Source organism: Acromyrmex echinatior, chromosome 11, assembly GCF_024713525.1.
Source record: "Acromyrmex echinatior isolate Ae372 chromosome 11, ASM2471352v2, whole genome shotgun sequence".
Classification (NCBI taxonomy): Eukaryota; Metazoa; Arthropoda; class Insecta; order Hymenoptera; family Formicidae; genus Acromyrmex; species Acromyrmex echinatior.
The window spans coordinates 3443283-3504230 of record NC_141862.1 but is presented as its reverse complement, the minus strand read 5'-3'; the positions used below and the strand labels follow the sequence as shown (position 1 = coordinate 3504230).

At 35.7% G+C, this 60948-nt stretch overlaps 2 protein-coding genes across 2 annotated transcripts; one reads left to right on the top strand and one right to left on the bottom strand.

Annotated features, from left to right (window-relative positions):
* Positions 1 to 3641: 3641 nt before the first annotated feature.
* On the bottom strand, positions 3642 to 4179 carry LOC147908049 (uncharacterized). Its single transcript, XM_087411223.1, has one exon. The coding sequence runs from the start codon at positions 4177 to 4179 to the stop codon at positions 3811 to 3813; it is 369 nt and encodes a 122-aa protein (XP_087267349.1). The 3' UTR covers positions 3642 to 3810.
* Positions 4180 to 19551: 15372 nt separating this feature from the next.
* On the top strand, positions 19552 to 23711 carry LOC147908048 (uncharacterized). Its single transcript, XM_087411486.1, has 2 exons — positions 19552 to 22165; positions 22233 to 23711. Exon 1 carries the CDS (start codon positions 19701 to 19703, stop codon positions 21189 to 21191), a length of 1491 nt encoding a protein of 496 aa, XP_087267612.1. The 5' UTR covers positions 19552 to 19700; the 3' UTR covers positions 21192 to 22165; positions 22233 to 23711.
* Positions 23712 to 60948: the final 37237 nt, after the last annotated feature.

Genomic DNA, 60948 nt, shown 5'->3' with positions numbered 1-60948 from the left:
CGTTGGTTGCTCTCTCGATCCATCAGCCACATCAAACACATCGTTTGCTTCGAGATGAGCCTGAATTTCAAAACGCCAACGAACGTAACTGCTTGAGTTCAGTTGCGTAACAGACTTCAAGTTTATTTCCATCCTTGCAGATTCAAGCGATGTTACTTGGACTTCTGTCTTCCTTGCACACTATCACTCTCCTTTTTTTTTTATTATTATTATAGCCGTTCACACTCCTGGGTCCATAACTTATTGGGATTTTTGTTGCTGAATAAGATAAAAAAGACAGAGCTTGGTTTCTGGCGTGTGCGAACAATAATAAATAAAAGGTTAGGTTAGTACGAGAAGGGTGCTCACGCCATCTGTCAGGTAACTGATATAATAATAAACAAGAACACGTGATATACATATAGTGGGACTAACGGCATACAATCAACAAAATTTGTTACTTGATGCAGACAATAATATAAAAATTGCTGATTTTGGCTTTAGTAATGAATATACACCTGGTGTTCCACTTAGTACATGGTGTGGTTCACCACCATATGCTGCACCTGAAATTTTTGAAGGAAAACATTATGATGGTCCAAGAGCTGATGTCTGGGTATGTTATCATTTTCATATACATATTTTTTATTCTAAAATTGCTGTGTATAGTTATTTAAATATAATTTTATATTTTTGTTACAAATAAATCTTAATAATACATGCGCGCGAGCGCGCGCGCGCGCGCCCCACACACACACATACACACACACACACAACTGCTTGTTTGTCCAACATACGACACATCCTTGCAGTCAATCTCAATATACAATATTAAATTGAGAAGATTGAGGTAGCACACCTTTCTGGACTTTAATAAATTTATTAAGCTTATTTATGCTTTTATAGCCTATACGTATAAAAGGTACATGTTTTAAGAAATTACTGATTTTATTAGAAATATTAGGAATAAATGGTATAGAGAAAATTTTTTATTATTGATTTTTTCTTGGGTTGTTAATTGTTTATCAGTAACAAAATCGTCAATACGATTAAAAAGATGGAATTTATTGTAAAGTCTTTTTTTAATAATTGGAAATATCAAACTTAGAGGATAACCATATATAGAAGAATTTTTATAATTAAATCAAAATTTTTTTCATAGAAACTTAGATGAGAAAGTAATAAAACTTTATCAATCAAACCAATAATCGTGTCAATTTTTTGACAGAGTGGATGCCATGAGAAGTAATTGAAAAAAACGACCCGAGAATGTAGGTTTACGATACCAATCAAAAATAAGAGTCTCCTCTTTTTTTATCAAGCAAATGTCCAAGAAGTTTAATGAGTCTCCATTTATCATCAATTTCCATTGTAAATTGTAGTCTGGGGTGGTAAGAATTAAATTTAATAAGAATCTCATCAATTTGAGCATTGTTAATAGTTAAAGCAATGTCGTCAACATATCATACATAAAATAATGGTGTCACAGAAAGTTTATTTAACGAAACTGACTTTAAGTTCTGCATGACTATATCAGCAAGTATGGGAGATAGTGGAAAGCCCATGGGTAAATCAAAGGTTTGTCTATAAAATTTGTCATTGAACTTGAAAAAAGTAGAATCCACAACTAATTTTAGTGCTTTAAAAAATTCCATTTTTAAGATGTCAATTTTTTTTATAAAATACCTATACCAATTTTTTTTATAAGATATTTTATGTACGATATGTTGATGACATTGCTTTAGCTATTGACAATGCTCAAATTGATGCGATCCTTATTAAATTTAATTCTTATCACCCCAGACTACAATTTACAATGGAAATTGGTGGAGACTCATTAAACTTCTTGGACATTTGCTTGATAAAAAAAGAGGAGACTCTTATTTTTGATTGGTATCTTAAATCTACATTCTCGGATCGTTTTCTCAATTACTTTTCATAGCATCCACTCTGTCAAAAAATTGACATGATTATTGGTTTAATTGAATATAGAATTTTATTACTTCCTCATCCAAGTTTTCATAAAAAGAATTTTGACTTAATTATAAAAATTCTTTTGAATAATGTGCCGGTATTTGACGGCACGATTCGCAGATCCATAAAGAACTTCAGGAGATGAGATTAGACAGCTTTATAGATTTTTAAATAGAATATATTTAGCTTTACACATAACACCAGTGGTTATCTTATTATAATACAATTCCTCTTAGCACTATTCGCGTCACGGTAAAGACTACTACATTTACATTTAAACGACGGGCAAAGTAATGCGATAAGTTTCTTTTAAATTTCTGACCAATGACCACATTCGTAGCCGCGCTTATATATATAATACGTATCTTGATTTTCGCGGTAGCCTTTGCTCTTCCGCGTTGGTCCGTTAGCATTCCGCTTACCGAACAAGGACAGCTTCCATGCAACTTCTGAGTCCGCGTTTCTTAAGTTAAAATTTATATTCGCTCAAGGTCTTCTTTTATATTAATTATTAAAAAGTATCTTTAAGTATATTTAATAAATAGGTTTCGGCAATCATTTATTTAATCGTTTATATTTCTGGCACGTAATTGCGCGGCGCAATTGTCGCTTGTGCAATTAGCACTCGTGACAAATGGTTATTCATTAAGCTTGATATTTTTAACTATTAAAAAAAGATTTTACAATAAATTCGATCTTTTTAATCGTATTGACGATTTTGTTACTAATAAATAACCCAAGCAGAAATCAATAATAAATATTTTTCTTTATACTAATTATTCTTAATAAAATCAGTAATTTTTTAAAATATGTACCTTTTATACGTATGAGCTATAGAGGCATAAATAAGCTTAATAAATTTATTAAAGTCCAGAAAGATGTGTTACCTCAATCTTCTCAATCTAATGTTGTATATAAGATTGACTGCAAGGACTGTGATGCGTCATATGTTGGACAAACAAGCAGATGCCTTAAAACGTGCATAAGTGAACATAGGAATCATATTAACAGAAACACGACTCAACATTCGGTTATCACACAACATCGTATGGACTCATTTCATGAATTTGATTGGGAGTAGTATAATAGTGGCGGTTCTAACCCAGGTCCTCTGAGGGGGGCGCGGGGCGCGGGGATACTCATAGGCGCGGGGAGTAGGCGCGGGGAGTACTGATAGACGCGGGGAAGGGAGGGGAGGCGCGGGAAGTCCCGGCGCTATGTGGTGTTTACTGATATGATGATACGTATCGCCATGTTGTGGTGTCACGTATTATTGGGACCGCCGCCGCCGCAGACTCCGCGTCCATCCTAAAGTGCGTTTCGGGCCATCACCACAGACCTCGCGTCTATCCCAACAAATGCGTTTCAGACAGTCACTGCGGAGTCCACTCCTAAATGCGTAGCAATATTATAACGCGAACAAGAAATATTAAAGAAAAAAGAAAGAAAAAACTATATAATAAAAAAAAAATATCGATCTTCGCCGTTGAGAAGCGAGCCTGCCTAGGATCTATAGGGGGGCAGTTGTATATAAAACACTTTAGATCATAAGTGCCGTCACGAAAAGTTATCGCTATAGCGCGTCGAGATATAGGATGAATGGATGGATGGATGAATAGACGGATGGGAAGTACATATATATAATGATATGAACAAAAAAAATTTTTTATTCACATATTATTACATCATTTCTTTTTTTTTTTTACATATTAAAAACTAAAGCCAATAGCTCACAATCGACGAGCTGATGTTTGTTAAAGATATCACTATCGCGTATAGCGTTTTTGGACGCGATGTTGGAGAATCGCGTATACTTGACATCAACCGTATCGACGAGTCAGGTTAATCGTTCGAACGTTACATCGATACATTCGTCAAACTCAACATACGTCGTAGTGTCGTTTCGGTCATCATCATGCGTACGGACGAAGAATTGAAACGTACCAGCGTAGCATCGTTCAGCATGCAAACGCTGACAGTTAGCGGTCCAACACTTATAAAATTGTCCTTGTATTCGTTTCGTAGCATCTTGTAAACATTCCATCGCTGCTCGTAGAGACCCTTCCACGTTTCGAGAGACAGCAGCAGTTCATGTCCGCGATGATCTCCCAGGGCGATCTCCACGTAACTCAGTGGACCAACGTTGATTCCAATTTCCAAAAATTTGTAGCCCGTAGTCGTCAGATCGTAACGTCTGCCCAATAAATGCATCTTGCGATGCTCCATGCTGTGTATACATAATGTTAAAAATTTCTTTCTTTTGTGTATAGAATGTTAAAACTTACATGTTATTGCAGTTCTTCTTCGTTTCGTACGATGTGTTGCTGTCTTCAGCGAAGTACATTTTTTTTTCAACCGTTCGTACAAGCGAGTATCGCAAGACTAATTGCACCCGCGTAAATTGCGATATATATAAAACTTCTAGAATCGAAGAGGGAGTAACTCTCCCTTTTTCTAAGAATTGCGAACCTGTCGCAACACGTTTTATCGAGTCTTTCTATGTTTTTTTTTCTATTTTTTATTTTTTGTTCGCGAGTTTATCAATGCTTATACTTTGTGATTTATATTTCGATGGCATCGATGACGTTGGTGATGAGCACGTTGGCGTCTTTTCTCCAGGATATTTCCAATATCTCGCTTTTTCCTTCGAAGGCGGTGGACTTGGCGGACTTGGCGACAATGGACAGTACCCCTTTCGCTCGATTGATTTTCGACGTATATATTCTTTTATTCGATCCATGTCTTAACGCTCGTAACTGAAGCTTACGATTGAATGAAAAAAGTCTAATATACTGCCTATGTACATTATATGTACTGTCAGATGTACTGTCAGATCGGACATGTCGCGACACGTTTAACAGAAGCGTTGACGTTTTTGGATACATACATACGTATATACATACATACATATGTGTTCATACATATACGTTCATACATATACGTTCATTCATATGAGTACATGTATTACAAAGGAAGAGAAAAAAGAAATACGTAATAGATACGTTAACGTATTTTTATTTAAAAAATTCTTTTGCAACCACTAGTTATATATTTTCAATACATTTTGTAACGCGCAATTATGAACATGTTGTCCACATCGTATAGTATTAGCAACATCCAGCTTGGTTAAAGATTCCAGGTCTTCGTAAACTATATCCAAGGTCTCGACACGCACATGCGTTCTCGCTCATCGTCCAAAAGCAAGTTCCACAGCCACGTTCATTTTTCGCGTCCCTTAACGTACATGATAGCATCATCTTCAAATACAGCTGCTGTGATCAGACGTTTCGCCTCGTTGTACGGGACCATCCCGTCCTCCCATAGCAATCCATGGTAATAAGCAGTCAATCAGGAAGCGCAAGACCTGTCGGATCTTGTCAAAAATTTCCATGGCACGGAACTCGTAAAATGTAATGTGTGAGAACGATCCCCTGTTTCAGCACCGCCACTTCCTTCATGATAAATTTCTTGTTAACGATGAATCCTTGCAGATCCACGAACGTTGGCACGAGCATGTTGTCGAGAAGACTGCGGTCGATTGCGACGTATCGTAGATCTTATATCGTGTTAGAGGTGCATCTTAGGTGATTTTGCGCACAACATTGGTCAATGAATTATACTGAACCACGCGATCGTGTATGATGAGACAATAGGCTGTTGTATTTGCGGGTACATCCTCTTTACATTCAAAGTCTAATCGCACGTCCACGGTGCTACTCTTGACTGATTCGTTCTGTCGAGAGCAATCGATGATCACGAATGGGCCATTACGTAAAAAAGTTGTAAAGGTGAGACTCGGCTCGAGATACTATCCGTAGTAGCCCTTGCAGAAACACGCGTACAAGTCGTACAGAATCGCACATCTGTTTTTGTCAAAATCCAGATTCAAGTCATCGTACGGATAACATTCCAAATTCAGATAAAGTTTCGCATTGGTTAATTTGCAGTCGTCGAATCGACTTACATCCTCGGACATGACATTTTTTCGACCTGTTTGCATAGCGAAAATAACGTAGCGCGGCTTCTCGAGTTGAGTAGCCGTCTTGATGGCCCACGAATGCTTGGTTGTGCTCTGCAAGAGTGGAAATTCGTACAGATCCCACGAGCGAAAAGCCATGCTCAGATATCGTTCGCTCTCCAAAGCGCGCAGCATCGACAGCTTATTTATCTCGCTCAATAACACGTGCGGCATTCGCCATTGTACTTTGAATAATTCGAGCGTTGGCTCTATCGCCGGATCTCCCGTCAGACAATTGTTGTCGTTGCGCGCTCGTATTAAAATCAACTCGTGACGAGCGTTGATCACCACGCGTTTGTAATCTTCGCAAAATCCACAGTACACAGAAATTAAAATATCCGGCTGCAGTAGTCTGAGCATCCCAGTCGGCATTCCGTAGAATCACGCTTCTATCGGATGACACTGTTATAGTTTTTGAGCGTGCTAGTTATACCCACATTTCTATTACGGTCAATCTCCACCATTGAATTCATATCGAATCTCATCAAAAATGAACGTAATTATTTCCCAATGCCACATGAGCACCCTGGACCACTTTGTTCTTCGTCAGTTTTCCCTCGACATGTAGAAAGCTTTCGTACGGCACTGTGTACAGATCTTGTTGCTGTATGGGTATTCTTATTTCGTCGCTGTCCAAACATGGTGTTGGCGAACGGGCTGTACGTGTGAGTCTCAATCTTGACGATGCGATCGTCGAAGATCGGCTCATCTTTAATGTTTAAGATATCAGTCATTTCAAATGTTGCGCACCGCGAATCCCAAAGATTTTAAAAATGTAACGTTTGTCGCGCTGAGTTTCTTCTTTTTCTTCCTGATGCAGCTGGATGAGCGAGTGTTGTCGAGCTGTGGCGTCACCGACCTTGTAAAGGATGCATTATCTCTCTGCGTACGCTCCGTTCCGTTCAGCACGAGCATCTCACGCTCACGTTATTACTGTCGCCGTCGTACGTGCAATCTAACGGTGATCTCTTCTCCTCGAAAATCGAGCAATCGTCCGTTCTGATCGACGATGCGTATCGTTAGATCTGTAATACTCCGTGCGATGATCGGCAGGTAAATGATTTGCGTCGGCCTCTCCGATATCTTATATCCTGGCGCCACGCTCGGCGAAAATTCATGTATCGTGTGCACGCTTTTGCCGTTGCTGTATGCACCTGCGGTCACGTTACATTCTACGCGGATAACGTTTACATTCATTATGTTGATCGACACGTTCGTGCCACTTTTGCGGCTGCAGTATACGCTTCGACGAGAATCCCAGCAGCGATCCAATGCTGTTGGACTTGTCAAAGTTTATTCTGTACGCACACCTAAACTCACATTTCATCGTGTTGTAGTTTGCGCGAAGTGTAATCGGGTATTCTCCACCCTCATCATTATCATCATTATCATCATCATCATCATCATCATCAGTGTTATTGTTATTGTCATCATGCACTACATCAACGGTTTCAAGTGCGTCGCGGTGCGGACGTTTTCGTAAAATCGCGCGTTTCAGAAATTCATTTATATCTCGCACTTCGTACGAACCTTCGGGAATTGTAATTTCCGCGTCGTCTTTGGCGAAATAAAATTTGTTGTTCGATTCGTTCACGTTCGGTATCGTGTGATAAGTCTCAAAAATCGCCAAACCGAGCTCGTAATCTCTGTCACTCAAATCTATGGCGGGGAAGTAATTCGCCGCGAGGACGGTGCTCTTTCCGCTCAGCGTAAGCGTCAACGACATGACGGAAAAAAGCGTTCGACTAATACTAAGATTTCACAGCGCCTCGTCGAGCTTTTTAAATTCACGCTCGTCTACCGTTTGTAGAAACTGCAGACACATCTGTCCTCAGAAACTTTGATCGTGCGTCTGATAGAACGTGCGATTGTACTCTATCGTCGTAGCACCGTTCTCGAAATATTGCACCAGTTCCTTAGGCGGTCGAAGATTGCCGAAACTGTCAAAATACACGACGCGATTGTTCCTCTTCGCGTACGCTACCCAGTGAGTACCAGGCCCCGTCGCATCGTCCAGATTCACGATACTTTCGTTTCGGCGCACACCGCTCGTCGGTAACGTGTTACGCATGAAAACGCCTTTAAAGTATGGCACACGCATACGTCTCGCGAGTTCGTTCAATTGTACATTGGTAGTTGCGCCAGACGGCATTTTTATCTTTTTGACGTTTTTTTTTCTTTGCAGCTACGCCCTGTCCATGTTTGTATGGACCGAGATACAGTCCGCGTCCATATTTGTACGGAGCGAGATACAGTCCGCGACCCTGTTCCATCGCGCGATCGTGACGTTGCAGCTCTTCGAGCTGACGTCGCGCGGTTTTGCTATCGTTTACCGCTTTCGCCACGCTGGCTGCTCTGCCGATCAAGGACCCGAGTGCGCCTAACATTGGTAGAAACGGTAACGCACCGCCTCGTTTCGCCGTCGGAAGTATCCGCTTTTTCGTCATCTTTTTCTTCGTCGTCTTCTTCTTCGGTTTCATATCCATGCCGATCTTGGTCTTGGCTTTCATCGCTGCCCAGACGGCAGCTGCGGCGGCTCTCTCGCCCAGAGCCGAATCTCTCGCGACGACGCGTCCTAGCGCTTTATCGGCGAGTACCTTGTCCGCCGTGTGTCTATGGGTGAGATCGTTGCTTCGAGAATACGCAATGTCGTGTTCTCGACACGCCGCGTCCAGCGGATTTATGCCCGCGTCACCTCTGGTTAATCGTTTCGTAAGTCGAGTGCCCGGACCGCAAAACTGGTAACCCGGAATATGTAACTAGAAAGGAAGCGCGTTTATCGCTCGATTTAGCAGACTGCCGTGCGATGCCGACATTCGCTACAATCCTTTATCTTCGGTGTGGGGCCGTCGATGTGCGTCCGCTGCCACGACTGATTGTAGTGTTCGTCGCAGCGACGATAAGTTCGAACCTCCGAATCTGCCTTCACGTGTTCCGGAAGCTTGTCCCAGACGTGTTCAATGTATTCACCGTACACGCGTAAGAGTACGACCTTCGGTATATATTGTAACTGCTCGGCGCTCAAATCTCGAATATCGGAAAGATGACACAGCGCGAGATACATTTTGCTACTGCGTGATTCGCGGATTCGCACGCCTTTAAATAATCGTTCGAGAGCGCGTAGTCTTTAGTGTGAGCATGAAATTCGTGCTGCAACCGCTGATGATACGTGTCACAAACTGTGACGTGAAATCACAAATGATGGGAGGCAGTGCGGAGAAGCGCAAGCACGGCGAAATGCTGCCGAGTACTATATGCGCGATCATTTGCGGCCCGTCGAATTGTGGTAAAACCAACGTTCTCATAAGTTTGCTCGAGAGTCCAAATGGTGTACGTTTCGAGAACGTGTACGTCTACTCGAAATCACTGCAACAGCCAAAGTATCGATATCTCGAAAATTTATTTACATCTATCGATGAAATCGGTTACTTTACGTTTTCCAATAATAGCGACATCGTTCCACCGAACGAGGCGCGTCCAAATTCTATTTTTATCTTTGATGACGTGGCATGCGACAAGCAGGATGCGGTGAGAGAATACTTTTCGATGGGTCGCCACGCGAACGTTGACTGCTTCTATCTTTGTCAGACGTACGCGAGGATACCTAAACATCTGATACGCGACAACGCGAACCTGCTGATCCTGTTCAAACAGGATTGTACCAACTTGAAACACGTTTACAATGAATACGTGAACACCGACGAATGTCTTACGACGAATTTTGCACGTTGTGCCGCGACTGTTGGCAAAAAAAAAAATGAATTTTTAGTAATTGACAAAGATAGTGCGCTTAAAGGCGGGAGATACAGAAAGGGATTTAACGAGTTCGCAATACTGTAACGTGACTAGTCGTTGATACTTCGCCAGAGACGAACATGGCTGATGTGCGCGAGCGTGAAAAAATCGCGAAAGAGATCGAGAAGACGAGCGAATCGATCCGCAAGAAACATCGCGCTCTGAAAATCGGTAGAATCGAGGAAGACATGGCATTGGACAGACATTTTAAGCCTATTATCCGCTGCGACAAATCGTTGATAGCTCCGATAAAGTGCACGCGATAAAGAGACAGTCGCGCGACGATGGCGCAGCGTCTGCCTCCAAGCGCAAGAGGAAGGAAGAAGAAGAGGAGAAGGAGGAGGAAGAGGGAAAGAAAGAGAGTGAGACGTTCGAGCGTTCCACGATTCCGGATAAATCCGATGATTGATCGCATGATCGTGTACAGCCGACAACCTCCACTCCGCGTACGATGATCGTACCGACGATAGAATCGTTGGATAACGTTTTCGAAACGACGGAAGACTCGCTAACAACAAAGGTTCAAAATCAGTTGCAAACGTCGGAAGGTCGAGAGGCGTTACAAGCCGGCTTGAGTCCACTGGGTCAAAAGTACGTCGAGACTGTCCTGAGGGGAGCGCGAGATAAACAGAAGAGTGGTCTAGATTATGTATACGGCGTTTACCTACAAAAGGATGGATTGATGTTTGGCAATAAACGTTTCGACATGGATGATGCTGACAACATAATTATCGACAGCGTACGATACGCCGGTTCACTCGATCTTTACGAATTAATTTTCAAGAGAATTCCCGACGATTTCCTTTACACGGAAGACGATATGAACAAGTACAAGAGCATGCTGCTGGCGACGAATGCGCACAAACACAAGCATCATTCGCAGGGCCGATTATTGAGCAATAGGGGATACAAGTACAAATACGTAATCGCGTCGTTGATGTCGATCACACCCAAGAAACAGAAGAAGAAATCTAGAAAGGGATTACCTCATGCAATGACATTAAATGACAACGCGATCGATTACGTGCACTGGGACGATCCCAACGAGCTGGATCGTCTACAATTGCTCGACGCTTCGCACCGAGCGGGCAACGCTCACGACAACGAGATGCTGTCGATTATCGAAGAACTTTGCGAAGCCGGTCTTATTATAAATTAAATCGCGTATCGAAGAAACGAGTCAGTCGAGTAGCGTCAGCGAGAAAAAAAATACTTTTGTCCTTTGTATTACACGTCGAATCATGAAAAAGAAATCCAGCGAAAAGAGAAAAATTAGCTCCGAGAGACGCCGACTCGTCGAGGAATTGCACGCTCCGGCGAGAAGAAATTTTCCACGAAGACGCGTCATAGTTCGAGGAAGGGGTGATTTGGAGGTTTATACGTCGAGAGCGTTCGTAAAAGAGCCCCTTAAAAAAAAAACCAACACTACAATTTTTCCCTCATCGATGTGTTGAGCAAGTTTTGCGGGGGGTAAAACCCCAAGAGCAAGAATGGAAGCGAGCGGGGGGCTATTTTTTAGTTTTAAATTGAGCAAAAAGGAATGTCCTAAAAATTTTTAAAAAGGGGGGGGGAAGGGGGGTTTTCAAAAATCCCCTGTGCAGAAAAAAAATTGAAAAAAAAAAAACCCCAAGTTAAAAATATTCCGTATTCGGTTTGGGGAAACGCGATAGGCGAAAAGGGTTTAAAAAAAACGTCAAAAGCGATGGGAAAAAAGTTTACACTTTAAAAAGGGAATTTTAAGGGATCGCGAGCTTTTCCCCGTCTCGTACAGATTTTAAAAAAGGGGGGAAAAAATCGCCTATCGGCATGCGACCGCCCCGTAAATCCCCCCATCGCCCCCAAAAGGGTCTTGGACCCCCGGGGGTTACGTGATAAAAAACGTGGGCCAGCAAAAATTCAAAAAAGGGGGGGGTTTTGGGACGCGGAGCAAGTACAAAAAATTTTTGAGAAAGGGGGAAAGGGGCCAAATTGGGGCCAAATTTTGGGGGTTTTTACGACGTTAAGTACAGCGTACCCCCGGAACCCCTCTACTCGAAGAAAAATTTTGGGGAAAAAAACCCCGCTGGTTTTGTTTTTTCGAGAAAAAGTTGCCTCGCGTACCCCCGAAACCCCGATTCGTGGGAAAGTTGCACAGGAATGGAGACAAGGTCGTCAAGTGGTTGGGGGTTTGTTTTAAACGCACAATTTTTGGTACAAAAAAAAAATTTTTTTTATTTTAAAATTTTTTTTTAAATAAAAAAAATCAATATAAAAAATAAAATAAAAAAAAATCAATATTTTTTATTTCCCATTCCTCTCATCATCATATTTTTCTTCGTTTTTTGGGATACAAAAAAAAAAATGAGGTAAAAAGTAAGGGAAAAAAAATTAGTACTAGTTATAATAAAATTTTTTTAAATTAAAAAAAAAGTGATATGGATTTATGAAAGTATAAAAAACGTAAACCCCAAAAAAAAAATACTTGTTAAAGAAAAAAAAAATGTAAAATACAATAGAAAAACTTTTGCAAAAAATAAAATTTACAAAAACAAAAATTTAAAAAAAGGTACCCCAATTCCCCGGGGAAGCCCCGGGGCGATTTGGACAAAGTTTTCGTTGTCTTTTGATGGCCCCAGAGGGTTTGATTGGTATCGTGTAACCCGGGAAAAATTGACGTATACCGATGACGGCGAGTCTTTCAATTCTTTTTCAAACCCCGGGTTTAAACGTCAAAAGTTATTTTTCGCGCTACGACGTTATTTTTTAGCCTTTCCCCTTTTTTTTAAGCCCCTTTCCCCTAAAAACTCACCCCCGTACATTTTCGCTCTAAGTCCAAAAATTCGGTTTAAAAAAAGTTGTTCTCATTCATCGGGCCCCGGGGACTTTTTTTTCGCGAGAGGATATCGAAAGCGTTTTCTCCCCGGTAATCGCTGTGTCGAATCTAGATATCCCCGTTCATAGACTCGAAAAAAATTTCGCATTTTTGTAAAGGGGGTACGGGGGGGAATGATTTTTCTTTTTCGGGGGAAAAACGGTGACATTTTTTTTGGATGAAATTTTCAAAAGATTTTTAATCAAGTATGCCCCGGGGCCCCGGGGAAAAACGGCTTGTTAAATTTTTACCTCGATTTTCACTTTTCGACGGAAAACAAATTTCCCCCAAAAACCCCCGCGGCTTAAAAATTTTCGCTTTTTTCCCCCGGCCGTACCTTTCCGCCCCCTTTTGGGTTTTTTAATTTACATCAACGGGGTTTTCGAATTTCCCCCTGGTCTTACCAAATTTTTTTCGTTGGCATTGCTTAAAAAATTTTTTTTTTGAAATCGTTTTTTTCGCAAAAGTTCTAAATTGTGTTTTGAGTTAAATTTAACGCAGGGGCATGGGATTTTGCGAATTGTAGCACCGATGGGTCTTTATTTTCCCCCAAGACCGGACGAATATATTGCTGCAGGTTTTGATAAAAGGTGAGTAACGTTTTTTAAAAGTACAAACCCCTAGAAAATTTTCTTCGCGCTTTCCCGGGGGGTTTTTCGCGCGTTGGGGGAGAAAGGTAGGTTTGTGTGTAGGGGGGGTTGGGGAGATGTGCGGGATCGAGACGACCTCGAGGAAAAAAACCCCGGAGGTTTAAAAACCCGGGGCGATCGCGCTCACGGAAAAATTTTCAGGGTCTTCGACCCCCAAAAAATTTTAGTAGGTAAAAAGGTTTTTAAAATCCCCATCCCCACAGATTATTCACATCGAGTACATCAAGTTACGACGGGGAGTTTCGAGGGGGCGAACGAAACATGTATTGTTTTTGCCGGGGGGAAAATGCGGGCATTGACGGGCCGCGGTTTTTTACCGCCCCCCGATGAACAAACCCCATCAATGCGGTGACAACTCAAAAATTATGGGTATATTTCAGCATGGCGGCCCCCGTGAAACCCAATGTAAATAAAAAGGGGGGATGGACAGTAAAGCGATTTTGGTATTGCGGAAATTTTCGAAAATGTCTGCTAAAAAAAAGGGGCCCGTTTTTTGTACAGATACCGTACTCCCCGAGCGTTCGAATGGGAATTTTCTTCCGATGGTTTGGGGGGGTGAGCGTAACGCTCTCGGATAATGTTCGCTCAACGACTGAAAAATTAAAATTGCGCGGGGGGGTAAGGGGGTGTCCTGCCCCCAATTTTTCGAGCAACAATGTACTCGTACGGAAAGAAACCTTTTTTTTGTGAGTAATTTTAAATTTTTTAATTTTTAAATTTTGGAAAATTCGGAAAAACCTACAATTTTTTTAAATTTTTTGCGAGATACGACGCCAATTATCAAAAATTGCATTTAAAAAATTGAAAAAAAAAAAAAAATCTTTTTTTGGGGAATTTTTTTTTAAAAATTTTTTATTTGTGTTTTTTGGGTATCGCATTTAGGGAATAAAAATTTTTTTTCTTATTTAAACGGTAATATTACATGTAAACCTACGGGGGAAAAAAATTTTTAAAATTTAAAATGCGCGTCGAAAGCTGAAAAATTTGGTAAATACGTTTTGGAATTTTAAAAAGAATTTTTTTAATTTTAAAATTTTCCCAATTGAATGTGCTGGACCACGAAAAACTACCGGGGAGATGACAATGGTCGCGAACCCGCTTTTTGCCCCGGGCGAACGGTTTTTGCAGGGGGAAAAAGCGCTACGGTGGGGCCCCCCTTTTCTTTTTGAAAACGTTTCCATGGGCATTTTTGGGGGGATACAAAATTTTTACGCGAAAGCGCAATGTTGAGTTTTTACGGGGAAACCCCCGAAAACCGTTTTTCATCGGCGGAATGAACGATGAAAAAATTTTTCCTACGCACATCGCACGAAGTAGCCTATATAAAACGCGTCATGGGTTAAACGCGTAGGGAAAAGGGGATCTTCCTTTTCGGTTTTTGTCTTTAAAACGCATTCCAGACGGCGGGACGATGAACGGCCCCCTTTCGATTTTTAGTTTTCAAATTTTGGGGGCCCCTTTTTGTCTTCGTCGGAAAACGGAGGGGCCGGTGTTGATTTTGGGGGGAGCCATTTTATGCAACTGAAATTTTTTTGCACGAATGAAGAAAGGGGGGACTACAAATAAAAAAGAAATTTTTCTATTTTTTTTTCTGTTTTTTTTGACTATTTTTTTTTATACCCCCATACAAAAATTTTTCCCGTCTCGTTTTAGTAATTTTAAAACTTAAAAGGGGGGGGTAGATTTTTATCCACGCAAAGGGTCAAGGGGGCGTTGGGGTGAATGTTGTGGGTTTTCGGAGATTGACATGCTTCCTTCTTTTCATTGGTGGGGCTGCAAAAAGAAAAAAGGGGCTTTTTTTGTTTCTTTTAGCGGGGGTCGTACCCCGTTCCCAACCTTCGAATTTCGGAAGTTTTTGGGGCTTTGGGGAAATTTACTTGAAGTTTTAAACTGGGGGTTTAAGGGGTTTTGAGGGGTTCTCGATTTACATGCTTTTTTGGGGGTACAGAGTGGCGCCCGATCACGCGAAACACCCTTGCCCCTTTGGGAAAAACCCTGACCCCCGCTGGGGTTTGTCGCATTTCTCGTGGCACTCGATGGATCCCGCTTTCCCCTTTGGGGTTTTGGTTTTAAAATTCACTTAAATTGAGGTTTTGCGAAATCCCACCCCCTGTCGCGTTCCGGGAATTTGGGGCGAGCTAGGATAGGGCCCCGGTTCCCGGCCCCCCGGGCCTCGAAACCCCTGCGCATATGGGTTTTTCAAAATCTCGCGTTCTTTTTAATTATCCCCTTTTTAGCACGTTTTCCTTGTCGAAAAAAGCCATTGAAGCGGTGTTAAAATTTGACACCCCGGTTTTCTACAGCGTCGCACTCGCCGAGCTTTTCTCCGCGTTTTAAAAAACCCCGGGGTTTTGTGTGATTAGAGTTTATCACCCCCCCCGTAAATAGGCTCTCAAACGCGGCACGATCTTCCAGACAAGGAAAAGTTCGTGCCCTCGGCTATTCGCCACTCGAAACCCCCACCCCAAGGGGGACGGGGAAAAGGTTTTCCAATTCCAAAATTTACCCGCGACGCGCGATCCTCGCCACCATGGTTGGGGTTTTTCCCAAAGGTGAGGCGGGACCTTTTGGTGGACAAAGCTCTCGAGCCGGGTTTTTGGGGTTTGTGCACTGTTGCAGCCAAAAAGAAAAAATTCCAGAGTAGCGACTGGTTGGGGTGTTTTCCGCAGTTCGCGTTCCCCTCGCTCTGGGTTTTTTCCTGTTTTTTTAAAGGGGGGAAAGTGGGGGATAGGCTGCCAGAGAAAAAAAAGGGGCAAAAAATCTGGATTTGGCACGACCTGCCGTCTTTTCCCCCCCCAAAAAACCGGGGTCAACACCCTGCATGAGACATTCCTTCCCCCTTTTAAGGGGAGCTTTTATTGCATGATGGGCATTTGGTTAAAAAAACCCCCGGTTATAATAAAATTTGGATTACAAAGTTTTTTACGAGCACAATGTACGAATTTCTGAAAAAGGCCCCCAATTTTTACGCGTCCATTTCCTACTGTCATATCCCCAGCACATCCCCCTATCGCCCCCCCGGAAATTTTTCGTCGGCCCCCTCTTGGTTGTTATATCTCCAAAAACTAAATTCCCCCTTTCAAACACTTGTCTTAATATTCGCGAAAAGTTCCCATAAATTTTAAATATTCTAAGTCGATTTTCCTCAATTTACCGATATTCCGAAAAACTACATCGCCTTTGTCCCAAATTCTATTTCCAATGCTTTTAAAAAAATTTTTGGGTTTACACCTCCCCGTCCCAACCCCTTTTTTTGAATCCGCCTACTTTTCGCATTACACTTTTTGCGATTCCGGAATTTTTGAAACGTAACTGAGACCCCGGGTTATGATATTATATATTTATTTTAAAATTTTTTTCCCTTTTTTACCCTTCCTATTGGGTTGCAGGGGTCGGGACGTGTCATCGAAACTTTTACCAAAAAAAAAATTTATTCCCCTTTTCTCCTTTTAACCTCGGAAGGGTCCCCGTTCACGGGGTTTTCTAGATAAAAATCATTATCAACCCCTTTTGACTTTTTTTAAAAAAGAAAAGTAAAAGGGGAAGCAGTAGGGGTTTTTCTTTATCCCCCTTGAAGGGGGGTTTTTTTAGCAGCCCCTTTTAACGTGAGTGCCACCGACTTTAGACAAAAAAAAACTTTTTTGTGGGGCATTTTTTAGGGTGAATGTTGGGGGGGGGATTGGGGTTTTTTTTTTTTTAGGGGTGGAAGCGGGGTCACGCGGCGGGGTGGGGGGGCCCTTTTGCCGGGGGGGATGGGTGTTGGATGGCGGGGTCCCCAAAATACGTGACACCACCCCAAAAAAGGGGATACGTATCATCTATCAGTTAAACAAAAATAGCAGGTGGGACTTATCATATCAGTAAACACCGATTTTGGGGAGACTCCCGGGGGCCCCCCTCCTTCCCCCCCCTATCAGTAATCCCGCGCCCCCCTTTCCCCCGCCATGGTATTCCCCCCCCCCCCCGGGCCCCCCCAGAGGGGGTGGGGGTTGAACCGCCACTGTATACCTACTATTGGATAAGTATAAAATTTTCGAAAAACAATTTTTCCCAAAAAAATTTTTTTCAAGAGGGGCCTATTAAAAACAAAAACTAAGCTGAAAAAACAAAAGATTTTTTCTCTCAATCTGTTAATGAGTTGGGGAAAATTCGTTTTAAATATTCATGGGAAGGTAGAGAGGACAAACGAGTCGAAAAGTCCTTTTCCCCTTTTCAATTTTGCAAAAAATTAAAAGATAATTTTTTAAAAAATTTAAAATTGGTCTTGAAAAAATTTTTTTCAAATATTTTTAATTTTTTGAAAACTGCAAAAAAACCCCTTTTTTTTTTCTCATAAAGTCCTTGGAAAATTTTTTTGAATTTTTTTAGAATTTTTTAAAAAGTATTTTTCACCGCACTATAGTTATAGTTTGTAATATTTAATTATCATTACATTAATTAAAACATTAGACGTTTCGGCCACAATCTGGCCATTTTCAGTAAATTCACAATATTCTTAAAACGCAGAGTTACATATAGCTGATATTAAATTCAACCGTATGATATAATTATATAAACGTGTCTTTTATATATGAAGATGCTTCGTACAATAATATTACACCGCCAATTGTTTTTAGGATGTATTTTAATCACACGAGCATTAACATGTGTAACATAACGAATTTTTTCGAATTTATTAAATTTAATTTCGGATTACAAGTATGTTGGCTATTAAAGAAATGTATAAGAACTTATACGACGAATATTAACACAAGAATACGAATACAATTTTTAAAAAAGTGTCTGAAGGAACGGCTAATTCCTAATCATATGTACAAATTTACACGAAAAGATAATAATAAGCTGTTCCATTCTTCGAAAGAAAGAATTGATAGACTTAAATACAATTTTATTTTTAAATATTATTATATAATATTTAATATCGGGTAGAATTATAATACAAGACGTTTATAAACATCTTGAACAAGTAAAATTTGAAATGTTCAGCATATGTAGACAGATAGAAAAAATTCTACCAAGTAATATATCTAATTCTTTCTTTCGTAGACAAGAAACTAATTTCAACATAATGTGGCGAAAGGAACAGGATAGGATTACCAATAAAATCAAAAACTTGCGAGCTAGTCATAAGTGTAGAGAAAAATCGAAAATTGAGAATATTAACTATAATATAATGCAATTAGACTCTGAGATGAATGGTGATACTTTTAGTGCACCGTTGAAATTAAAGAAAATTTCAACTAAAAATACGACGATTAATGAAATACAATCATCTTATAAAATTAATATTGATCCGGACAGATTCAACACAAATTTTGAAATAACGAGTACTAACGAAGAATGGCTAATAAATCTCAGTAATACTGAAATTTCAGAGAAAGCCAAAGTTATATTGCAATTAGGTCAGCAATTCAACTTACCTAATAATGTCGTCGGCAAAGAAAGGAGTATACTTGAGTTCATCAAACATGTTGAATATAATCTTTTCAGAGCTGATGATGAATTGTGTAAAATGGTTAGGAACGAAACATTTCAAATACTTAAGTCAATAAAGAACTGTGACAACAAAACATTGAATCTTCCGAGAATAGGATTATATATGAAGGTGTAAAGGAAGTGAAGCGATTCATCTCAGAGAATTCTGACATTTTAATAACTAGAGCGGATAATACTATAATAATTATGAATCGGGAAAATTATAGAGAGAAAATGTATGATATTCTCAAGACCACATATAATTTAATATAAGTTAAAAAATTTTTTTCACGTGATTATCAATTTAACAAACAAGATACAAAAAGAGCATAAAGAACCACACCACAGGTTATAATTTGTGATATTTACTTATTATTATATAAATTAAAACATTAAACGTTTCGGCCACAATCTGGCCATCTTCAGTAATACAATAGTCTTCATAACAATAGTCTTCATTACTGAAGATGGCCAGATTGTGGCCGAAACGTTTAATGTTTTAATTTATATAATAATAAGTAAATATCACAAATTATAACCTGTGGTGTGGTTCTTTATGCTCTTTTTGTATCTTGTTTGTTAAATTGATAACCACGTGAAAAAAATTTTTTAACTTATATTTGAATTACACGAGCATTAATATGTGTAAATTACTGCAATTTTTTAATTTCATCGAATGTAATTTTGGTCGGCATGCATGTTTGCTTCTAAAGAAATGTGTACGAACGCACAGAGCAAATTTATACACACGATTGCAAATATTTTTCTTAAAAACCTAAGGGAACGGTTAATTCCTAGTCACATGTATAAATTCACACGTAGTGATAGTGATAGGTTGTTCCAATCTTCGAAAGAAAAAATCGATAGAATAAAACATAAATTTATATTCAAATACTTAAGGGTAGAATTACAGGATGCCTACAAACATCTCGGCAAAATAAAATTCGAATTAATTAACATGTGCAGAGACATTGAGAAAATTCTTCCTAATAACATAGCTGGTTCTTTCTTTCGAAGACAGGAAATAAATTATGATATTATGTGGAACAAAGAAATAGATAGAATTAGCAAAAAAATTTTTTATTTGCGGGCCAAGCACATCCGCCAGGAAGTCAATAGTATCAATTATAATATTAAACAAATTGTGTATCCTGAGATGGATGGGGGTACTTCGTCTGCACCTTTCAAAATTGAGAATGTTCTAATGAAAGTTACGAATTCGGAAAAAATTTATTCAACACACAACATTAATATTGCTCCGGACGGTTTTAATGAAATATTTAATATATGTAACACTAATGAAAAATGGCTGAAAAATCTTAGCAACATTATGATACCGGAAAAAGCAAAAATTGTATTACAACTAGGCCAACATTTCAATTTACCGAACAATATGATTAACAAGAAAAACATTACACAAGAATTTATAAAACACGTAGAATACAGTCTTTTTAAAGCCGACGACGAAACGCGAAATTATGTCAGAAATGAATCCATTCGTATCATGAAATCAATTAAGAAAGGTGATATAAAATCTTTTGAGAACATTGTTTTGAAGGAAGGTGTAGGGGAGGTCAAACGATTCATCTCAGAAAATCCGGAATTATTGATTACTAGAGCGGACAAAGGAAATACCATTGTAATTATGTGTCGGAATAGTTACAAAGAAAAAATTTTTGAGAATCTCAACGATCGCACTACGTACGAATTAATGAAAAATGATCCTACAAATAAAATAACTGCGGGGATTGTGAATTTACTGAAATTTTGGAAGAATAAAGGTTATATCGATTCAAGTTTATACAAAAAATTGCATGTTTCGGACGGTGAACTGCCGAGAGCTTATGGACTGCTAAAGATCCATAAAGAAGGTCACCCTCTAAGATTAATAATTAGTTGCATTAACAGCGTTTTTTATCCACTGGCGACTTTCCTAAAAGACATTATTGACAAGAATAACATAACAAATTTCAGTCATGTAAAAAATAGTCTAGATTTGATACATAAACTTAACGGCAAAGTAATCGATGATGATTTCAGTATTGTATCCTTTGATGTAATCTCTATGTACACGAACATTCCGACTGAATTAGTTATAAAAAGTATTGAGCGTAGATGGGAACTTATTGGATGCAAGACTTCGATTCCTCTGCAAGAGTTCATCAGGGCAATCACAATCATTATTGATTCCACATTTTTCATCTTTGACAAAAAAATTTTTAAACAAATTTTTGGCTTGCGCATGGGTTCTCCTTTGTCTCCGATACTGGCAAATATTGTTTTACAAGATTTAGAACACGAAATTATTACCAAGAATAACATTAAGGCACCGTTTTACTTTCGTTACGTGGATGACATCGTATTAGCGGTACATGAGGAAAAGGTTGAGGAAATTTTAGAATTATTTAATTCATATCACGAAAGGCTTAAATTCACCGTTGACCGATAAAAATGGCATAAATTTCCTAGATGTTAAATCAATTGAACAAGAAGGAAACATCATCTTTGATATGTACAAAAAACCTACCAATTCTGGGAGGTATTTAAATTATTATTCCAATCATCCGTTAACACACAAAAGGGGAGTTATTATTGGGCAACTGGACAGAATTCTATTTTTGTCCCATCCTAAATTTCAGGAAAAAAACATCACGGAACTAATTCGCATTCTTTTAAATAACGGTTATCCCTTAAAGTTTATATTTGCAACAATAAAAAATAGAATTAAGACATTACAAAATAGAAGTAAAAAATGTAATAAAGAAATTGATTCTAATATTAATTCAAAGAAATTTCTTGTGGTGCCGTATTTGAGCAAAGTGTCGGAAAAGTTTAAAAAACTCTCACATGTTCATGATTTTACAAACCCATGAATAAAATGAATGCATTTATTAAGACGGGGAAAGATCCTTTGTCCAGGGATGACCAATGTGGAGTTGTCTACAAAATCGATTGTTTAAATTGTGATTCGTCGTATGTAGGCCAAACAAAAAGAAAATTAAAGACTCGGATAAAAGAACATAAAGCGGATTTAAGAAAATCAACTTCCGAAATTTCAGTGGTTTCACGTCACCGTTTGAACGAGATGCATGAGTTAGATTGGGAAAACATAAAAGTTTTAGACAAGGAACAATCTTTAATAAAAAGAAGAATTTCCGAAATGATACACATAAAAAGACAAATAAGAGGTATCAATAAACAAAGTGACACGGAAAGTCTGCCAGATATTTATTTTCCTTTTCTTAAGATTTCTTTTTCTGTTCAATAATAACTCTAGAAATTTCTAATTTGTTTGACTCAGGCGTATAAATAGTGGTATAATACGCGATATAACAAACAACAACACATAATGTCATGAAGAAAGTCTTATTGTGTGAAAGTGTCATTTGATATTCTTCGCTCAGTTTTTTGGCTGTAAAACAGGTAACGATTATAATTCTTTATATTCGAATAGGAGAAATTAATGACATATAAATTTAAATTTAATTAGAATCTGGAAATTCTTGTTCTACACTTCTTGATATGACTATGGGCGTTATAACATTTTGTACGAAGCATCTGCACACTAAAAAGAACATGTCATTTTTATTACAACAATGGACTGTTGAATTTAATTTCAACTAAATGTATTTTTGCGGTTTATGAAGACTATTGTATTACTGAAGATGGCCAGATTGTGGCCGAAACGTTTAATGTTTTAATTTATATAATAATAAGTAAATATCACAAATTATAACCTGTGGTGTGGTTCTTTATGCTCTTTTTGTATCTTGTTTGTTGTTTGTATAATTTAATAAATAAAGATCCCATTAATAAAATAACTTCTGAAATCGGTAACTTACTAAAAAATTGGAAAAACAAGGGATTCATCGATCTAAATTTATACAAAAAATTGTATCGGACGGCGAACTTCCGAGTTCTTATGGTCTGCCAAAAATTCATAAGGAAAGTCATCCTCTAAGATTGATAGTTAGCTGCATTAACAGTGCTTTTTATCTACTGGCGACCTTCTTAAAAGAAATCATAGATAATAATAAAAAGAATTTTAGTTATGTAATAAAAAACAGTTTTGATTTGATAAATAAACTCAATGGAAAGATAATCGATAAAAATTTTAGTATTATATCATTCGACGTGGTCTTCATGTATACGAACATTCCGACCGATTTTAAAGTATTAAAAGTATGAAAAAGCATTGTATAGTATTAAATTTATTTAGTATTAAAAGTATTAAAAGCATTTTTAGTATTAAAAAGCATTGAACGTAGGTGGAACTTGATTGAAAATAAGACTTCGATTTCTGTACATGAGTTTATTAAAGCAATTATGATTATAATTAACTCTACATTTTTTTAATTTGATAAAAAAATATTTAGATAGATTTTTGGCATGCTAATGGGCTCTCCTTTGTCCCCTATATTAGCGAATATAGTTCTACAAGACTTAGAACAAGAAATTATTACTACTAATAATATTATCTCGTCTTTTTATTTCCGTTATGTGGATGACATTGTGTTAGCGCTGCATAAAGACAGGTTGAAGGAGTTCTGGAATTGTTTAACTCATATCATGAAAGGCTTAGATTTACTGTTGACTTTGACGATGAAAACGACATAAATTTTTTAGACGTAAAATTAATGAGACAAGAAGGAAGAATTATCTTCAATATTTATAAAAAACCTACTAATTCTGGGAGATATTTAAACTATTTTTCGAATCATCCGTTAGTACATAAAAGGGGCGTAATTATTGAGTAATTAGATAGAATTTTGCTTTTATCCCATCCTAAATTTCATGAAAAAAACATCTCTGATTTAATTCATACTCTTTTAAGTAATGGTTATCCTCTTAAATTTATATTTTCAACAATAAAAAATAGAATAAAAACCTTGGAAAGTAGAACTAATTTAGATCAAAATCGTGAGGAAAATAATAACGAATGTGATTCTAATGCTAATTCAAAGAAAAAGTTTTTCACGATACCATACTTAAGCATCTGAGAAATTCAAAAAACTTTCACATATTCATGGCTTTAATATAGCTTATAAACCTATCAATAAAATGAATACATTTATAAAAACTGGAAAAGATTCTTTGCTTAAGGATGACCATCGTGAAGTAGTCTACAAAATTAATTGTTTAAATTGTGAATCTTTTTATGTTGACCAAACAAAAAGGAAATTAAAAACTCGTATAAAAGAACATAAGGCTGATATAAGAAAATCCACTTCCGAGATGTCAGTGGTTTCACGACATCAGTTGAATGAGATGCATGAATTGGATTGGGATAACATAAGAATTTTAGACACAGAACAATCATTAATTGAAAAGAAGAATTTCTGAAATGATATTACATAAAAGGCCAAATAAGTGGTGACTAAAAGGCCAATAAGGAAAATGACACTGAAGGTTTGCCTGATGTTTATCTGCCTCTTCTTAAGAAAGATCTCTCTCACACTTAATAAATAATTCTAGAATTTTCTAAACCTTTGACTCATATATATAAATAGTGGTAAAATATATGATATGACAAATAACAACATATCACACAATATCACGACAAATTTCCATCTGTGCAAAGGATGTACTTGAGATTCATCATTACATTTTTTTGCTGTAAAACAGGTAACGATTCTATGCTTACATATTAGAAGATATTAATGATACACAAATTTGTTAAATTAGAATCTGGAAATTCTCGTTCTTTTCGTGATATGACAATTGGCGATGTAATATTATTGTACGAAGCATCTTCACATATGAAAGAACACGTTTATATAATTATATCATACGACGGTTGAATTTAATGTCAGCTATATGTAACTCTGCGTTTTAAGAATATTGTGAATTTACTGAAGATGGCCAGATTGTGGCCGAAACGTCTAATGTTTTAATTAATGTAATTAATAATTAATAATTAAATATCACAAACTATAACTTGTGCGGTGGTTTTTTATGCTCTTCTTTTCATACGTTTATAATTAATAGTTTAAGTAAATTTCTCTACTGAAGAGGATCTTGACCGTAGTTCGAAACGTATATGTTATAATATTCACTTTGAATAAATGGTAATAAATACACACGAATAACCAGTGTTAGATCAAATTGGCATTTTATTTATTATTTTTTACATACTTAATAATGTAACTTATTGTTTTACTAAAACTGTAACGGTCGTTTTATATATCACATATTTCACTCTTACTTCTTCTGTTATTTCTAGTTTTAATTGTTAATTGTTACTATCATATATTGTAACAATCAGTGTATCGTCAATTTATTTTCACCGGATTCTAACAGTAATTTAAAAATTTTTTGGTGAACAAATTAGTTTTTTAAAAAAGAAAATTAGATCATTGCTAATATATCAATCATATTAAGCGATTTTAACATTTACATTACAAAGGAAAATGTTAAAAATGGGTCGATTTTCGTCCCCAAGCCACACCTAAATAAACCTAGAAAAATCATTGTTTGGTCCTCAGAAAACAGGAAATAACAATCGTTTGTAAGAGAAGTGATGGGAACATTGCTAGAATGACTTAAATATAATAAAAAATGACATTATTCATATCTACATTTAACATGTAAAAAAATGATGATTTTAGCTTGAAACGTAAGTTGATATTCTTCATATAAAGACTACTTTAGCACTATCCAGGATGCACCGGGTGAAGGTACAGTCCGCCTAGCATCCCTTGACAGATCAGGACACTTCGTTACTATTTCTGTAATAATTAGCGACTTCAAATCTTCTCTGCCATGCGTGCGTGCACACGTATGTATACGTATATGTGTGTATATGTGAATATGTGTGTGCATGGTATAGATGAAATGTGATTGAATTTACAATTTATGTGCATTTCATCAGAATCTGATGACATTAATGATGATTTTTCCTCAAAATAATCGTCTAAGAATAGAGCAGGAATTGCCATATTCTCTTGAAATCGAGCTTTACCAAAAAATCACACCAGTGTTGCAACATGAAAACAACATCCCACAACACGTGATCTACTTTGCATACACAAGTGTGCCCAATAATAGCACCAATTCCTCCTTTTATTTTATCAACCAGTAAATATACAAAGTATTTTATAGAATTCGAGTACCTAGAATGCAATATCGAGCTTTGAATAATATATTATTCTGAGGATCTACTGGTATTGAATATTTCGTAAAGTCAATATATATATAGATTCTTTTGCAATAAATTTAATATCACCTGATTGTTTATTATGATCAGCGTAATAACTTTTTGCCATTTTTATCTGATGAAGTACCACACAAACATACAGACAAATCTGATCATCATTAAGTTCATGGAAAAGTCTATTTCAGAGATCTCAATACGTTTAAAAGTTCATCTTCCAGCGTTCAGATTTTTTTCGTAAACCTATTGAGATAAAGCATTTCCTTTATTTAAAAAAGAAATCATTCTTTCTGAAATGAGATGATCAATATTTGATATAATTGGTGGCGTAAATGTTAAATTGAGTAATGTGATCTTAAAATAATCAAACAGAGTTGGAATTGTCGTATTTTGGATCGTTTTATTAAAGTATTTGAACATTTTTTTCACTCTTTCGTTGATGACAACGCAACGATTTTTTGTTATAAGATGCGATCGATTTGCTTGATCAATAGTTAAAGGAGCAGTGGTCCAAGTAGTTAAAGGAAGAATTATCGGCATATTCTGGCATTTTTGCTATGACTGTTTTCTGAGATTTTCGCATCTCAAAAACCGCGATCTACAAGGAAGACGTCACTAGGCTTAAACGAAATCCAAATATTTTTATTTAGTAGTTCATTTAGGATAGATGCATCGTTTTTACTTCCAGAAGGCCTAAACCCCACCAATATAATCATCCGAATACAGCCATCATCGACTTAATTAAGTTTCGATGTTTGTGTATAAAATACGTATTCCGTTGAAATGAAAAGTTAGAACTTTTCCGTATAAAAATGTATATGCCATCTAATACAATGATAATATGGTCACCTAAAGGTGCATGTAACCGTGTAGCAATTAGATTTTGATGGGATATTAGTTCGCGACGATCGCACTAAAATGACAAAATGATTTTAAAAGACAACATCTGATTTGCTCATAATTCGAACTTGCCGTCTGCTGCGTAATATTCCAACGTGTTGCTAATTCTTCAAAAGTGTAGCCACGATAAAGACGTGATAAATAGATATTAAGGGCAAGTTCTGCACAGCGAACATACAACTTCATTCTGCAGCACGTTATGAAATTGTTGTTGATTTAAGCTAGTTTTAAACATGAACATCTTGTCACTCATATTGAGAATTAATGTTACTTTACATACTAATTGTTTATTTCTTTCATTTAGAATAATATTTTTCATTATTTCGAAAGATTTAGCTTTTCAAAGAAACACCAATGCCAGAATTTGTAAGGTTCTCTGAGATAGAAAAAATCATTTTCATGAGAACGACACACGCGTGCTCCATAAGGAACAAACATGTCCTTGCTAGATTTTATATAAATTTCAATACATTTATTTCTTGAGCTGTCTTAACCATCTATCTGCAAAGCAATTAAATATGCATTTCTTATGAGATTGATTGGTTCTTACAAACGGCACAGTTATGCGCAGATCGTCTTCGTTACTGTTAGGATTAGTGGTTTGAGCATTAGATGGCTCACAATTTTTTGAATAACATTTTTTACATATATTATAACTATATCATTACATTTACGATATTCTGTGCGCGGTCTTTTTTCAAGTGACCGTGCACATTAAAAACAATGTTTAGACATAATGAATATTTTCTTTCAAAGTAATGAATATATTATTTCAATCTCCAAAATTAATTTTATTGATCAATAATTACAAAAAGAATCGACTACAGAAATCAAATATCGCTATAAACATTTCAATATTACCGATATTGTAATATCTTAGTTAGCATATAATCACGTGTCGGTAAAAGAAATTATAAATAAATCAGTTGCAATTGATTGTCAGAATTCTGGACAAGAGCAATTTTATTTGATGTAATGTATATAAGTATTAATATGTACAAGTAATTCATAAGAATTAAGAGACACGTAAAGCAAAATATTGCTTATTGATTTGCTTCTGATAGGATCGTGTGTATTGAGAGAAAGGACTTATTACGCAGTAGACGTGATCACTCTGCTTCCTCGAGAGAGAGATGGTAGGCATACGTTTAGGAAGTGTATATATATATATATATATATATATATATATATATATATATATATATATATATATATATATATATATATATATATATATATATATATGTTAGACTCTTGTCGCAAACTTTTCTTATCGCCACAGCTCGGTCCGTCCCCTCGAATATCTATGAAAAATTAAGAATTTCTAAGATCTTGTTTATCTATATAGTTTTTCGTAATAACTTTTCCGTCAAGTATATATTTTTTAAAATTATTTTATGTTTGAACTTTATTTTCAACGGAATTCGAAACCCTGACTGTATTATAAATAAACTATTTCTGTGACGAGAATACTTTAAATATTTCTTAATATTATGATTTGGAAACAGGATCGTTTACTTGAATAAATCAAATTAATACGAGAAGCGCCGGTTACGGTCAAAATTAGATGTTAAGAGTAATATACATTTTTAGAAATTTATATAGTATTTTACATAAAGCTGGAACATTAATTTTTTTATTAACATTCGATTTATGAACTATCTGGAATTAATTTTTTCTTTACAGTTTAATTTGCTGTTTATTTGAATATTCGTAAGATCTTTGGCCAATCATGGGACTTAATTTTTCCTATACATCAATGATTCTAGGAAAAATTTGTGAAAACATAGAAAAATCATTTATTTTATAAATGGTTAAATGATAGACATGATTCCATTTCAAATGTAAAATGAAAATGAGTTTTCCAAAACGATTTAAAGTAGAAAATGTAAAATGCCATTTCCATTTTAAATACATACTTAAAATGGAATTATTTTTAATATTACCCAGCCCTAGATTAGTATAATGTTGTTTGACTATTTCGTTTGTATTCTAATTCTATCGAGAAAGTCGAGTGATCGCGTCTATTTTCTGACATTATTAGTAAACGCGTAAATATAAAACCAGTAAATAGTTCGTAACAGCAATTAAAGATAGATAGACTAGCGAAGATATGCATTTGTACAATTATATGCTTACTTAAATATGTTTATATTAGTATGCACCTCTGTATAACAGATTTTGGTTAATGTTATTTTTTACTTTAGATTTGACTAATGTCATATTTGAACCATTCTATTATAGCAATGTTCCCATCACTTCCCGGACAAACGATTGCTATTTCCTGTTTTCTGAGGACTCAAACGATGATTTTTCTAGATTTATTCAGATCTAGCTTGGGGATGAAAATCGACCTATTTTTAACATTTTCCTTTCAATAGATTATACATATTTAAGAAAAATAAAATATCAGATATATATCAATATTTTTTAAAATTTTACTAGATAATTTATGTAATATTGTAATTTTGATCCAAGAACCCAATTACTCTTATGTAATATTATAATTTTTGAATTCGTTTTAATATTGAGAATGATCCGATCAGCGTCGAAAAGTTTATTATTGTATTTCTTTATATTTATTTCGGAATATTAAATGTTCTTACTTTATTTTTAACTGGCTCGTAGTCCTTCTATTTATTTATATTGACTTACTCTAAGTGAGCTATATTATTAATTTATTTTTTAAATAAAATCCCTCATTTTTTATAACACATTCTTATAGCTGACTTCAAGATCTTTTCAAAACACTATAATAATGTTATTTTTGTTAAGTATTTTCCAAGTTATGAGATTTTAAAGTTACAGTACTACTGGCATTTGCATTACCGACAGTGTCAGACTGATGGCTAAAACTTTTGAAATGTTATTCAAGACCATTGGAAAATGTTCCTCTTTTTTATTTCAAGTTTTACATTAAAAATTCATTTTTACATTTTTACATAAAATAAAAATATGATTATATTCTTAGAAACTATTTTTATAAATGTCGATACATTATTTACTATTATTTCGAGAATAGACTACTGTAAATGTATAAGATTAAGAACCTTGAGAAATCGAATTGACCCAAAGTCACGAGTATATGTTTGTGACAGTCAATTTGACTACATATCTTTCGCGCGCTCGAAATGTGCAAACTTCAAGTGCAATTGTTTCAGCGCATACATGAATCAACTCGCATAAAATTAATTTTTGAAAAGATTAATAGGCAACAGATTTTCACGTGTTTGAAAAAAGTCTAGACATGGTATAAAAGGACCGCAAATTGCGAGCATCGTCACTTCTGCCTTCTCCGTCTAGAGTTAAAGCTGAAGCTGTAATTTTTTTTGAATTGGCCAAACGGCTTTATCCTGATGACCTGCGGCGACCTGCTACACGGGATCGATTCCACAGCGATATTTCCACGGATCTGCTGTTTACGGAGGATCGTTCTTTTGGAATTGTCACCGGTGCGACTTATTCGATCTCCTCGAAGGACCTTGACGCAGTGAGACCTTCGGACGCTACACCTCTCTTTGTTAGACGATTCCTCTGCTGACTTCTCCGCTCTGAAAGGCTCAAGGAAACTAGACACAGCCAGAATTACGAGAGGAACACAATATAGATCGACAGCTCGACTATGAATCTCTAGAGAAATCCAGCATCGACGAGTAAGGAACTCTCATCGACGACGGTTGGGAAGAAACGCCCGAAAGAATTCTTACAGCAAAGAGTTCTCCAAGTTACATACCAACAGGATCATTATTTTATACATCAATAGGATCATCATCTTCCTATACGCCGATAGGATTACCTTCGAGGAACTCGGAGAAGAAACTGTGACCGATAAAATTCACCAAAACTCCGAAGATAATTTGAAGAGAGAGAAGTGACTGAGAAGAAATCAATCAGCCCTTTTCAGAGCCACATTATTAAATATCATTCATATTTACATTCACATATAAATTATAGAAAATTGAATAAAGATATTTGCTTTTTGTTGAAAACTCGTTACGAATTATTTTCGCCTTCAATGTTTATAACATGAAATTCAGTATTTCATTGATTTTCAATGAAAAAAGTCAAAAAATTGTAGTTAACCTTAAAATGAATTTAAACTTGACTCCAAAGTCAGGCTCAAGGTTACTAACAGCTGTTTTCCAAAAACTTTGGAGGTCTGTAATTCGGTCTAATATCAATTGAATTGAAAATCTTAAAAACCATTTACTTTCTATTTAAGGATTAATTGAATACGAAAATCTTTTTTATCGAAATTTATTTCTCTAAGCCTCACGACATTTGCTAATAGCATTCATGGCTAATTATTTCCCCTAGGAGATTGCTGATATTCTTCTTGTTCTCGGAGAATGTCATGAATTATCATGAAGTTCGCGAGTTTATCAGAATCGTTATCTCAAAAGAGAACATCCTAATTATTTCGCAATCCGTTACATTAAACAAAAAAGAGTCAAGATCATCTCTCGCGTAGAAGAACACATCATGAGTATAACGAAATTTTTTTAAAAGTTTCTTTCTTTAGAAATGCATCGCATTCCTTACGATAAGCAACTTTAAATGGTTCAAAAAAGCATACATCTAAGGGTTATCTGTGAAATATAATCTGTGAAAAGTATATGGTACAAGTGAAAGCATTACAATGCCAATTTTCTTTGCAATAATTGTAAGAATTTAAAGAAATATGACTGATATGGTTATCTAAAATTAGTAAAATTGGGTTGTCTTTAGTACACTTTACATAATCTTTAAAGTGATACAACCATGAAAGAAATAATTCCGTATTGGACCATCCATTAGGTGAGCATTTGTATGTAGCTCCAATCGGATCATTTTTTGACAGTGTATCTTTCATTCTTTGGCGAGAAAAGATAAATATAGGCGGGACAAAGTTACTCATGGCAGAGATTAGCGTAACATTTTTACCTCGCTCTGCAGTAACAATAGAAGTAACACGCCTCTGATCTTTCTCAACAACAATGTTTTCTGGTTGTTGTACATTATAAATGCCTGTTTTGTCCATATTCCATATTTTTGTTGGTGAAAAGTTATATTTTTCATAAAGCAATTTTAGATTGTTGAAGAAAATATTTATATCACTCTCATTGAAAGATATCACTCGATTAATATTAGTGTGTTCAAGTTTGCGAACAGCCATATGAGTTCTTTTCAAAAAATTGTAAAGCCAATCTTTTCCAGCTAATTTTGTCTGTTTGTTGAATTTGTTTGGAATATTATTCTGCTCTGCAAAAGCATAAGCTCCACTTCGTATTTGCAATGCAGTTAAATCATAAAATAGTTTCGCCAATTTTAATCTCTTCAGCCATATCGTTTTCTTACCATAGCCATATCACTGGTGTAAAAACTATCTTCCCACCCATTTTCGGATCAGTTATTACTCTTGTTTGTACTCTCTCTCGTAATGTACTAAATGGAATATTGTAACTTTTTACAGCTTGGCGTATTGACATGGTTCCTTCAGTAACCGCTTTCACTGCATTGTGTAAAGTTTCTTTATTCCATTTTCCTTTATTTGTAGTTCTTTCCCTTTTTCGAGACATCTAAAGAAACGATAAATTCAAAACTTCAATACACAATTTTAATGTAAAATGTATAGGTGCTCTATAAATTTATTGCAAATAAATATTCAGAAAGAGGTTACATATGGAGAGAATCATAAAAATCAATCCTTAAATTGTTTTGTGCATATTTTTTATGTAATTGAATATCAGTTCACCTTACTTGTTCTTTCACTCGAATAATCAACAATTGTTTTAATTATAAATTAGGTAGTATGTTAAACAGGTTATGAAGCAATAAGCATACTTGAATTACCTAACCTTTTTTGCGGCGCACGTCTGCGCACGCCTGCAAAGCGCCGCGACCCGCGCTCCATGATCTTCATGACTCCGATCGTGCACGTAGTAAAAAAATGTGTAGAAATTAAAAAAAAAAGATGTAGATAAATAATATTCAATTTTTTTTAATGAAAGATTTAAAGAATCAGATTACATTTAGTAATCATATAATAAAATATAGTGTACATGCATTTAAGTATGCTAGAAACGTTATTATAATGTCATTACTTCTTATATAAATTGTTACTGAAAATTTTCATCGAATATATCTTTTTTGTAGTTACTCATATATGTCTAATAATATATTATTTTAAATAAACTTTATATTAAGTAAAACATTAGATAAAAAGAAATGTATATTATTCTTTAGAATCCTCGTAATTAAGATGATTCACTGAGCGTTGTGACCTTGTTCTCCCCTACATATAAAATATAATTATAATTTATCTTCAGTAATATTGAATGTTTTTTTATATGTTACAACAATGTTAGAATTATCATAATATAATATACATATAATTTTCTATATTAGATATATAAGTCAACATGTAAGTACTATAAGTATCTATCTCTTTTTATTAGACAGAGCAAAAAGAGTTACACTATGTATGTGCAATGTTGTATTCATTTATTGATAATATATTATCGTAACCTAAAATGGCATTGGATGTAAGAAAAAAATGTTACTATGACTTCGTATCGATATAACTATTAATTAAAAATCTGTACTTTATGTATTACAGACTTTTAGTACTGATGGTATGTATTGGAACACATACATTGCATGTATACATAATACAACTGTATTTCTAAGACCCGATTCTACAAATATAAGATTAACTTCAATTACGGTTTATTTTTTTCTCAAATCTAAAATTAAAAAATTTTCCAAAATAAAATAAATCTTACATTTGTGAAATTGACCCTAATACACGTTTTCGTCCCTGCTAAGATGGTAATGTAGGAAACGGAATAAAAATATCGATAATTAATCGATCGAATTTTCTGCATGATCATATTAACTCAGAGGACGTAAGCATCTTATACGTTGGAAATGAAAACCTGTAATATCGACCTTGATTAACTTCAGCCTTCGCTCCAGCATCCCCTTAACGGAAACTCTTACACAACAGTATATACAGTTGCGAATATAATTTTATCAATGGACACAACAGATGATCAGAGTCGACCCGAACTTTTTTCATCATATTATGTTCTTTGATGAATCAATGTTAAAAAATAATGGTGAATTAAATAGACATAATTGTCACTATTGGTTGAATATTAATCCTTATTGACATAGAGAAATAGATAACTAGCATCGGTGGAGTGTAAGTGATTGGTTTAGGATTATAAACGGTTATTTGATTGATCTTTATTTCTTCGGAAATATCAATGCAGACAATTTTCTGGAATTTCTCAGGGATTATTTATCATTATTATTCGAAAATGTTGATCTCTATACATGATAGAGAATATGGATACAACGGAGCGTCATTACATTATGGGTCAATAGTGAGAAATTATCTCAATCAGGAATACAATAACAGATGGATTGGACAAGATGGACCTGTTTCGTGGCCTCTACGATTACCTGATCTGACTTCACCCAATTTCTTTTTATGGGAATATATCAAAAATATGGTTTATGAACATGCGCCTATAACCATCAAGGAAAAGATATGGCAGAAAGAATACATATGGCTTGCAACAATATATTGCGCGCTGTCTTATACAAAATGATTAGAAATTTCGAAAATAGATTAACTTTATACAATATATTCAAGCTAATGGAAATATTTTCGAATAAATCATTCGATAAAAGAGTCTGTCAAATCATGAGAAGCAAGGAGACTCACGTTAATCAAACAGAATCGTGAGAGGCAAGGGGGATTCAAGCAGATATTTATTTTATTTTTCAAACTTTCAATGTCAAAAGATAGGTATAGTTTACAGCTTAATAGATCGAGTAATTTTATTATCGCATCCCAAATTTCATCAAAAAAATCTAGAATTTAGTATTAGAACACTATTGAATAATGTTTAAAATTAAATTCAAACTCTTTATTATAAGAATAAAAAAGCTTCTTCTCACACAGAAGAAAAAAAGAAAGTCTGAAAATTATGACTTCATTAATAATATAATTCATAATAAGAAAAAGTTCTTTGTGCTATCTTACATTCGCAATGCCACATATCCAGCTACATACATTGTTAGTAAATTGATGTATAGCATAGATTATATGCATCAATAAACTAAACAAATTTACAAGAGTGCATAAAGACAAAAAAGAACATTATATTAATAGATAATAATATTAATAGAACAATAATAATGTAGTTTATAAGATCTCGTGTAATGATTGTGACTCGACTTACGTTGGATAGACAAAGAGGAGATTTAACACCAAAATAAATGAACATATGAAAAATAAAAGACTCAACTAAATTTTCAGTTATTACGGAACATTCATTGCAAAGTAAAGAAAATTTTTATTGGAAGTACGTAAAAGTTTTAGACTCTGAATCAAATTATAATAAAAGACTCATTTCGGAAGAGGAAATGTTACATATCAAGGAACAAAAAAAACAGATTAAATTTAAAAAAAGACACAGAGTATCTTTAGATGATATTTATGTTGACTTGTTGAAGGTAATTATGTTGAATATTATAAAAATAAATCTAATAAGATTTAACCGGCTCTTTGTTTGTCAGACGTCCTTTGATCACATATATTATCATTGTGCGAAAAACTCTAATACTGTTAAGTTCTGTCCATCGCTAATATCAGTAGTTATAAAGTTCGATGACAGTTAGTGATCACATACATTATCATTGTGCAAAAAATTCTCTTACAATAAAGTTCATTAATGTTCACATTTAACATGTCATCTCTACATGTAGTAAGTTATTTAGAATTATACTTATATATACCAATTCATATCAATATCATGTCTATCCATATAATATAATTTTACAACTTCCTTATTATCTATTAATAATAATTCTTTTATTAACTATATCGACTTTTGACAGTTATAATTTATACATTATAATTTACTAATTTTAGCTCATAATTTTACTAATATCAGTTTTTCAATTGACATAGTTTTAATATTATTTTTATTATTATTTTATTTATTTTTTCTAAGACATGCATAAATTAAATTCACAATCTTATTATATCTGCGATACTGAAATACGATAATTATACCGACTGGAAATTGCATTTATACATTGACTACCTGTTCTCGTCAACTACCGAGGAATTGGTTCAAAAAAATGGAAAAATGACTATTGCAACACATCAATTTATAGTTTGATTATCTATTTAAAAATAAATTAACATGCGGTTGTTGTTTTTTAAAAATATTAAGAAATATGAGATGATTCTTATATTATGTCAGGTTTCGTCCGGATGGACATAAGTAGTCGCATTTTGATGCGCTATTCCCAGAAAACTTTCAAGCAAGAAAGTAAAGCCGCTGCGCGTTGCTGTCCTCCGCGCACGCGCTGGCGGCGATCATTGTTTTTCCTATTTTTTGCTATTCCCAACAGTCACACCACAGTTATTCCCGTTAACTTTTGGCAGTTTTGATATCACCAAAATGGGTAAATCTTCGCACAATTCGAGGAAGAGAAGGAGATCATCGTTCAGCTATCGTCTCGCAGCTCTGGAGGAGAAAATGACACGCTTGATTGAGGCGCTGTCATGTGGAGAAGTTAGTACATCTCCCCCTCGTCCTACATGTCGGCACCACATCGAGTATGAGTCACAAGCACCGTGCATTAATTCGAGACTCGACAGCAAGATGATGGAAGCATCTTCTAGCATCTTTCGAGGGCGGTCCATTTTGGATTCCTTTGACGAGGACTCTGGCAGCGCCTGTGCGATAGGAGGGGCCAGAAGATCCACATACTACAGATGTGTACGCACTCACCAGATCTGCATTTGCGGAATGCAGGCGGGAAATCGATACAGCCTTTCTGACTAATCGGAATTCTCTCTCGTATGAACAGTAAAGAGGGGATACCCCCTGCGTCTCTATTGGTCGAGTCAGGAACAATTCTCGATCTCCTCGTGATTATGGGGTCAGACGAAGAGAATGCGGATGCTTTGACGAGACAATTTTTCGACTCCGATTTTATAAAGATTGATGTGTAGCTTTGGAACGATCATGTTACGGTAAGTAGCATAATCTCTTTCCCAATGGTCTCGATTTCGAACTAAGGGAGACTTGTTTGTGCCCGAGCAACGAAAGAATTTGTTTGAAGTACGCGCCCAGAATCAACTATCGGCGCTGGACTTGTGCGAGCGCATGCTGCCGCAAGGAGGAGAGGGCGTGTGAGATTATTGTAATGGCGAAATGATTCGCCATGAGATCAGGATATGAACAGGACAATTGTAGAAGAAGAGAAATTAAAGCGAGGAAAAGAAACGTAGTTTGTCGATTTCTTTCATTTCGCATCATTGATCTTTTGAGTCGGATCATTCGCAACATAGTGAAATCCGGATACAGACGGACAACAATCATCGGCTGTGTACAAAGCACCGAAATCGCCCAGCTCACCGACAAACGACGTCCAGAACGAAGTCGAGGAAACGCATCGAGTCAAGCGATTCAGCGAATCAAGGACTCTGAATTTTGATTCCCAAGCTAAGTGCAATAACCTAACCTAACGACATCATAACTCGCGAATCTCGATCCCGTTTACACGAACACAATGGTGGACACAGCAAAACGTGAAAATACGCGGTAGAATTAAAGCGCAAATGACGCGCGCGCGTAATTAGATTAGAGTATTCGACGAACAAAGCCATCAGATAGAGGAGATAGAAATTAGATTAACAGCGATACAACGCGCGTGGAATGAATTTAGTGAAATACAAGACGCCCTCGAGGAACTAGACGTAGAATTTGAAAACGATGGCGAATGCGAAGCATTCGAATCAGAATATACGACGTCCGCGGCGGCTTATCACACGACACGGGAAACCGCAAATCGGTGTGCAATTCGTGATGCTGATAATCGTGACTTCGGCAACGCGACCAATGCAAGTAGACCGGATCAAGTCTATCAATCTGCCCACCGTCTATCAATTTGCCCTTTCAACGGATCATATGACCGGCTGAATTTTCGCGATACCTTTAAGGCGATTATCGATGAAAATAGTAACCTATCAGACATAAAAAAGCTGTATTACTTAAAGTTAATACTAAAGGAGGTAGCCGCAGAAATTCTAGAATTCATGGAAACGTCCGCCGATAATTACGATGTCGATAATTACGTGGAATCTTCTTGAAAGTCGTTTCGAGAATAAGGTGTTTTGGTTCATCATCACGTGCAAGCGCTTGTAGAACTTCCTGTAAAAGGAATCACCTATAGGATTACGTCAATTAGATCACACCGAAAAGCTCGTTCGCGCTTTGAAAAAGCTTGGCGCGCCTACGGAACAATGAGGCACTATCCTTATTTATCTAATAATCGTAAAATTCGACAATCGAAAAATGTGAATGGAAAATCAAGACGTCCGCGAAAGAAATGGCGACATATAGGCAATTCCTTGATTTTACAACAGATAGGTGCGTTATACTGGAGACATTACAACTCGATAAAACGAAATGCGCGAAATCATCAAGTAATGATATTAATAATAAGGTAATCAACACAAACAAAAAATCAATCGCCACGACGGTCGCCGAGGTTAAATCAGACAAATGTTTAGTATGCAATCAAGGCAAGAATCGATTGTATCAGTGTCCAAGTGTTTTCTTAACTCAACTCCTCAGGCTAGGAGTAAGGAAGTAAAAACGTTTAAAATTATGTTTCAACAGTTTTAAGGGCGGCTACAACATTGAATCGTGCAGCTCTAGCATCTGCCGATTGTGTCACAAGAAATACAACACACTACTGCATATTCCAAAGGACGAAGGTGCAGATCACGGAAGTGGTAATCAAATTACAATCACCGAATTGCAGGCGTCTACGGAATCACAAACCACAGCGTGGTGCAGCATGCCGTTCGACTCAGCGAGCATGGGTTACTGGCTATATTAAATATTAAAGACAATCGGGGAGACTTGCAAGAATGTTGTGCGTTTCTCGACCTGGGATCGGAATCCAACTTTATGACAAAGGATCTTTGCGAGCGGTTAGGCTTTTCACAGAGAAGTAATTCAATGCGTATTTGCGGTAACAACATACACACAACAGCATTCACAGAGACTCACGCTACGATACAATCCAAATTTAACGTTTTCAGAGTTAAGCTTGCTTTCTCGATATTGCCCGAGATCACAGTCAATCTTCCATTGGCGGAGATCAACAAAAATTACCTACAAATACCTGAAACAATCACTCTAGCTGATCCATCATTCTACACGTCAGGGAAAATAGACGTACTGCTAGAAAGTGTCATATTTTGGGAGCTATTATGCGTCGATCAGATCAAATTAAAAAAGAGCCAATCGATAGCACAGAAAACAAGACTCGGGTGGATCATTGCGGGTCCGCTAGGCCTCTAAAGACCAAAGGAGAGCTCGATCGCATCCGTATATTCCATCTCCTCCACTACCAACATCGAAACACAATTAGAATGCTTCTGGTAGATAGAAGAAAGCTCATCTATTCGGAGTTATCAGATAATGATAAGATTTGCGAGGCAGAATTCATTCAAACACATAAACGTAACGTGAATGGACGATTTGTAGTTCGATTACCACTATGCGACAGCGTAAATCAATTCGAAGATATTCGCGATATCGCTATTAAGCGATTACGATATATGGAATGAAAATTTTCCGAATTAAAGTAACAATATAACATCTTCATGCAAGAATTGTGTTTATGAGGAATTAAACCGAAATCTCGAATCAGGAGGAATCTCAGACAAGTATTTATCTATCGTATCACGCAGTATTAAAACCCAACAGCATGATCACGAAGCTCAGAGTTACATTTGACGCATCGCGTCCCACATCTTTACTCAACAATATACTCCGCTCTGGGTCTACTATTCAGCAGGATCTATTCTCCATAACAATGAGATTTCGTCAACACTGATTCGTCATCACAGCAGACATTAAATAGATGTACCGACAAGTTCTTTTGAAGAAGATCAATGAGACTTACAAAGAATCGTATGGTATGCATCAAATGCAAGCGAACTGATCCGCGAATACTGTCTCAACATCACAGTTTAGCTAGTGCACCGTTCTTAGCCACTCGATGCTTACATCAGCTCGCGATCAAAAACCAAGACAGATATCCGGAAGCGAGCAGGGTCATACACAATGACTTTTACGTGGACGACTTGTTGTCTAGTAGCAACGACGTAAGTACCCTACGATGGCTCAAGGACGAAATAACCGACATTTTGCAATTTGCAGGATTTAAGTGGAACACAAACGAGTCCACAATCTTCGACGGATCCTCCGAAGTCCAAAAGTTACCAAGGACTAATGAAATAAAGACGTTAGGAATTTGTTGGAACATCATCGATGATTGTTTGCGATATCGAACGTGCGCAATCGAAAAAAATCAGCGCGCAACGAAACGTATGGTATTATCACTATTGCTCCAATTTATGCTCGCTAGGACTAATGGGTTCAGTGACTATACGTACTAAGATCATACTTCAACAACTTTGGCAACTTAAGATCGGATGGGACGAATCTCTACCAACGAATCTATACACCACCTGGATGCAATATCAGGAAGAGATGAAGGAGATGGTATCAATCTTGATTCCAAGACACGTGATATGTGAAGAACCACGGACAATAGAACTATACGGATTTTGTGACGCCTCAGAGGCAGCATATGGTGCTTGCATTTTCATCCGAAGTATAAATCAATCAGGTGAAGTTATCGCAAGATTACTCTGCGCAAGGTCAAACCTCTCAAGAGTATCACCTTACTTCGACTCGAATAATGTGGAGCCTTATTATTCGGTCAAGCTCGGATAAATGCTCTAATCATGCTCTAACAATTAAGTTTGATCGCATTCAATATTGGAGTGATTCAACCATCACGCTAACGTGGATCAAGCATCAGCCCGCAGAGTTATAAACATTCGTTGTTAATAGAATCGCGACGATCCAGCGCACAGCACCAGATGTTCAATGATCGCATGTTCGGCTCAAGCTGACAATCCAGCTGACATCATTTCGAGAAGAATAATTCCATAAAACCTAAAAATTTCCTCTCTGTGGTGGACGAGATCACCTTGCAAAAGACTGGCAGGCGTGGCCGATGGAGTCGAACCTTCGGAAATAGTTGAACTCAAGAAACAGACTGTAGCTTATTACATTCCCCGGATATTAATTTATTTTCGAGATTCTCGTCTCTTTATCGATTCAAAAGGATCGCAGCGTATTGTTTGCGATTCAAAACCAATGCGTGCAAAAGGGAAGAGCGACAAACCGATCCTCTATCAGTGAAAAAGTTAAATAAAGCTACACTGTCACTTACCTGAGTCAACTAAACGAATTCGCCATCAAGATTAAATCTCCAAGCCAAACAGTGTGTGTTTAACGTGCGATACCTGCATTTAAGCTTAACACGGACTCCCATGGATGCGGGATCTGGAATACGATCAGCATGTCACGGCTATGCCGAGACTCCCAGTCGTGCTTGCGGGATGTAGGTCCCAACAAGCAACTCACTGGTTGGAACGAGCGACTATCCACGCTCTTCCAACTAAGCAAGCTAGTTCCTGAGCATGATAGCTCACCCGTCGGAGTCAGAGGCCTCTAGCCAGTTATCAACCACTGCCACCGCGAATCCTATTTATGACTGGGCGCGGGCAATTGCCACAGTATCCCCGTGGTACTGATCTAGATCATCGGTCGGATCATCGTAGTCTAGGTTTACGTCGCCTATACACGCGACACTGGTCAGCCAGCGCTTTGGATGCCGCCGGGACGCTACTTTCCTGGGACGCTCCACAAGAATCGCTCAGCAACGACGGGCCTAACGCCGAGCTTTCAATCTGAAAGGTATCCTTCCTTCTTAAAAAGCTTATTGGCTCATCCATAATCCTGAGACTATCAAGTGATTAGATAGCCTCGAGTTTAATAGGAATAAGTTGACATTATGTAGGGCGTCGGTAAAACTTGAACTCGGAACGGTAGATCGCAAATCGAAACGCACAGGGCATCAAACCACGCCTGAACCTCCAAGTCAAACGGAGAATATCGAGTAAAAGCAAGCTTCTCATTTTAAATTCTTTCCTAGACGAAACTGTTACGCGTAGGAGACAGATTCCGCCACACGGACATAGATCACTCGAAGCAACATCCTACCTGCCAAGCATCCATTTACCGAGTTAATCATTCGAGATTCGCATCTCAAACATATGCATATGAGGCCTCAAAGCCTATTTGCTCATTTGCACTGTAGATATTGACCGGTAACGGGACGTTAAACGATTCGGCGGGTACTACGAAAATACATCGCGTGCTTCTGTGTCCGTCCTCGTGAAAAATCACAATTAATGGAAGATCTTCCGAGAGAGCGAGTAACTCTAACATGGAGCGTTTAGTAATTTAGGAGTAGATTATGCGGGACCGTTTCCTATAAAATTGTCACGGAAAAAATCGGAAAGACCTACTTGTATCTTTGTATGCTTGTCAACTAAAGCCACGCACTTGGAATTAGTCTGCGACTTAACTACGATGGCGTTTCTCAATACGTTGAAACGGTTCATGGCCAAACGTGATCGATGCGCGAATTTGTTCTCAGACAAATTTCAGAGGCGCAAACAATGAACTGCAGGCACTTTCACGCATGGTGAAAGGGAATCACGAAAGCGTTGAACGTTTTTTGGCGGATCAGTCGATGCAATGGCACTTCATACCGGCAAAATCCCCACATATGGGTGAACTCCGAGAAGCGGGTGTGAAGTCCGCCAAGACTCACTTAAAAAGAGTTATCAGTAACAGTGTACTCATCTTTGAAGAATTCAGTATTCGCACAAATCGAAGCCATTTTAATTTCACGCCTGCTGTGTCCGATGTCCAATGACTCTCATGATTATGAGATGCTCACTCCTGGACATTTTATCATCGGTGAACCTCTAAATTCCTTTTCAGAGTCCGACCTTATCGAGGTATTAGGTGTATAACTTTGGTTCCGCCGTTTTTTTTCCGAAATTTGAGGCTTTATTGTAAAAAACTGGTTATACATTTATAATTCAAAGTATTGTCCATCGCAGGTCACTACTGTCTCCCATCTTTCGGGTAGCGTACGAATCCCGCGTCGAAAAAACTGGTGGTTATCTTTTGAGGCGATCCACGAATCGATACAATTTTTTACTTCTTCATAAGACCGGAAGTGCTGGTCAGCCAGGCCGTGTGCCATTGATTGAAACATGTGACAGTCAGAGGGAGCAACGTCTGGAGAATACGGGTGAGGTAGGACTTCTTATTTCAACGTTTCCAAGTATGTCTTGACCACTTTCGCAACATGGAGTCGAGCATTGTCATGCTGTAAAATCATTTATCGTGTCTCTCGTTGTATTGCGGCCATTTGTCTTTCAATGCTCGGCTCAAACGTATCAATTGCGTTCGATACTGATCGCCTGTGATTGTTTTAATCGATTTTAACAGCTCATAATACACTATGCTGAGCTGGTCCCACCAAATACAGAGCATGACCTTGGAGCAATGAATATTCGGTTTGGTCGTCGACGTGCAAGCATGGCTGGGAAGCATGGCTCCCCATGATTTTCTGCGCTTGGGTTTATCATAATGAACCCATTTTTCATCCCCAGTCACAATGCGATGCAGAAATACTTTCCGTCTTTGCCTTTCAAGTAGTTGTTCACAAGTAAATAAATGCCGTTCAACATTTCTCGGCTTCAACTCGTACGGCACCCAATTTCCTTGCTTCTGAATCATTCCCATGACTTTGAGGCGTTTTGAAATGGCTTGTTGAGTCACTCCCAATGATCGTTCGCCAATTCTTCTTGGTTTTGACACGAGTCTTGATCAAGTAATACCTCCAATTTTGCATCTTCGAAAACCTTCTCTCTTCCACCGCTATGCCGGTCTTCGACGTCAAAATCACCGTTCTTGAAGCGTTGAAACCACTCACGATACGTTCTTTCACTAATAGCGGCCTCACCATATGTATTTGAGAGTATTCGATGAACCTCAGCCGCAGATTTCTTCATATTGAAGCAGAAAATTAAAACCTCCCGTAAATGACGAGAATTTGGCTCGTAAACTGACATTTTCAATCGAGAATAACTTTATGATGTAGACACAAATCAATTAATGTTTCTATGGGGTTAGTTGACAGATGCCCAAGTTTATTGTATGACGTCTATGATCTATTTATTTCGACCACCACTTACCGCTAAAGCCATCTATAAGAAAACGGTGGAAGCAAAGTTATACACCTAATACTATCGAATCGACTAACAAGATTCCAATTGTTATCACAAATGCGTCAAAACTTCTGGAAGCAGTGGTCTTGCGAGTATCTCATGCAGCTTCAAAACTGTTATAAGTGGCAAAAACTTAATTACCCCGAAGTCAAGATCGGTTAATTAGTTCTCTTGAAGGATAAGAATTTACCATCTTTGAGATGGCATACGAGCCGAATTGAGACTCATCCCGGAGGCGATGGCTACGTGCGTGTAGTCAGCGTAAAAACCTTCAACGGCATAACCAACCGCGCTATCAATAAGATTTGTGTTCTTCCTAATATAATTAGAAAATATAATTTCTTCGAAATATAATTTTCTTAAGCAATGATATACTGTAGAGTTCCTCCCTTGAAAATAGCGGTTGAAGGAGTCGACTTTCAATGGCGGGATGTTTGCGCACGAGCGACGTAAGAATTTATTTGAAGTACGTGCCCAGAATCAACTAGCGGCGACTAGTGCAAGCGCAGCGAACGAGTCAGGCGTGCTGCTGCGAGGGGGAGAGGGCGTGTGAGATTATTGTAATGGCGAAATGGTGAGTTCGTTACGAGGCCAGGATACGAACAATACAGGATAATTAAAGAAGAAAAGAAATTAAAGTGAGGAAAAGAAACGTAGTTTGTGAATTTCTTTCATCCCACACCAAAACTTTTATGAGAAAATACTCTCCACCGGAGAGTTTGCTTTTTCTAAAGGCTTTCAGGTTAAGCTAGAAAGGTAAATTAGCATTAAAGGATAACTCAATCGTAAAAAGAGATGATCTTCATTGTAGAGACCAGGATCAGGTTGACATCGCCTTGACCGCCTTAGATGAGGCTATTTCAGATTTTTTTAAAGTTCTTAACCCAGCTTTCGCTGAATCTTGAGGCCCGAGCGGCTATCTCAAGGGTCAACGACGATGATCTTAACTGACTTGTTTACTACTGTTTATTACTGATTGTCCCCGTCGAGGAGAGCGCAGATCAAACCAGCATTCAACTTTTTAACAAAGAATACGGCGAATGCTATCCCAGCGGATAGCCTTGTTGATGTATCCTTTGGGGAGGAAAGGCTACGATTTCGGAAAAGGCTTCCAAGAATGTCGTTAAAGCTCTACTGGTAATTTTCAAGAAGATGCAACAATCGATTAAGCAAATGTCGTAGATTACCCGCACTAAGTCAGGAAACGCTCGCGCTCCCGCATCCAGAACAAGGTTGGCGTCAAGGAGAGCAGGGGCGCTGAGCAGCCACCGATCACTGTCGGTACAATTCGTGCTCAAGGAGGCGATAAATACCAGTCAAGTAAATGTAGCCGGCAGACTATCATCTTTTCTTCTCCAGCAGAGACAAATCATGTCAGATCCGGAAGTATTGAAGGCCATTACGGGATATAGACTTTTCTTATATACTAGCCATCTACCACCTCAGGAGATAGAACCGTTAGTTCGCCTATCCGAATCTAAAGGAAATATTTGTTCCTCAGAGATTTTTAAATTATGCGATAAAGGGGCAATTGAGCCTGTAGCAAAGGACGAGAGACATTCCTATCTTCATTCTTCATCATTGTGAAATCTTCTGGAGGCTGGAGATTCATCCTAAACCTGAAACGTCTCAATAATTTTACTAGAGTTCCTCACTTTAAAATGGAGAATTGGAAGACGGCTGTCCGCCGCCTTTTCTCGGGAAACTCCTTAGCCTCAATTGACTTCGAGAACGTATATTAGCTAATCCCAATCCATGAGAACGATAAAAGATTTTTTCGGTTTAGACTTCAGGGCTGCCTCTATCCTCAATTCCGAATTTTATCGTTAAGATTGTCATCCATATAACTTTACAAAGATTTTAAAGCCCGTATTATCTTAAGGATAAAGGTTATTTATCGGTAGCATACTTGAATGATTTCCTTCTTATCGAAAACGTGTTACGGAGAACGTGTTTGGAAAATGTTGCCGCAATTCTAAATCATTCAGATTTCTGGTTACCAAAAGCAAATGTACCCAATCTGACGAAATCCCGCCGCTCTTTAGGCTTTGTTTTTAATACAAATGATCTCACATTGTCAATTTCTCAGGACAAAAGAGATACTGCGAATACGAGCATGCAAAATCCAGCCCTTTGCGAGTTACATCGGTTCCCTGTTTTCAATCTGTCCAGCTGTATATTATAGAATTCTGCATACTAAGATTTTAGAGAGAAAGAGAAACTTTTAGTTTCCTTTTTAGCGGCAGACGAACATTTCGATTCTCAGATGGCTTTACTGCCCTTGATTAGAGAGGATTTTCCTTGGCGGAAAGAAATTTTAGTGAATCTTGTCCAGGCTAATGCCATTAGATCAGGCTTGCTCTGGAGCTTTTCACGAATGCATCCTTAACAGGATCTGCTGCAAAACACGAACCCACGGTTTGTTCAACCGAAGAGAAATAGAATCATATCATTTTTTAGAACTTGTAGCAGTGTTTCATGCCTTAAGATTTTTTGCAGCCCACATGAAAGGATGCAATATTTTGTTAAGAGTAAATAACTCTACAGCTCTTTCTTACATCAACCGCATGGGTTCAATTAAATTTCCGCACTGATCAAGTCTTGTCCAGAGGATCTGGGAATGATGAGCGACGCGGGACCTTTTTTATTTATGCCGCATACATCCCTTCAGACCAAAACGTTGAGGCCGACGCTGAATCTCGGGTGATCTCGGAGGAAACCGAATGGATCTTGGAACAAACGTATTTTGACAAAGTTGAGTCTCAGTTTAGCCGATTCGATATCGACTTGTCGCTTCAGCAACTAACGCTAAGTGTCCTAGATTCGTCTCCTGGCTCCCAGATCCTCCAGCCTACACAATTGACGCATGCTCATTAGATTGGGGCAACTTTCATTTTTAAGAGCTCTTCAAAAAATTATTACAGACAAAGCAGAGGGAATCCTGATTGTCCTCTGGTGGCCATGGCCAGCCATGGTTCCCCTTATTTAATCGCCTCGACAGTAGCCAGCCAATCTATTTCGAACCGGATGTTAATACGTTGTCATCCCCTTTCAGAGAGATCCACCCGGTAGAGCAGAATTTCCCTGGTAGCAGCGAAATTATCCGCCTAGCTTTCTTATTGAGGGGTACATCAGCTTCGGTGTTAGATACTCTTGCGTCTCTATCGGATCATACAATGCACAGTATATCAAATTCCTCAGATTATGGACCTTTTGTAAGGAGAGAATTAGATAGGATATAGGCTGCCTTCGCCGCCTATATCCACAGTGCTCGAATGTTTAACCGCGGCTCTTCCAAATATGAGTTTGTATTTATCTCTATACACGTATCGCGCGATCATCCCTTCTCTCTGCAAACGAGGTGGGATCACCCACTCATTAAGCGATTTTTTTAAGGGAATAATTTGTCTGATACCCCAGCGCTCGGCTACAATTTTACTTGGGACGGATTCGATACCTAGCATGTCTATATCCTCACGAGGATCTATCGTTCGAACTTCTCCACTATCTCCAAAGAGCTTGCAACTCTGTTAGCACTCACGATTTCGCAGAAATTACGAATCCTAGCGGTTATTCAATTTCCTCGAATTTCGATATCGGATGTTCTAGTTACTAAGATTCCAGCAAGACTCAAAACATCTAAGATCGAAAGCCTCTTCTTATTTTTAAGCAGTTCCTGGAGGATTCAGAACTTTGTGTGTTTTTTTTAATTAAATTTTATATTGTTTTCACGCGAAACCTTTGTCAGGCAGATTGCGACTTTTTATTTCGCCTCGAAACTTTCCCATAAGACGGTCTCTTATCAAACCTTAGGTCGTTGGATTAAAACAGTATTAGCTTCAGCAGGGATAGATACAATATTTTCAGCACATTCCACTAGGCACGCCTCGATCTCATTGGCGGCTAATAAGGGTATTAGTTTGGACGAAATTCGTTAAAGAGCAGATTGAGGTGAAGCCTCAACGACCATCGCTTGTTTTTTCAACTGACCATTGATTGGGAATTCAGTATTTCAAGCTGCGTTCCTTAAGACGATTGAATCACAATATTCAACGCTTAGCTTATTTTATTCAACCTGTAAGGTATTTTTCACAAAAAGTAATATAACTCCAAATATAAGAATATTTTTATATTGGAGGACAAATCTGAGCGTTAAAGATTTACAGGATTGGCCATATTCGACGGAAAGATGTTTTTTTTTTCAATCATGGGAAACGTCGTTACTCGATCTAACATCTCTTTTCCATGATTGAAAAAAAAAACATCTTTCCGTCGAATATGGCCAACCCTGTATATACAGGGTGGGCCATCTATTGGTACGTTTTTAAAAATGCGATCAAATGAGCATACATTGATATTTTTTATTAATTTTTTTTTTGTTGTGAAGCTAAAAGTATCCGCGTCAAGAATGAAAAACGATTTCGTTCATGTGGCTCCCTCTACTGGCCTTACAGTATGCCATTCGGTCACCCCAATTATTAATGACATTTTGGACTACCTCGGCGCCAATTTCACTCAAAACAGTCGTAATATAATGTCATCCACTAACATCCCTTTCTCACGAACTTTCCTCACCAATTTGCGTATAGCTCCTTCGGTGGGTGCTCTATCACGACCCATATTTCTTTTCAAAATTCGTACAGTTTCGGCGACACAGCACTGACTTTGAAAATAAGTTTTTAAAATTTCAAAACGCTCTTCAAGAGAAAACATGTTGTTTCGTGCCGCGGACGGTATGACTAATAAACTGTCAAAATTTCGGGTCTGTAGCTCGTTCGGTGTTGCCATACGACGAAATTCAAAAACGTACCAATAGATGGCCCACCCTGTATGTCCATCCGGATGAGACCTGACATAATTGAATAATTGAACGAACTTACCGTGAAGTTCGTTCAACTATTCAATTAATAATTTATGTGGGGTTTCTTTGTAAAAAATGCGTGTGTGTATATATATACGAGTATATATATATATATATATATATATATATATATATATATATATATATATGTATATATACGTCTACAGCTGAAGAGGAGTGAGTTAAGTCGAAACGTACTGTTTTAATATGAATAATAAAATTGTTAGTTATGGACATCCAAATTTGCTCATTTGTATTTGTTAGATCTGGGTTGGATTTAATCAATTTATTTTTCTAATATATGAGCGTCATTGAAAGGATTTTTAATATTTAAATTTCACTTAAGTTAATAATATAAATAGGGCTACGAATTACGCTGGATGTTATGTGTTAATGGTTCTTTTATAAATAATCAAATAATATTAAAACAAACATTTCGCTCCATCATCGGGTCATTTTCAATGTTAGAATAATTTAAATTAATACTTACTATAATTTAAATTAATAATTTAAATTAATACTTACTATAATTTAAATTAATAATTTAAATTAATACTTACTTAAATTAATACTAACGACACAAAAAATGCTCGCATGTGAAAATACAAATAATCGCAAAATAATAAAAAGTATAATAATAAAGTAGAAGTCAACGCAGTTATTATTGTGAATATCTTATAATTATTTAATTTATTCTATCCACTTTGATGTAGTTCCAATGAGCAAATAAAAAAAAAGTAATAAAGATTCCCACAGTCTTTATTACTTTTTATTATTTAAAATTTGTGGAGTCCTTTTTTTAGTAAAATCGCAAATATTCACATATTAAAAATTAATGTAATGAAGCGATGCAATATAACTCGGTTCTTGAAAGCAGTCTCCATATTTGTAAGTATGATTTAAACTAAAGTTATCATTTGTATCTTAAATAAATCTACTCCCAATAATAAAGTCGGCCAATACAGAGAAATTTCGTGCAAATGAACTATAAAACAACTTCATGATACTTGTAGCTATTAAATTAAAAAATCGTATAGAAACATTATGATAATACAGTTATGGTTACATAACAGTTATGGTAACACAGTAAAACTATAAGATGTCATAAATTATTAGGTGTACAAATAAGTTTCCGCCATTTTTAATAAAAAATTAAGCATTTATTGTGAAAAACGATACATAATGTTTTATTGATGTAAGTCAAAATGTAAGTGCAAGTTCTTTTTGCGTTTGGCGCGAATCTTCATTCAATAATGCTTCCAATTCCTCGTTTTCGTATACTTTTGGCCTTCCGCTACGTTCTTTGTCTTCAACGTCAAATTTACCGTTCTTAAATTTTTGAAACCATTCACGACAACTTCTCTCACTTAAGGCAGCCTCACCATATGCTTCTACAAGCAATCGATGAGCCTCAGCTGCAGATTTCTTCAAATTAAAGAAGTAAATCAAAAGTTCCCGCAAATGACGCTTACTTCGGCATTTTCGCACAAAAAAAAATATGATGCTGATATAAAATCGCTAGTATTTCAAAGTTATGTTGTTGACAAATGTCCAACCTTACGATATAATGTTTTACATCAGACAATTTTAACCATAGCTTACTAGTGGCGCCGTCTTTTGTCAAACGGCGGAAACTTATTTGTACACCTAATATTAGTAAAGAGTGAAATAATATCCAGAGAATCCAGAATGTAATTCGACACAAGATACTTTCCTTTTAGTTTATCCACCAATTGAAAGCTATTAAGTTGGTGCATATGAAATGTCGGATTTTCTTTACATATGAACGTTTATCTCTTTGTTTTCGTTATGCATTTGTTTTTGGCATAACCTCGTTTATATTCGTATTGTCCATTGCCAAAGTCACATTTCAACAAAGAAGATTTTCTCAAAAGTGTTCCATTTTGTTATTTGTTTTGAATTTCGTAAAGATATGAATTCAACCGATATTCATGTAATTTTTTTATATGAGTATAAACTTGGTAATATGCTGCAAAAGCTGCACGGAATATAAACCAGGCATTTGGGGAGAATACTGTTAACGATCGAAAAGTGCAGCGTTGGTTTGAAAAATTTCGGTCTGGTGATTTTTCCCTACAAAATGAACCGCGTGGAAGACCCAAAACGTCTATGAAAAATGATGCTCTGAAAGCATTGATGAAAACGAATCCAACTGTATCTACAAGGGAACTTGCTACCAGAATGAAAGTTGTCCATACAACGATATTGCGACACCTTTCTGAAATTGGCAAGATGAAAAAAATGGATAAATGGATACCGCACCCGAACTAACCGAGCGAAATAAGCTGGATCGATTGAACGTATGCTCATCATTACTAACCCGATTTCATCGAGAGCCATTTTTCGATCGGATTATTACTTGTAATGAAAAATGGGTTCTTTACGACAATAGGAAAAAGTGTGCTCGGTGGCTTGATAGGAATGAAGCTTGTGCTCATACTCCAAGGCCATCACTTCATCCACGGAAAATTTTAATAACAATTTGGTGGAATGTGACTGGAGTAATTCATTACTCATTCCTTCGAACTGGGGAGACAATTACAGCCGAAAAGTACTGCCAGTACATTGATGAAATGAAAAATTGAAAATTATATGCCCATCACTTGTTAATCGACATGGCCCAATACTTCTCCACGACAACGCTCGGCATACGTCAAAACAATTGCGAAATTAAATATTAAATAAATTAAAATATGAAATTTTGCAGCACCCAGCTTATTCACTGGATCTTTCGCCAACCGACTTTCATTTTTTTAAACATTTTTTGAACAGTTTTTACGAGCTAAACAGTATGAAAATGAAGACAGAAAATGAAGACTGAAAAATTCCATATCAGAGTTTATTGATTCTAAAGATCAGAATTTCTTTAAGACAGGTATCTATGCATTAAAATCTCGTTGGGAAAAGTGTATTGAAACAAATGGAACATATTTTGATTAAATAAACAGCTTTTGAAAAAAGATATGCAGTTTTATATATTCACTTAAAAATCCAACATTTCATACGCACCAACCTAATATTTTTCACATGGCTGTGTTTCTGAAATGTTTTCTTTAATAATATTGTTTAAAAATAGAGAAAGATTATAAAGTGGATTAATCAAAGATATAATAATTCTCAATCTTGAGGGAAGTCTTGTTTGTAAATCTTCAGTGAGCACTAAGGATGCACTATGGATAGTCTCATCAATAGAAAGAAGTTATTTATATGTGGATTCACATTGATTTATTGTTCTTTCATCTCATTAACAGATTACGCAGATCTCTAATCAGTCTTTTAGTGGAATCTCTATCTAGTTTAAGATATGTATTCTCATCAGATAATATAATAACATATTTTCCATTTTATATTTATAATCAATTTTGTCAATAACAACCGTAATGTTTCTCTTATCCGCTCTACAAAATTGAATCGATTGTAAGGCGAGTTACATTGGCCAGACCAAAAGGAGATTACAAACAAAAATACACGAATATCAATGTGAAATTCGCAAAAAAATTGGATCTCCTTCTATGATTTTTGACCATCGAATTAGATTGAATGATTTTAAATGAAATGAGGTTGAAATTTTGGACAATGAGCTATTTTATAAAAAAAGATTAATCTCAGAAATGGTCCACATTAAAAAACAGAAGCATGTTTGAAGATAGACAGATATTGAAACCCTTCCTGACTTCCATATCTTCCACTCATACAATTTTTACCTATATCGTGAATCTCATTTCCTATTCCCCTTTCCTTTACGTTCTTTTTCCCCCATCATGCTATTAGGAAAGACCAATTTAACAAATGATTACTATTAGCATTACCTCTCAGAGTTCCTTTGTTTCAAGTCTAGTATTGAAAATATATTTTTACTTCACAATCATTTATTTTATCGATGAACGTATATAACTGACTTTAGATATTTAATTTATTATTTTTTATAATTTGAATTTTAAACTTGTGACTCTTAATTTTTAATTTTATTATAATTGTAATTAATTTGCGACAATCTTATAGTTTTACTGTATTACCATAACATTTCTATACGGCTCTTGTTACTTACTAATAGCTACTACAAGTATCGTGAAGTGGTTTCATAGTTCATTTGCACGGAATTTTTTTGTATCAGCTGATTCTATTATTGGGAGTAGATTTATTTAAGATACAGATACAATTTTTAATTTAAATCATACCTATAAGTATGGTTGATAAGACTGCTTCCAAAAACCAAGTCATTGCACCGCTTCATTTCAATTAATTTTTAACACGCGAATATTTTTGTAATTATTTGTATTTTCACATGCGAAAATTGTTATTACCAATTGTTATTACCAATTGTGTCGTTACCAATATTAATTTAAATTATTCCAGAATTGAAAATGATGAGTCGAAACGTTTGTTTTAATATTGTTTGTATTTTTGATTGTTTATAAAAAAGTCATTAGCGAGTTGCGCCCATTTGACCACGTTGCATTTGACCACTGGCTCAATTGACCATATTGCGATTGACCACATTGTAATTGATCATTACGTTGCAAATACGACTTTTCGTTACAATGTCGATAAACCTACTTTTGATAATAACGATATGATGTTATAGAGTTACAGAATAGGCCTACAGGCGGATTTACATCCTTTGTGATCAGAGAAAGATTGAAGAATAATGCAACCAATGAAGACAAGATCGGATGATGATATCTAGCCAACGAAGCAAGATAATCCAATGATCGTTCGATCTTGCCTTCGTTGGCTGCATTATTCTCCAATTTTTCTCTAAGCACAAAAGACCCGCAAATTCGCCTGAGCAATCTCCGCGTGATACACCTTGGATAATGCTGCCGCTGGTACTGTAACTTTCAAGCATTCCCTGGTGAAAATTTTTTTCAGAATTTTTCATATTTTCCATATAATTTTAATAACGTTCTCACATTTTTTATACGGAACATTTCTTAGAAAATCTACATCTTTTCTCAAAATTTTTCATATAAGTTAATTATAAATTATAAAAATATTTTAAAATTTCTAAGATTTTTTGTAAGTATGATGAAATATTATAAAAATCTAAAAAATTTAAAAATATTTTTAAAAAATGAGAAATTTCACACTACGTGAGAGTGCGAGCGTGGCGTAGCAGGTAGCATACGAGACTGCTATGTCAGAGATCCCGGAAAAAAACCGAAAAATTTTTCGAACGCTCGTATCTCCTCTCGAAAGACAAATGGCAAACCACCGAAAGTATCCTTACCAAATACACTTTGTTTTTGTCAATTATAATTGTTATATGAATTTTATGATTTAATTTAAATTAAAATTCTTTGCTACATTACTGGTTCTTTGCCTTTTTATGACTATTGTTTTATACTTACAGAGCCTTATTACTATTTGTTAATTAAATATGGAAGATATAGAAAAATATTTTAGATAAAAATTGCATAACTTATTTGCACACCTTATTTTTGGTTCTAGAATTGAACTGGTATTGAAAGTTTTCCAAAACATTACAATAAAGTTCATCTTTTTAAGTACTTTTTGAATTATGAAACGTAAAAATGAAAATAAGAGAAATTTCAATGCCTTGATCTTGACAAATGTTATCCAGGATATAATTAAATAACATTTAAGAAAGTTTGAGCCATTGGTTGGACAACTTGTGTAATGCCAACGTTGGTGATACCGTAACTCTCGACTCCAGCTATTAGATTCTGGAACAAAAAATAAGATGTTTCATTAAAAAAATCGATTTGACCTTGACCTGACTTTGGCGACGCCATTCAAGGTCAAACGGATGTGATCAGTAAGTAGCTATTAAACCTTATAACTTCTGTTTAAAACATTTTTCTTAAAAATGCTTTGTTTTCGAGATCTTTGATCATTATTGGACTTTTGATACACCCTTATACAAGGGCAAATCAATAAGTACCCGTGTTAATAATGAAGACGCAAGCTTTTCACAAAAATTTTTTTTATTTTTCAACGTAATCCCCTTTTAGGAGGATACACTTTTCCCAATGCTTCTGCCATTTTTTTAACTCCTCAGAAAAATACGATTTTTCGAACTCTGCAAAATAGGACTCTATTTCGGCGATGACCTCCTCATTCGACGTGAATTTCTTTCCACCGAGCCATTTTTTCAAGTTTGAAAACAATTTTTTCAAGGCGTCATTTGAAAAATGGTAGTACACGATGGTAATGCCAACTTGTATCAGCAACGTCGCCTGTCTTGAAACACAGGTACTTATTGATTTGCCTATGTATATATTTGTAGATTTTTTTGGTAGTGTATTCTTATATATTTTATAATCCAACGTATGTTGTAAATGTAAACACACCATTAATTTCGAAGTCTATCATCGTTTATTAGAAAATTTATTTGCAGAGCGTTTGAACGATTTATTTTATTATTTTTGGAAAGTTTCTCAAGTTTCCCTAGTAAACTTTTTCCCATAAAAGTAAAGACTTTCAAAATGACAACTGCATCGGTCTTCTAAAAAGTATCCTTTTAGAGTCAATTTTAGTTATTTTTAGACTGCTTCCTTTATATATACACTACTAACAAAAAATAAGAAACACTTTCGAACACGCTCAAAAATGTGCAATATTCAAAACACCGTAACTCATTGAAAAATCATCGCAATAAAAAATAAAAAAAGCATTTGAAAACTTGAAATCTATATAATTAAACCAATATAATTAAATCAATATAATATTATATATAATTCAAATTGCTCTTTCTCATGTTTTTATATTATAAAAACTTATATGAAATTTTAAAAAAATATTTATTATTTGAGAATAATGCATATTCTCTATATTATTCAGCAATAATTATTTAACAATAATTTTTAAAATTTACAAACATAAGTAACTTTTTTCTTGTATTTAAAAGCAACTTTATCTAATGGACATTCTATTAAGAAGAATTATGTCTACGACGTTTGACACGTGTGCGTTCTTTATACACACAGTAAAGCAAGCAGGGTGATATTAGATAACAGAATGTCTCATAAATTTAACAGTGCATAAATTAGCAACGCGACTTCTTATATTGTCATGCGCAAGAAAAAAAGTCGAAGTTCAGTTTGTCCAGAAATTCTTATTTGACCTCGTAATGAAGAGCTACATTTTTCAGCAATTTGTTTTCACCATTGTGACAATATATGCATTTACGGTTGGTAAGTATTGGTTTCCAATAATGAATTCTACTCAGTAAAAATGAATTAAAATGGATAAAAATTTTAATTCATTTCAATCCATCTGAATGTATGTTTTAATAGCATTCATGATCCATTATTTTCACTACTTTAAATTCAATTGGATAAAATTTTTTTTTCCAATAGATTTAATTAAATTGAAAAACTAGATTACTTGTTCAGTAAATTTTGAATTGAGCGGTACTTACGATGTACTTAAAAAACTGAATTTTTTTTTTAATCTGAAAGGCATAGAAATGTTGCTTTACGTAATTCCTATAAATAAATAAAAATGCATTGTGATTCATTTCAATGTTTGCGAATGCGTACTTCTGAAAATTCTTTTTATTTTAATCCGTTCTTTTTACTAAGAATTTAGTTAGATATATAATAAAGAAAATTCATTAGTTAATTAATAAATAAAAAGGGCCACGAATCAAATTGGATGTTAATGCTATATATTAAATCTCATATAATACATATAAAAAACAAACATTTCAACCTCTGTCGAGTCTCAATGTTTAAAAATCATCAAAAAAACTACTGAATATAATTTCGATGAACAATAAAATGATATAATAATCCCTAATTCTGAACTTACGCATTTACATATTTCGATAAATAATAAAATAATCCCTAATTCTTGTTTTACGCGTTTTACATACATCGCTCGCAGTTCCTCTTATGTGATGAAATGGATCGGCGGCAAGTCAATGGTCAATGCAAATAAAAAGATGTGCAGATTTCTAACGGTGCGAACCAAATCTTATGTGAACGTGGATAAAAATATCTGAATTGACCATCTATTGTTGTGTAAAATGTATTTTAACAATTAGTTAATGATTAATGTCCACATTTCTGACAATATAATTTAATTTTAATCTTGGTTTATATATATATATATAAATCATGATGTAATGATATACAGGGTGATTTTAACATATTTCGTCACTCATCATGAGCAGGTAGAGTGAATTGAACTGAGTCGAAAAGTCCTCTACTATTTTGCAATTTTCGCAATAGTTAACAAGATATTAATTATAATACTAAAAATTGTCAAATATTGGTCTTGAATAATTTTTTACTCAAATACTATCAACTTTATAGAAAAACTGCAAGAGACAAAGATCATTTATTTTTTTCTCATAAAGTTCTGAGAATTTTTTCAGAATTTTTTGATACCGTATTTTCTCATGTTGGTAAAAATAAGAAAATGCAGTATTAAAAAGTTGATAAAAAATTTTGAAAAATTTTTTAGTTTTTTTAGAGAAGAAAATAATTGATTTTGTCTTTTGCAGTTTTTCTATAAAGTTGGTAGTATTTGAGTAAAAAATTATTCAAGACCAATATTTGGCAATTTTTATTTAATATCTTGTTAACTATTGCGAAAATTGCAAAAAGAGGACTTTTCGACTTAGTTCGTTTCACTCTACTTGCTCATGATGAGTGACGAAATATGCTAAAATCACCCTTATATATTAGGTGCGCAACTAAGTTCTCGCTATTATTTTGATGCATTTTCATCAAAATAACAGCGAGAACTTAGTTGCGCACCTAATACATATATACATATAAGTACTATATGTTTTTTTGATCGCTGAATATGATGCAATAATTCATTTAGTTTTACGACTAAAAAAAATATGCCTTAAAAAATACAGCTAGATTAATGTGAAAAAATGATCAAATTTTAAGTTCAAGATCGATTTTAGCAAGACCAAGCTTTAAATGGATCGTTCCTCCCTTCAAATTGTTTTACCCAAAACAAGATCCAGTTGGAATTTTCCCAGAATTTCTATAGGGCTTTTAAAAATTGCTTTTTACTGGACTGTAAAACGTTTTTAAGGATAGAAAAAATTTTTTTACAAGTTCTAAAGTATATCGCTTTATGATTTTTACATCCTCAAATCAAATGTCTCAATATAGAAGTAAATAATGCCTTATACTTATAAAAATTAAAAAAGGAGCATCAATACACCGGTTGTTTATTGCGGTGTCATATATTAAAATAATCATTACAAATTAAAATTCATAAACATTTCGGCAGATATTCAGCCTTCATCAGTATGATCTACTATACAATTTTTAAGTCAGTCAACGGAAGTTAGATAAGTTAAAAATTACAATTTAAAAATTATAAGAGATTAAATCTCAGTCCATTACAATTACAAATTCAATTACAAATTCTCGTGTCGTAAAGAATTTTCAAGTTCTTTACTCGTAATTACTATGTAATAGGAGTTACAATTATTATTTCTGATAATTTTCCACTCTTTATACTTGTAGTTTTAATTTGAATTTTTAAGGATGGAAGAAACTTTCTTGTACATTACTTGTTAACAGAATTTTTGTGATTCCTTTTGCAATTAATAGCAGACCAACATTGTAATATTCACACAAAAATCAACCATTTCACAAGAATTTTATACGGTTTCATACATTCAACTTCTTGTATTAACTGATCATCGCACATTATAATGGACTGAGATTTAAAAAGAATATGATTTAATGAATTGAAATAAACTACATACTTTGACATATTATGTAGTTTATTTCACTTAATTAAATTATATTTTTCTGTATTCATTTCATTTTTTAATAAAGAGTTTTTTATTCATTTTGAGCATATCAAAACCACAAAGCAATATATCTTAGAACTTGTAAAAAAAATTTTTCTATCCTTAAAAACGTTTTATAATTCAATCAAATACAACCCTAGTTTTAACTTTAGTTATTTTTGTTATTTTTGGTTCCCGCTAACAGTAGGGTTTAACCCTGCAACTTTGTCAAGCTATATCTCTGAACTGTATTTTTTAGTTCAAAAAACGTGTGAAATTTATACCTCGAAGTTAGACAAAGACAGATAAATATGAATTAAATAAATAATACTTTATTTTCAATTAATTATAATGTTTCAAAGAAATTTTATTGGAAAAATTCACAAGAAATGATTACTTTGGATAAAAAATTCTCAAATTTTTAAATTTAATATTCAAGCAAAAACTCGTAGAATTTTTTTAGTTGACTCTTTGGACTAACAAAAAAGAAAAGTACAATATGAGAATCGCACAAAAAAGTATAATTACAATTTAAAAATTATAAGAGATTAAATCTCAGCCCATAATTATTTGAACTATCGAAAATCGAAATTTTTGAAGAATTTACATATTTTAAGTTTACAATTAATGAATAAAATTTTATTATTTGAACAATGTAAAAAAGTAATAGTAAGTAGATAAAGAATTGTATGAATAATAATGTATAAATAATATTATAGTAGGTATAATTAAGTTTATTAGAATTTCGTTTAGAGGATGATGCAACACTCGCTCTAAAGCAATAAATCCGCTTTCTTTTTAGTTCTACATTTTTGTGTACTTTTATACTATCCAAATCTCAGTAAACGTATTTAATAAAAAATAAAGGGGTAAGAACGTCGAAAATCATATGTGTGTCTCAAGTATCCTTTTTGAACTTTTGTGCATTCTTACATCGAGAATAACGCACAAAAAAATCCTTACAGGCTTATCATATCCATGGACAGTAAAATTTTTGTTCAGCCTCAATCCGGGTCTTCAAATTATATTATAAAAAAGTTATAGCAATGTAAAGAATTGCATAGATTACGTTGAACTCATGAATACTATGGTTAAAGGCTCTGTAAGAGGTCTCGAAAAAATTCTAGCTAGATCTTGTTCTGGGTGAACCCAGAACACAATTTTAGAAGAGTAATGACTCACTTGAATGCTTGGAACCTTGCTAAAATGATGTTGAATCGATCGATGTTGAACATGAAATTTGGTCATTTTTTCACATTAATCGAGCTGTATTTTTTAAGGCATATATTGTAGAGCTGAATAAATTATTGTATCGTGTTTAGCGATCAAAAATAACGTAACGTACGTATAATATCACATTTAAAACTTAAATTAAGCCATTTTTGCATCAAATTAAACATGTATTAAGGAAAATCGAAATTTTGATTTAAAAATCATACTAGAGACCTTTATATCTTAATATATATTTTTTGATAAAAATTTAGGGGTGTTTTTTCAGTATGAAATGGAAGTTTTTGCGCTGAAAGGGCCGATTAAAAAAATTTTATTTTCTTGTCTAATCGCGCCATGCTTAGCGCCGAGACATTATCGTGTCTCCAGATAATATATGTATACTTACACATACATACATACATATACATATACTTATACATACATATATACATATACATATACATACATATACATGTCTAGAAATAATCGCCAAATATTTCATGGGCAGGTAGAGCGAACTAATCTGAATCGAAAAGTCCTCTACCATTTTATAAGTTTCCCCAATAGTTAATGAGATATTACTTTAAATTATCCTTAAAGATAGCTGAATACGTGCGCCCGCCCGGCCTATTACTGCGAAGTGTATATGCCTACCGATCGCTTGGCGCGCGGACAGTGGGGAGCGGGGATAGCCTGGCAAGCGCATCGTCCGAGCTATGGAGGCTCGCGGCTGTGTGCGCGGCGCGAAGCACGTATAACTATTTATTAACTAATTATTAACTATTGGGGAAACTTACAAAATGGTAGAGGACTTTTCGATTCAGTTTAGTCCGCTCTATTTGCCCATGAAATATTTGGCGATTATTTCCTGACACCCTGTATATAAGGGTGTTTCCTCTAACTCGACCATTTAAAATATCTCCGTTATTTTTGATGATACGGGAAAATACTACAGGGAAAAGTTGTTCGATTGGAAGGGACACATTATGACGAGCGACAAATTTTTCTCAAGGTCATAGTTTTTGAGATTTCGAGGTCATCGCGATTTTTTAAAATGGAATAGCATATTTTCATT

Coding starts and splice junctions, on each gene's coding strand:
- LOC147908049 (XM_087411223.1), bottom strand. CDS start 4,179: ATGGAGCATCGCAAGATGCATTTATTGGGCAGACGTTACGATCTGACG.
- LOC147908048 (XM_087411486.1), top strand. CDS start 19,701: ATGTGCAGAGACATTGAGAAAATTCTTCCTAATAACATAGCTGGTTCT.